Raw genomic sequence first — 72,089 nt, 5'->3', positions numbered from 1 at the left:
GGAAAACAGATACTCCAATAAATAAGTGGACAAAAGATTTGAAGAGATACTTCAACCAAGATATACAAATGTCAAATAAGCACATGAAAATATGTTCATCATTAGTCATTAAGAAAATGAAAATGATGAGAAAACACTACACCCCTCTGAGAAAGTCCAAAATTGAAAAGACTGGCCATACCAAGTATTGGCAAGGTTGTAGAGGATGAAACTCTCATATCTCATACACTGCTAGTGGCAATGAAAAATGATTTGACTACTTAGGAAAAAAATTTAGCATTTTCTAACAAAGTTAATTTTACAACTACCATATGACCCAGCCATTGCTCTTCTAAGTATTTACTTAGAAAGAGAAAACATATGTCCCAGCAAATAATTATATACAAATGTTCATAGAAAGTTTATTTACAAGAGCCCCAAGTTGAAAACAACCCAAATATCCATTAACAGGTGAATAGATAGAACAAATTGTGGTATATCCATATAATGGAATATTTCCACATTACAGGAAAGTGACAAAAGTCAGTAGTTGTATGCTAATTAGGTAGGTTGAAGTAGAGACAGAAGCAGGAGAGAGCTAGGTGAGCAGATTACCAAGGAGCACAAGGAAGCTTTTTGAGGTGATGGATATGCTCATTATCTTGAGTGTAGCATTAGATTTACAGGTGCATACATATATCAAAACTTAGAGCATATATTTTATTTTTTTAAATTTTATTTATTTGGCTGTGCCAGGTCTTAGTTGCAGCACACAGGATTTTCGTTGCCTCATGAAGAATCTTCACTGCAGTGTGCAGAATCTTCACTGTGGTGTGTGGGATCTTTAGTTTCAGTGTGCTAGATCTTTACTTGTGGCATGTGAACTCTTAGTTACGGCATGTGGGATCTAGTTCCCGAACCAGGGATCGAACCCAGGCCGCCTGCATTGGGAGTGCGGAGTCTTAGCCACTGGACCACCAGGGAAGTTCTTAGAGTATATACTTTAAATATGCTCAGTATCTTGTATGTTAACCATACCTCAATATAGTATTTGAAATATTTTATATATTCATAATTCTCTGATGCAATTAAATTAATCAGGTGGAAAATTCTTACAGTTATGCTCTTGTACATTAACAGATCCACACTATGTCATCAAATAACCAAGATAATCATATGCAATAAAGTATACCCAAATATTTAGGGAAAGCTGATGTTCATTTCCTTCTGAAGTATAGAAATAAAAATATTATAACTCAGGAAAATCATAATCATATTAAAGAGGAGCTGGTTATTTCAGGGAATGTAGCTGAGTATCATTCTGTTAGGGCAAACTCTAAAGTAACAAATGCTTTTTTTTTATTTTTTTTTTTGCGGTACACGGGCCTCTCACTGTTGTGGCCTCTCCCATTGCAGAGCACAGGCTCCAGACACGCTGGCTCAGCAGCCATGGCTCACGGGCCTTGCCACTCCGTGGCATGTGGGATCTTCCTGGACTGGGGCACGAACCTGTGTCCCCTGCATCGTCAGGCGGACTCTCAACCACTGCGCCACCAGGGAAGCCCCAAATGCTTTTTAAAAAATAAATTCTATCACTGACATTTTAAACTAACACTTGGAAATTGTCTGGTTCTTTTAAAAATGTCATTATAAAAGGAAAAAGAAACATAGTCACTAGGGAAGAATCTACATTACAATGTCAAATTGTTAAGAAGATCTAACTACTGCATATTTCCATACTCATCTGAGAGATACAAGGGAATCATTGATTGTTATGTAAAAGGTGAGAACAATATAGGTATATTTATTACAAATGAATGTTAAAGGCCAACTTCCTTCCCAATTAGACAATCCACTGCACCAAAAAAAAGAAAGAGAGAAAGAGAGAGAGAGAGAGAGAGAGAGAGAGAGGGAGGGAGGGAGGGAGGGAGGGAGGAAGGAAGGAAGGAAGGAAGGAAGGAAGGAAGGGGAAAGAAATACTTCTTATCAGACAGGCCTCAAGGGCTACTACAAAGCATGTAGCTGCTGATGGAAATCCCACGTGCCAAACCTCTTTCCCATGATTAAATCAAAATAGCTTCTGTACAGTTTGTGAACCTCACAGGAGCTGTTCCACAACATGCTTTTATCAGATCTATGAACTCACTTGATCCAGGCGGCATATCCAAAGAAAGATGTGAAGTGTTGGGCTCTCCTGCCCTTGAACGTGGAGTAGAAGCTCCAGCAGCCATCAGGACACAGATGCTCAGAACCTGCCTCCTTCAGACACATGATATGAGCTTGGCCACTGGCATGAGGAGCTGCACAGGGAGAGACAGATCCAGCAATCACCATGCTTTACTGGTAACTGTGTGTCCTGCATCGTGCTAGGCACTGCGTTAGAGACAAGGACACTGAAACAACTGGGTAGTGATGCTAAAAACAAGAAGGTACAGTGAACTTCCCACCAGGGCCTTTTTCTTCTCCTTTCCTCATATGTCCCCTGAGAACAAAGTGGGAAATGGAATAAGAAGTGGCCTGAACTCATACAAACATTCATGATCCTGGAATAACCACAGGGCCTTTGGCTTATTCATGTGTTGTCACTGAATGTTCACAGTGACTCTGTGGGGAAAGCATTCTTATCCCCATTTTACAGAGGGGAAAGCTGAGGCTCAGAGAGAGTCGCTACCTGTCTCACCTCCCACGCCCCTGCCTTTAGAAGGAAATTGGCTCGAGGGCACCCCTGGAGCAGGACACCGCACCCACTGGGGCCGGGCAGGACCCCAGTGGCTTTGCCTACAAGACAGCCCAGGCACCGAGCCCCCAAAGCGGGAAAGAAGTGACCTGGATGTGGATCCCTTTGTCTCCCCACACTGCATGGTGGTCCAGCCCCCACCGCGGGTACCCACTCTCCCAATTCAGTTCCAAACACCTGAAGGAGAAACCTGCTCTCCTTGCCAGGCCACCTCTGTCTCCGTTTAAAAGTCGTCAAGGTCGCCTTATTGACGTCACGTTTCTATAGTAACCGCCAGGTGCAGGCAGATCTTCCACCACTTTAAATACCTCCCCACCCTCCTCCACCCTCTTGTCTTTAGCTTAAAGCAAAACACCGTAGCTCTTCAGGCTGCCACTTGGAAAACATACTAATTAGAAGCACTAGACTGGGACCCCAGCAACTGGCAAAAATCTGTCCAGTTTCACGGGACAAAATATGTGCTTGTCGTCAGCAATTGTGTTTGCTTTAAAGAGACAGTAGGGGTGTATTATCAGAACACAGAGACCCAGGAAAGTATGGTAGGGTTCTTGGAGATGAGTTAGCCCTCCCTCTAAGGGTGAATGTGTCACAGTCCATGCTAAGCAGTTAGCCATCTGCAGAGAAATAAAAGACTGTCTATAGTCATGTGACTGAATGATCTCAATACATGTATAAAAATGTCATTGAAGAAATCTCAGAGTGATTTCAGGGAGGCAAACCTAAAACATCAGTCATTTAGAAGGCAGAAACCTAAGTCAATTGAACGATACATGTTTGTTTTTTTTTTTCCTGGGGAATTCTTATCCTCCATTCTCAATATGTTCTTCCATGTGGAGGAACAGCCACGACCAAACATGTAACCTCTCTATACACTCTCTCTATCTAGAGAATCACTTACCTGATTAGTGAGGTTGGATGAACAAACAGGTTGCACAGCCCAGGCCCTCTCCCTTCAAAGTTCTTGAACCAACCTGCCTTTATGGAGCACATGTTTACTCTGCCCTCAGGAGTGGGTCTACAAATAGATCCACAGCTCCTTTCCCTTTTCTGTGTCTCGCCGGGTCCCAAACTATTCCTATGGTCTTGCTCTAAAATGATTGAGTCTTTAAGGGGCCTTGAAAATACACCCCTTCTCCATACCCTGACTCTAAACCAACTAAGAAATATGAAAAATAAGGTGAAAATACATCAACTTTATTCCTTCTAAAGGTGATATTGTAGAATGTGGCTCAGATTTCCACAAGGGAAGTGGTCTTCGTATTAATGAACCCCAGAACTGCACAGACTCATCCACCCAGCAGTGCTGCACTGGGACAGTCAGAAAGGACCAGGACTGCAATGCATATGTCTCTGCGGTCTGGTGAAGGCATCCTATGTGTACTCAAGAAGAGTGGCTTCCTTGCAAGGCTGTCCTTGTAGCAGGAGAAAGTGTTTCAGGACAGCTTCTTTGAGAAACCCTTCTTAAAGTGAGTAAACACCCCTTGTTCTGACAGCGTACTCACCAAGGCACCTTCTGAGGATACGGCTTTCCATGTGTCTCAGGGAGCAGTTTGTAGCAATACCTCTCCATCCCTTCACAAGCATGACTGCAGTGGAGCCTCGTCTGTGGAAGGGAATTTAGGAATAAATTTCTAAAATTCCAAGAGTATGATGAAAATCATACATCATGAAAATTTATCTTGGGAATCCAAGAAGAAATTGAGGAAATTTCAAAAACTATACCCACATATAAACCCCCACACAGACTATAGCCAAAATTATAATGATGTCCTATCGAACCTTCAAAGATCAGCAAACCCCTATCTTATCCAAAGATTACAGACTATAGGGAAAGAGAGTTCACCAAAACTACATGGTTCAGATATCCATTTCTGTTTAACAAACACCACCAAAACAATAGCCCTTTTTTAATTTCTCAGGATAATATGTGTTGACTGGGTTCAGCTGGATGGTTTTCTGCTCCATGTGGAGTCTCACCTGGGGCTGCCATCAGCTGGAGGCTCCATTAGGCTGGTACATCTGAGAGAGCTCACTCACATGGATAAGCATTGGTTCTGGCTTCTGCTAGGGGCTCAGCTGTGGTTGTTGACTGGAGCACCTTGGTTCCCCTCCAGATCCCTCCATGTGTAGGGTTACCAGATTATATTTAAACCATTTAAATTTGAATTTAAAATAAACAAAAAATCATTTTTTTGTGTAAATTTGTCACATGCAATATTACTTTGTTCATCTGAAATTCAAGTTCAGCTGGGCATCCAGTATGTTTATTTGCTAAATCTGGCAACCCTAGGGAAGGAGCCTGTGAATCTATAACATTAAGGACAGACCTTCTGAGGTGACTCTTCCACTGGGACTGGTCTGGAGAAAAGAAGAGATCATATTTGGTAATAAAGACAAAAGCTGTTAATAACTGATGCTGGTGGAATGAAGGGGAATTGGACACTGCCACACTCTATTGGCGCCAAATGGCATATCTGTTTTTTAAGGCCCATGTTATCATGGCTGAATAACTTGAATGGCTTTTGACACAGCAGCCCTCTTTCCACCAACAAGGGAAATTCATATGAGGGTTTAGAAAAAGATCCCCAAGGTGATTCTGACCTGCAATCTGGTTAAGGGGCCCCAACTGAAGGGGTGGGTGAGGACCACATGAGCTCTCTGATTGACGGAGGAAAGAGCTACTATTTATGAAGCAGGTTGCTTAGAGGGGCCCAGATCTAGGTTCTTCATGTTAGTGACTGGATTTAATCTCGAAACAGCCCCACTAGTGATGTATCACTATCCTCTCTTCATGGATGTGTGTGACTACAAAGCAAGTGCTCTTGAGCACAGAGACAAATGGCAAAGAGGTTGCTCCCCACGCCAACTTCCAGAGCCAGGGATGGGACCTGGCAGCCTGGTCACCTTTAGTTGCTGATGGCAGAGATTTAGAAAAGGTATCAGGACATGTACTGCTGAGGTGGTTAACTTCTGTTCTCCCTGTGTTTACCCTCCCTGCAGCAGGAAGCCAAGCCTGGTGTTCCTTTCCCCTGCCGCATGGGAGGTTTGTGACCAGGCTGGAAGCAGAAGCTGTCTGAAGCCAGTGTTTCTTCTGTCTTTTGTGAAAACTTATGGAAGTGATTAGGCTGCTTGTACCTGGTAGGGAGGAAAGGGCATCTGAGGACACAGAGAGGGAGGTGAGATTTCTCCCAGAGAGGGATGAGGGTGGTTCCATGGATGGTCTATCAAGGCTGGGCATCTAATCATGACAGATTTTCTAGTGTGGATCTAGGGATGTATGGAGCAGGAATGGGATTCCAACTTTCGCCCTAATCACAATATACCATGCGTTCTCAACAGATGACATCATCCCCAAGAGATCAAAGATTGGTTCTTGAGGTTAGGGTTTTCATAGATATTACAATGGTCTGTGAGCTTCCAAAGGACCACAGTACATAAACAGATAAACTACATTTGGAGTATTAAAAATTTCACATTCCGCTGGGGAGTGGGGTTGGGGGTAATTAGGCAAAAAATTTCTGAAAGGGCTCCTGGAGGGTGATAATGAAAGAAGACTGACAAACTCTTCATATACACAGTGACCTCTTATGTAGATGTTGATGTTGGTGATGATGATCGATGATGATGAGAATTAAGTACGGGGATTATGTGAATGACTGCTTTCTAAGATGGTGGGTAGAAAGGGATCAGTCAGACCAGATGTTTCCTCTGAAAAAGATGATATGGAGGGTAGGAAATTAATGTAAACAAGTGGTACTCTAAATTGTATCTCCTTTACTCTTAACACTTATTCAGTTACCTATTTAATCCTATAATTTAAGCATTTCTTTTAACTTATTTATTTATGTATGTATGTATTTAATTTGGGGCTGTATTGGGTCTTCATTGCTGCGTGCGGGCTTTCTCTAGTTGCAGTGAGTGGGGGCTACTCTTCATTGTGGTGTGTGGGCTTCTCATTGCAATGGCTTCTCTTGTTGTGGAGCACTGGCTCTAGGGATGTGGACTTCAGTAGTTGTGGCATGCAGGCTCAGTAGTTGTGGCTCATGGGCTCTAGAGTGAAGGCTCAGTAGTTGTGGCTCATGGGATAGCTGCTCCAAGGCATGTGGGATCTTCCAGGGCCAGGGCTCGAACCCATGTCCCCTGCACTAGCAGGCAGATTCCTAACCACTGCACTACCAGGGAAGTCCCTATTTAATCCTATAATTTAGATAAGGGTAAGAAGTTAGGAGAGGTGAAGTAAATCAGGGGAACTGCTTTGGACATCTGCTCAGCACGTGAGCTTGAAATTACTCTAAAGCTTTTCCCATTGTATCCTGAAGCCACCAGGGCTCTAAATACTCTAATTTCTCTGGACACTGACATTCAATGCTGTCCAAGGTATTGCTTAATTTATTAATAATGACCTATATTACGTTTTTTCACTGAAGTATAGTTGATTTCCAATGTTGTATTAATTTCTGGTGTACAGCAAAGTGATTCAGTTATATATATATATATATATATACATATATTATTTTTCATGTTCTTTTCCATTATAGTTTATTACAGGATATTGAATATAGTTCCCTGTGCTATACAGTAGGTTCTTGTTTATTTTACATATAGTAGTGTGATATATGTTAATCCCAAACTCCTAATTTATCACTCCCTCCCCACCCCTTCCCCTGTGGTTACCATAAGTTTGTTTTCTATGTCTGTGAGTCTGTTTCTGTTTTGTAAATAAGTTCATTTGTTTCATATTTTAGATTCCACATATAAGTGATATCATATGGTATTTGTCTTTCTCTTTCTGAGTTCACATAGTATGATAATCTCCAGGTCCATCCATGTTGCTGCAAATGGCATTATTTCATTCTTTATTGTGGCTGAGTAGTATTCCATTGTATATACATACCACATCTTCTTTATCCACTCATCTGTAGATGGACACTTAGATTGCTTCCATGTCTTGGCTATTGTAAAGAATGTTGTTATGAACAGTGGGGTGCATGTATCTTGAATTAGAGTTTTCTCTGGATATATGCCCAGAGAGTGGGATTGATATATCATATGGTAACTCTATTTTTAGTTTTTTAAGGAACCTCCATATTGTTTTTCATAGTGGCTGTACCAATTTACATTTCCACCTATTTAGGATTCATGGAGATCTAGGGAGAAAGTGAATATGAAGATGCAGCTGAATGGGTTTCCAAAAGCATGGTAAACAGTGGAAAATCACAGCAAAATATAACATTGACAGATGGAGTTTTCAATAAAGTAGCTATAGTAGGTGTCTATGTAGATTTCAGTATAGATATAATACATAAGGCAAATGCAATGTAAAGGGGAGAGGGTAAGGGGATCTATTAAGGTGAGGTTTCTACATATCAATTGAAGTGGTAACATAATGATTCTGAGTATTGATTCTGAATAGACTGTGAAAAGTTAACTAGGTAGTTTGTAATCCACAGAGAAACCACAAAAATATTATACAAAGAAATATATTCAAATTCAGAATAGAAAATTAAAATGAAATACTAAAAGGCATTCAGATAAGCCAAAGAAAGGGGAAACAGGGTAGTGAAAAACAGAGAGGACAAACAAAACATGAAAAATAAAGTGGTAAATCTAAATAGAAACATATCACTAATTAATTGTCAATGGTCTAAATACATAACTAAATGACTTAGATTATCAGAATGGATGTATAAAACAACAAAAAATGACCCAACTATATGTTGTCTACAAGAAACTCCCTTCAAATATAATGATATAGGTAGCTTAAGAGTAAAACAATGAATAAAAATACACCACGCAAACACTGATCCGAAGAAAGCAGGAGAATCTATAGATTCTTTACATTATCAGACAATGTCGACTTGAAAGCAAACACAGTTACCAGGGATAAAGAGAGGCAGTCAATTCACCCGGAAGATACAACAATTTTAAATATGTATTATATCTAAAAATGGAGTCTTAAAATACAAGAGGCAAAACTGACAGAACTGAAAGGGGAATAGACAAATCCACAATTATAATCGGGGTCTTCAATACTCCTCTCTCAGTAATAGATAGAATTAGTAGACAAAAAATCAGCAAGGTTATAGATGAACTGAACGCCACCATCAACCAAATAGATCTAACTGACATTTATAGAACAGTCCAGCCCAAAACAGCAGAATACACACTCTTTTCAAGTGCACATGGAACATTCAGAAAGATAGACTATATCCTGAGTCATAAAACAAACCTTAACAAATTCAAAAAATTGAAACCAAACAGAATATGTTATCTGAAAATAATGGAATAAAATTCTAGAAATTAATAATAGAAAGATAACAGGAAAATCTTTAAGAACTTGGAAACTGAGCAACACATATGAAATTAATTCATGTATCAAAGAGGAAGTCTCAAGGGAAATCAAAAATACGTAGAACAGAAATCAGCTATACTTCAATTAAAAATACATAGAACAGAAATAAAATGAAAATAAAAGTGAAAACCTACAGCTATCAAAATTTGGGAGTCAGAAAGCAAATAGGTCATTGTCAGTGTTGAGGTGAGGAGAATGGGTTGACTACAAAAAGGCACAGGATAATTTTTTGGCATAATGGAACTCGTATATCCTGATTGTGGTGTGATTATACAACTGTATACAAGTGTACATATACAAGTGTATGTACTTTTCAAGACATAGAACTGGACACTGAAAGGAGTGAATTTTATTTTCTCTAAATTGTACCTTAATGAAAACAATTTAAAAAGCACACATCTTGTTAAATGAAGAACATAAGTAGCAGATCAGTGTTATTCTGTGATTCCAATTTCATATCTAACAAATAAATCAGTTGATGTGTAAAACACTGTATCTATTTATGTATGTGTATTTCAATATGCACAGAAAAATGCATGCCAAATACAAATCAAACAATAGCAGTAGTTACCTTTGGGGAGTGGGATGCAGGAACATTGATTAAAAAAGAGACTTTCACGTTGTCCGGCTGTGAGGCATTTTAAACCACACATAAATTATTTATATTTATAATCTATTATGAAACAATATATATGGGAGATATTCTGATAGACAGTGAGGGTACTGAGGAGAATAAAAATAATATTCATTATACACTTAAAACACATTTGTCTAACTCATCCTTCCACTAAAATTAATGCAGGAATGATAATTAGCTCCATATGGTTTATGATCTAAAAATGCAAAAAATAAAATCAAGTTCAGTGGATACAGCTAAAAATTTAAATAAATGTGAACTATGTTCCTTCAGAATTATAGTTCATTAAAGGAAGATGTTATGCCCTTGGTGAATAATAATGGTATCTTTTAAGAACATCAAATGATTAGGAACTGTGACTGGGTATAATTATAATAGGGAAAACGTTATAGGGGAATATGGGCCTCTTGTCATGAACAATTTCCAGGTAGGTTCTAGCTGGTTTTTTTTGGTATCCTGTTCTTCCCAATGGCTGTCATTCTTTTAATGGTTGTGCCCTGCCTCCTTCCTTCCTGTCTCAGTTAGAGCCTACTAGGCTAGGCCCAAGATGATGGAAGGTTTGACTTCCAGTAGACCTTGAGCCTCACTATATGCTCATAGTAATATATTAGCATATGCCAAATGACACAGCCACCTGTGCCATGACAGTTCCCAGGCCATAAAAAGCCAAAAAGTGGGCAGTGGCCCAAGTCCTGGAATCCCCACCCCTTCTCCAAAATAGTTGGAATAATCCTCCCACTTATTAGCCTATGAAATTACCCAGCCCATAAAAAACTAACGACTCCATATTTGGGGGCCCGTTCTCACCATCTGAGATGGCCCACACTCTGTCTGTGGAATGTGTATCTCTCTCAATAAATCTACTTCTTACCTATCACTTTTCTTCTCACTGAATTCCTTCTGCAGTGAGACATAAAGAACCTGAACTTCATTAAGTCCTGAGACCAGGTGTGCAGTTTTAGTGGGAAGATTGTGGATTTGAGTAGCTTCCTAAGCCAGAGATTGTGGGTTCAAGTCCCATCTGAGGTGCAAGGCAGGTGGGTTCAAGTCTCATGTGAGGTGAGATTGGGTTCAAGTCCCAATCTGAGGTTCATGGTTTCAAAAACTGCAATGAGGTATCACCACACACTAGTCAGAATGGCTATTATCAAAAAGTCTACAAATAATAAATGCTGGAAAGGGTGTGGAGAAATGGGAACCCTCCTATGCTGTTGGTGGGAATGTAAATTGGTGCAGCCATTATGGAAAACAGTATGCAGGTTCCTTAAAAAACTAAAAATGGAGATATCATATGATCCAGCAATCCCACTCCTGGGCATATATCTGGAAAGACAAAAATTTTAATTCAAAAAGATACATGCACCCCAATGTTCATAGCAATACTATTTACAATAGCCAAGACATGGAAACAAGCCAAGTGCCCATCAACAGATCACTGGCTTAAGAAGATGTGGTACATATTTATAATGGAATATTACTCAGCCATAAAAAATAATGAAATATTGCCATTTGCAGCAACATGGATGGACCTAGACAATATCATACTAAATGAAGTCAGACAGAGAAAGACAAATATTATATATCACTTATACATGGAATGTAAAAAATAATACAGATAAATTTATTGACCAAACAGAAACAGACTCACAAACACAGAAAACAAACTTATGGTTACCAAAGGGGAAAGGAAGAGAGGGATAAATTAGGAGTATGGGATTAATAGATACACACTACTATATATAAAATAGATAAACAACAAGGATTTACTCTATAGCACAGGGAACTATATTTAGTATCTTGTAATAACCTATAATGGAAAAGAATCTGAAAATATATACATATATATAACTTAATCACTTTGCTGTACAGCTTAAACCAACACAATATTGTAAATAAACTATACTTCACTTTTTAAAAACCTGCAAAATGTTGCTGAAAGAAATTAAAGACAGAAAGAAATGGAAAGACATACTGTGTTCATGAATTGGAAGACTTAGTATTGTTAAGATGGCAATACTGCCAGAAGTGATCTATAGATTCAAAGCAATTCCTATCAAAATCCCAATAATATTTTTTGCAGAAATAGAAAAATCCATCCTAAAATTCATAATGGAATACCAAGGGACCCTGAAGCACCAAAACAATCTAGGAAAGGAAGAACAAAGTTGGAGGTTTCAAACTCCCTGATTTCAAAGCTTACTACAAAACTACAATAATTAAAACAGTGTGGGGAATTCCCCGGCAATCCAGTGGTTAGGACTCCATGCTTTCACTGCCGAGGGCATGGGTTCAATCTCTGGTCCAGGAACTAAGATCCCACAAGCCGTGCAGCACAGCCAAAAAAAAAAAAAAAGTTTACAATAGAATATTATTCAGCCACAAAAAAAAGAAATATTGTCTTTTGCAACAACATGGATGGGCCTTGAGGGCATTATGCTAAGTAAAATAGGTCAGAGAAAGACAAACACTGTATGATCGTACTTTTATATGGAATCTCAAAAAAACCAAGCTCACAGTTACAAGGAACAGATTGGTGGTTGCCAGAGGTGGTGGGTAGGAGGTAGGTGAAATATGTGAAGGGAGTCAAAAGGTACAAACTTCCAGTTACAAAAAAAATTCTGTAACTATGTATGTTGACAGATGTTAACTAGACTTACTGTGGTGATCATTTCAAAATATATACAAATATCGAGTCATTATGTTGTACACTTGAAACTAAAATATAAAGTATGTTAATTATACCCAAATAAAATATCTTTCTTTGAGATTATTGTTTATCAAAAATGGGAGAACTACAGGGAAAAAATTGTTCTTCAAAGGAAAATTATGTATAAAACCTTCGGGTTTATTTGATTCTCATTCTATGGGAGCTATTTATAACTGAGAGCTTTAGGCAACTTAAGCAATGGAAATAACTCTTGACTAGAAATATGCAAATGGACTTTGGCAAGACTGGGAAGGAAAGGCCATCCCCTCCCGGAGAAAAACTGCTGAAAGAGAGGCCAGGAATTTTCAGTTGATCTGATTACCTGCAAACAATACCTGGAGCAGTTTTGGTCTCAGAGAACTTTATAGATTTAAAAATTATGCAGTTTTAAATTTTGTGTGTGGGTTATATCTGTCAACATTTACTGTATTAAATATTAACATGGAGAATTTTAATATATTTATTTTAAATTTATTAAAGGTTACAATAAAATAACTATTACATCATATAAACCTAAATTATAAATTTGCACACAAAATGTATTTCCTAAAAGAGTCATGAGGAGATAGGAATTTTTAAAAAATATTTGAATACAACTCAATAACAATAAAACCCAACCAAAAAAATGGGCAGAATACTTAAGTAGACTTTTCTCCAGAGAAGACATACAGATGGCCAATAGGCACATGAAAAGATGCGCAACATCACTAATTATCAAAGAAATGCAAATCAAAACTACAATGAGGTATCACCTCACTCCAGTCAGAATGGCCATCATCAAAAAGTCTACAAATAATAAATGCTACAGAGGGTGTGGAGAAAAGGGAACCCTCCTACACAGTTGGTGGGAATGTAAATTGGTGCAGCCACTATGGAAAACAGTATGGAAGTTCCTTAAAAAAATAAAAATAAAGTTACCATGTGATCCAGCAATCCCACTCCTTGGCATATAACTGGAGAAAACTCTAATGTGAAAAGATACATGCACCCCAATGTTCATAGCAGCACTATTTACAATAGCCAGGTTACATGAACGCAACCTAAATGTCCATTGACACGAATGGATAAAGATGTGGAATATATACAATAGAATACTACTCAGCCATGAAAAAGAATAAAATAATGCCATTTACAGCAACATGGATGGACCTAGAGATCATAATACTAAGTGAAGTCAAAGAAAGGTGAATACCATATGATATCACTTATATGTGGAATCTAAAATATGATACAAATGAACTTATTTACAAAACAAACAGACTCACAAACATAGAAAACACACTTATGGTTACCAAAGGGGAAAGGAGCAGGGAGGAGTAAATTAAGAATTTGGGATTAGCAGACACAAACTACTATATATAAAACAGATAAACAACAAGGTCCTACTACATAGCACAGGGAACTATATTCAATATCTTGTAATAACCTGTAATGAAAAAGAATATGAAAAAGATTATATATATATGTATAACTGAATCACTTTGCTGTACACCAGAAACTAATACAACTTTGTAAATCAACTATACTTCAATTCAAAAAAAGAAAATCTCCTTAATATCTGTTCTAATATGTCTGTTGAATTCTTATACATGTTCCTGCTCGTAATTTGTTGTCATTATGGGACATAATGAATCTCTGGAAAATTTTGCCATACATTCATGAGAAAATGAGAGTGAAAAATGTAAATAACTTTATCTTACAGACGCTGTGAAAGGTTGACCTAGAAAAATAAAAGAACTGACGCTTTAGTAAAGTGGTATAGTGCAACATTATTGAACCAAACTCACTATTTCATTTTGAGTAAATTAGACCATAGATATATTAAAATGTAGTTGATAATATTTAGTTCTTTGTAAAAATATGTTTAAAAATTAGCAGGATGCCACATACATTGGAGAAAAGACAGCCTCTTCAATAAGTGGTGCTGGGAAAACTGGACAGCTACCTGTAGAAGTATGAAATTAGAACACTCCCTAACACCATACACAAAAATAAACTCAAAATGGGTTAAAGACCTAAATGTAAGGCCAGACACTATCAAACTCTTAGAGGAAAACATAGGCAGAACACTCTATGACATCAATCACAGTAAGATCCTTTTTGACCCATCTCCTAGAGAAATGGAAATAAAAACAAAAATAAACAAATGGGATCTAATGAAACTTAAAAGCTTTTGCACAGCAAAGGATACCATAAACAAGACCAAAAGACAACCCTCAGAATGGGAGAAAATATTTGCAAATGAAGCAACTGACAAAGGATTAATATCCAAAATTTATAAGCAACTCATGCAGCTCAATAACAAAAAAACAAACAGCCCAATCCAAAAATGGGCAGAAGAACTAAATAGACATTTCTCCAAAGAAGATATACAGATAGCCAACAAACACATGAAAGAATGCTCAGCATCATTAATCATTAGAGAAATGCAAATCAAAACTACAATGAGATATCATCTCACACCGGCCAGACTGGCCATCATCAAAAACTCTAGAAACAATAAATGCTGGAGAGGGTGTGGAGAAAAGGGAACACTCTTGCACTGCTGGTGGGAATGTAAACTGATACAGCCACTATGGAGAACAGTATGGAGGTTCCTTAAAAAACTACAAATAGAACTACCATATGACCCAGCAATCCCACTACTGGGCATATACCCTGAGAAAACCATAATTCAAAAAGAGTCATGTACCAAAATGTTTATTGCAGCTCTATTTACGATAGCCAGGACATGGAAGCAACCTAAGTGTCCATCAACAGATGAATGGATAAGGAAGATGTGGCACATATATACAATGGAATATTACTCAGCCATAAAAAGAAATGAAACTGAGTTATTTGTAATGAGGTGGATAGACCTGGAATCTGTCATACAGAGTGAAGTAAGTCAGAAGGACAAAAACAAATACCGTATGCTAACACATATATATGGAATCTAAAAAAAAAAAAAAAATGTCATGAAGAGATTAGTGGTAGGATGGGAATAAAACACAGACCTACTAGAGCATGGACTTGGGGATATGGGGAGGGGGAAGGGTAAGCTGTGACGATGTGAGAGAGTGGCAGGGACATATACACACTACCAAATGTAAATTAGATAGCTGGTGGGAAGCTACAGCATAGCACAGGGAGTTCACCTCTGTATTTAGTGACCACCTAGAGGGGTGGGATAGGGAGGGTGGGAGGGAGGGTGACAAAAGAGGGAAGAGTTATGGGAACATATGTATATGTATAACTGATTCACTTTGTTGTAAAAGAGAAAATAACACACTATTGTAAAACAGTTATACTCAAATAAAGATGTTAAAAAAAATAAATAAATAAATAAAAATAAAGTAGATCAAACTTTATTAGAATACAGTTCTTATTAAGAAAACTGAGGTGGCTCTAAAAAGAGCCTTTGGTTGGCAATGCTCAGCTGGTCTGGAGGCAGCTCATTTGCGGGTGGTGTTTCTGATGACTACCTTGGTGGCCTCTGACACGGCATGCTTTCTGATATTCCCAGGCAGCAGCAGGCACAAAGAGATGAGGATCTCTGTGGAGGTGATGATAGAGCACTTGGTGGAGCGGGCCAGGAGGGAGGAATAGTCTGCAATACCCCCAGTGATATTGTTAAGAAAATAATTCATGCTGTGCATAACATTTAATGAAATACCAATGTTAGAGTGGACCTGCTTCAGAGCCTTGTAGACAGGGGTGGAGTAATAGTTACTAGAGTATCTCTATCCATCTCCCCCTTCTCTGTTTTGGAAGTGGCTTTCTTGAAGCCCTTCTTGGCAAAGATAGATTTAGAAGAATGCTCAGCCATGAGGGACATAGTTTTCCAATACCTAAGAATCAAAGAGAAAGGTGGTAGTGACCGCGAGCTATTTACATACCGTGTATGCAGATGAGGTATTGAGTACCGGCAACATCTGACTGAATGAAATGTAATGCAGGAAACCCTATCAATAAGCCCTACGCGGTTAAATGTGATTGGGTAGTTCTACCTGTCAAGAGCCAATTAGAAGGCATCAAATAACTGGACTATCTAAAAGCTTCCTGTAGCCTCCACTGAGAAACCGCTTTGCAGGAGACATCTACAGCACCTAAATTGTAGAAAATTCAGCTTCAGGTCTTTGAGACTATGACTTCTGTAACCCAGGTACATAATGCCAGAGCAATGAAGCTGGCCATGTTTGGGCCATTTGTCCACCAACCCAGAATCTAATATCCTGCGCTAAGCCACGCTGACTTGAACAGGAACTCTCCGACTTAGGGGATGAGCTCCTGGAAAACAAGGGACCTGCCTGGAAAGCCACTGCTCCAATTCTGAACAAAAGCCTCAGTGAATTGCCAAAAAGGGAAAAATGGCAAAACCAGTCTCCAAATACAGAACACAAACAAAAATAAGTATATTTATGAAAAATGTAAAATATCCTTAAAAGTTAACCAAGATTAAAATTGTTTGTCTTTACTTTTTTAAAAATTTTATTTATTTTTAGCTGCATTGGGTCTTTGTTGCTGCATAACAGTAAGAGGCCCACGTACCGCAAAAAAAAAAAAAAAAAAAAAAGGCTAAATAAGGGAAATGGCTTTAACTACAGTAAGTAACATTGTAAGCATGAATCAGGGAGAAAGAGTGTTAACAGAATAAAACTTATTTTGAATTGATTTTAATAAATAAAAGAAACAAACTAAAAGCCCAGAAGTAGATAAATCAAAAATTTCAAAAAACAATATCTTTGTCCATATTCCAAGACTCTGAAATTACTATTCTTTTTTTTTTTTTTTTTTTTTTTTTCGGTATGCGGGCCTCTCACTGCTGCGGCCTCTCCCGCTGCGGAGCACAGGCTCCGGACGCACAGGCCCAGCGGCCATGGCCCACGGGCCCAGCCGCTCCGCGGCATGCGGGATCCTCCCGGACCAGGGCACGAACCCGCGTCCCCTGCATCGGCAGGCGGACTCCCAACCACTGCGCCACCAGGGAAGCCCTGAAATTACTATTCTATTACATTCAGATTTATTTGCTTTTATTCTTTTCCAATCTATAATCTTTCATTTTAAAAAACCTAAACCTTAATGACCTGCAGTTATGCATCATTCTGATGATGGGAGAGTCCAATGAGAGCAGTTCATGCCCCATTCTCCACTGGCTCAGCCAATGAAGGACCTGCCTCTTAATCATATTAAATGAACCATGGTAATAGATAAGAGAAATATGACTCTCCCCCACCATCCTTTTCCTCAAGCTATTTGAATATTAAGTTGATTTTATTTTTTTCACCTTCCAGCATATATGCCTGACAAAATAAAACCCACCACGTTAACTTGGCAGGATGGAAATCTCACTAAAATTGTCTCCAGGACAGGGGCCAATAAAATGGGGTTGGTCGTGATTCCTAACCCATCATCGCCCTCCTCCTCTTCGATCATGACTGGTCACTCCTGGATAAGAAGAGAATGGAATGAATGTGGTGTCGGGGAGGAGGAAGTTTGAAAAAATAGCCATTTATGCTTTCTCCTTAATATGAGGGATTTTAAAAGCAAATCTAGGATTACTGGTGGGCATGAGTGGAGCGTGGGAGCTCTGTACTCTCCTCTAGCAGGTTGTCAATCCAGTCCTTGCCATGCCTCCTAGCATCCATCTGGGGGTCATGACATGCTCAGTCCTGCCCCTCACCACTCTGCTGTTGCCCTAAAGTTCTTGTGAAATCTTGAAACCTGCCCATGATGTCACTAAGTATTCCTTCAAAAGGTTCCTTATACTGAGGTACGTGTGAACAATGTCAGCTCTTGGAAATTGAAGTTAGGTGGTGACCATATGACTTTGGGTGGACATGATGTTCGACCAGGTATTTTGTCATACACCACTGGGAATTTTGTTTTAAGAAAGCATACGATTCATAGTTATTGTTCTTGTTAAAATAATTGGACTGGCATAGTGAATTCTATCCCTTCTAGGAACACAGTGTCTTTTCCCAGATGGGATCTTCACAGAGAGGTGAAGGGCATTACCCAAGGTCACACAGCTACTGGGTCAGAACTGACCCAGGACCCAGGTGATCTCCTGAATCTCACTTTACTGTCTGGTCTATCAGACATGGTATTAGCCTTTGAGTGTTTGAACCTATTAGAAGTGTATAGAAACTGTGCTTCTCTGCATCAATCTGCTTGACAGGAAATACTTTAAAATAAAAGCTAGGGCTTACCTGGTGGCGCAGTGGTTGAGAGTCCGCCTGCCGATGCAGGGGATACGGGTTCGTTACCCAGTCTGGGAAGATCCTACATGCCGCGGAGCGGCTGGGCCCGTGAGCCATGGCCACTGAGCCTGCGCGTCCCGGAGCCTGTGCTCCGCAACGGGAGAGGCCACAACAGTGAGAGGCCCACGTACTGAAAAAAAAAAAAAAAAAGCTAATACAGTATTAATTTGTTTGACCCATCTCAATCTCCATTTGGAGAATTAATTAAAATTAAAATTCATAAGCATAAAATGCATAATGTTTTTCCCTTAACAAACTCCAACAGCTGGGGATGTCAGACATCAGGTTGAGTTCTAGGGGCTGCTTCTGCTTTTCCCTCTCCTTAAATTCTTTCTTGTGGCCTCAAATCTGCCCCCATTTGTGACTCCATAGGTATGTGTTTTTGTAGGGAGGAGAGAGATGGAGGGATTAAAATGGAAGTATCAGTGTTATATTTGTGATATTTATCCCATGTTGTTGTTTGTGGTTGTAGTTTGTTCATTTTCATGTCTGTATTGTAATGCATTATAGGACTATAACACTCTTTTTCTGTTGATGGACATTTGCATTCCTTTAAGTTTTGAGCTTAATAATCAGTCTTGTTCACATCTTTTGGTGTAAACAAGGACATATTTCTGTTGAAATATACCAAGAGTGCAACTGCTGAGTCAAAACGTATTTGAGAGTTTAGCCTTAGTAGAAAACGACAGTTTTCCAAAGTGGCTGTATCAATTTACACTTCCTAGAGTAGGTATGTGGGCTCCAGTTACTCTATATCCTTGCCAACACTTGATGCTGTCAGTCTTTTGATTGTTATCCATTCTCCCATTTCACAGAGGGGCAAACCAACTGGGCCTAAAAGAAGTTAAATACTTTTTTTAAAGTGCAAAGTCTGAATTCTAGACTCTTTCCACTATGCCATCAATTTTTACTTTATGGGTTTCCAGTACTCAAGAATTAGTTGTTTCAAAAATACACAGAATAATTTTTTGTAAGTTTAAAATCGTGTTAAATAAAGTTACTCCCCTTAATTGAATGAAATGTTACCTGTACCCTGATATGCATCTATATTAGTACTTACTCAGCATCATATCTTCATGATGATGGTTGTGGTGGTGGTGGAGGTTTAGTTGTTCCCTTTGGTCTAAGACATGGACTGACAAAATTTTCTGTAAAGGACCAGATAGTAAATATTTTAGGCTATGTGCACTATCTATTATCATATTTGGTATTATCATATCCTTTCTTTAGGTTGTTCTGGTTACTATTCCTGCATAACAAATTACTCCAAAAATTAGCAGCTTAAAATGATCACTTTATATTCAGGAAGTATTCAGCTGCTAGGTTCTTTATTATTATTATTACCACTATTTTCTTCCAGTTTTCTTGAGATATAATTGACATTTAGCACTGTATAAATTTAAGGTGTACAGCATAATGATTTGATGATTTACATACATCATGAAATGATTATCACAATAAGTTTAGTGAACACCCATCATCTTATGTACATACAAAATTAAAGAAATAGAAAAAAAATTTTGTGATGAGAACTCAGGATTTATTCTCTTTTTCATATATAATATACAGCAGTGTTAATTATACTTATGTTGTACATTACATCCCTAGTAATTAGTTATCTTATATTTGGAACTTTGTACCTTTTGTCTGCCTTCATCCAATTCCCCCCTCCCCCCACTCTGGCAACTACAAATCTGATCTCTTTTTCTTTTTTTTTTTTTTTTTTGGTATGAGGGCCTCTCACTGTTGTGGCCTCTCCCGTTGCGGAGCACAGGCTCCGGACGCACAGGCTCAGCGGCCATGGCTCACGGGCTTAGTTGCTCCGCGGCATGTGGGATCTTCCCGGACCAGGGCACGAACCCGTGTCTCCTGCATCGGCAGGCGGACTCTCAACAACTGCGCCACCAGGGAAGCCCCTGATCTCTTTTTCTATCAGTTTGTTGATTTGTTTTTTTTTTGTTTGTTTGTTTGTTTTTTTTTTTTTTTTTTTGCGGTACGTGGGCCTCTCACTGTTGTGGCCTCTCCCGTCGCGGAGCACAGGCTCCGGATGCTCAGGCTCAGCGGCCATGGCTCACGGGCCCAGCCGCTCCGCGGCATGTGGGATCTTCCCAGACCGGGGCACGAACCCGTGTCCCCTGCATCGGCAGGCGGACTCTCAACCACTGCGCCACCAGGGAAGCCCTGTTGATTTGTTTTTGAGGTATAACTGACCTACAACACTAAGTTAGCTCCTATTACACAACATAGTGATTTGGAGTTTCTATACATTTCAAAATGATCACTACAATAAGTCAGGTCACAATATGTCACCATACCAATATATTACATTACTATTGACTATATTCCACACTGCACATTTCATACCTGTGACTCATTTATTTTGCAACAGGAAGTTTGTACCTCTTAATCTCTCTCATCTATTTCTCCCCCCAAAGCCCTCCCCTCTGGCAACCACCTGTTTGTCCTCTGTATCTATAACTGTTTCTGTTTTGTTATGTTTGTTCATTTGTTTTTTAGAATCCACATATAAGTGAAATCATACAGTATTTGTTTTTCTCTGTCTGACTTATTTAATTTAGTATAATAACATCTAGGTTCATTCATGTTCTCATAAATGGCAAGATTTCATTCTTTTTTATGGCTGAGTAATATTCCATTATATATCACATCTTCTTTATCCATTCATCTATTGATGGGTACTTGGGATGCTTCCATATCTGGGCTATTGTAAATAATGCTGCAGTGAACATAAGGGTGCACATCTTTTGTAATTAGTGTTTTTGTTTTCTTCAGATAAATACCCAGGAGTGGAACTGCTGAATCATATGGTAGTTCTATTTTTAGTTTTTAAAGGAAACTCCATACAGTTTTCCATAGTGGCTGCACCAATTTACATTCCCACCAACAGTGCATGAGGGCTCCCTTTCTCCACATCCTCACCAACACTTGTTATTTGTTGTCTTTTCAATAATAGCCTTTCTGACAGGTGTGAGGTGATATCTCATTCTGGTTTTGATTTGCATTTCTATGATGATTAGAGATGTTGAGCATTTTTTCATGTGCCTGTTGGCATATATCAGCTCTTCATTCCATTTTTATTGAAAAATAGTATTCCATTATTATACCACATTTTATTTATCCATTCATCAGATGATGGACATTAGGGATATTTCCACTTTTTAATTATTATGAATAATGATGCCAAGGACTTTTGCTTACAAGTTTTTGTGTGAACGTATTTTTTCATTTCTCTTGGATCTTTACTTAGAAGTGGAATTGTCAAGTCATATGATAACTTAAGGTTTAACATTTTGAGAAACTGCCAGACAGCCTGTTTTCCACAGTGGCTGCATCATTTCCCATTCCCACCATCACTGTGTGATGGTTCTAATTTATCTACATATTTGCAAACACTTGTTATTATCTGCCTTTTTTTATTATATCCATTCTAGTGGGTATGAAGTGATATCTCAATGTGGTTTTAATTTGCATTTCCCTGACAGCTAATGATGTTGAACATCGTGCTTATAGGTCATTTGTATATTTCCTTTGCTGAAATATCTATTCAGATGATTTACCCATTTTAATTTTATGTATGTATTTATTTATTTATTTATTTACTGGCCACACTGCTTGGCTTGTGGGATCTGAGTTCCCTGACCAGGGATTGAACCCACACCCTTGGCTGTGATGGGCAGAGTCCTAACCACTGGAGTGCCAGGGAATTCCCTGCCCATTTTTAAATTGTTTATTTTTTATTGAGTTGTAAGTGCTCTTTGTATATTTTAGATATAAGTCCCTTATCAGACATATTACTTTCAAAAATTATCTCCCTTTCTGTGGATTGTCTTTTCACTTTCTTAATTGTGTTGTTTAAATCAAAAGTTTTACATTTTGGTGAAGTCCCATTTTTCTATATTTCTTTTATTGCTTGAGCTTTTAGTGTCATATCTAAGAAACCATTGCCTAATCCAAGATCATGAAGAATTACACCTTTATTTTCTTCTGAGAGTTTAATGGTTTTAGCTCTTATATTTAGGACTTTATTTTTTTGAGTTAAGTTCTGTATGTGGTGTGAAATGGGAGTCCAAATTCATTTTTTGCATGTGGATATCTAGTTGTCTCACCATCATTTGTTGAAAAGATTCTTCTTTCACCGCTAAATTTTCTTGGCACTTTGGTTGAAAATCAACTGACTGTAAATCTGAGGGTTTATTTCTGTACTCTCAATTCTGTTCCATTGGTCTATATGTCCTTATGCCAGTACCACATTGTCTTGATTCCTGTAGCTATATAATAAGTTTTGAAATCTGGAAGTGTGAGATCTCAAACTTTATCCTTCCCTTTCAAGATTGTTTTTGTCTATCCTGAGTTCCTTGCATTTCCATATGAATTTTGGGATCAGCTTATCAAAATCTGCAAAGAAACCATCTGAGATTTTGATAGAGGTTGTGTCAAGTCTGTAGATCAACTTAGGAAGTATTGCCCATCATAACAATATGAAGTCTTCCAATCTATGAACGTAGGCTATCTTTCCATTTATTTAGGTATTCTATAATTTTGTTCAACAATATTTTATAGTTTTCAGTATACAAGTCTTGCACTTTCAAAATAAATTTATTTCTAAATGGTTTACCCATTTTGATGATTTTTTTTGAAATCTAAGCAGGTTTTTAAATTTTTATTTATTTATTTATTTGGCTGCCCTGGGTCTTAGTTGCAGCACATGGGATCTTCGCTGCTGCTTGCAGGATCTTTTAGTTGCAGCATGCAGACTCTTAGTTGCAGCATGTGGACTCTTAGTTGCGGCATGCATGTGGGATCTAGTTCCCTGAGCAGGGATTGAACCTGGGCCCCCTGCATTGGAAGCGTGGAGTCTTAACCACTGGACCACCAGGGAAGTCTCCTCTTTTTGATGATATTTTGAATGGAAATGTTTCCTCTTTGAATTGTTCTTTGCTAGCATATAGAAACACAATTGATTTTTGTATGTTGATCTTGTATTCTACCACATTGCTGAACACTTTCTTTCTCATAGTTCTTTAGTGGATTCCTTTGGATTTTCTATATGCATGATCATGTCATTTGCAAACAGAGATAGTTTTACTTCTTTCCTTCCAATCTGGATACCTTTTGTTTCATTTTTCTTGCCTAATCTGAAAAGCATTTAAGTGTATGTCAGAAAATATGGCTCTTCATTTTCCTTTAACTATTAAAGTAATTATACAAGTTTAATTTCCATAATAACCTATATCTTACTACTGATCAGAAATGCTTCCTTATCATATACTAAAAACTTTTATACCTGGGGATGTTAGTGGGCTCTGTTTGATTCCTCTTACTATCTTTATTCCAGTACTACAGTGAGTTAAGATTGTAGCTTTATAAATCATTCCACTTCATTGAAGTATGAGTTCTTCCATCAGATATAAATGAAATCTACACCAGATAAGATAAGGTAGCTAGCATAATGCCTGGCAGATAGGTGGTATTCTCTAGAGGTCAATACCACATCCTCTAGTTATCCTTTGTGTCCCACCATCCACAGTAATTTGGGATTATGGATAGTTAATAATTATTTTTACTGCATATTGAGCACCCAACATAAAAAGATTATTTTTCTAACCAAATGTCCAAAGATAACCAGGGTAAACAAATGTACTAAGAAGATTATGTAACTAAATCTGTACCGATGGACAATTGTGATGCTCCATTTTTTTCCCTTTATAAACAAAGCCTACAGAATCACTACTGGAGCCCCAGTTCCAGCAAAGGATAAAAGCATAATAAATAATTGTTATGGGAATTTAAAACCATAAAACGTTTTAAAACATAAGATTCTATTTTAGCACCTTACTAATTATCTCCATGGGTAAATATTAGAGGTGGAATTTCTGGGCCAAAATATAAAATATTTTTATTTTTAAACAATTTACAAAGTTGCCCTTCAGAAAATTTTACCAGTACACTCAACAAGAGCAGGAAGGGTAGGGGGGTGAGAGAGGGTAGGAGCAGGAGTTTAGGATAGCAGATGCAAACTGGTATTTATAGAATGGATAAACAACAATATCCTACTGTATAGCACAGGGAACTATATTCAATATCCTGTGATAAACCATAATGGAAAATAATATGAAAAAGAATGTATATATATATATATATATGTATAACTGAGTCACTTTGCTGTACAGCAGTAATTAACACATTGTAATTCAACTATATTTCAATAAAAAATAAATTTAAAAAAAAAGAGCAGGGAGAAATGCATGTGTCCCCAATCCCTTAACAAATCTGTTACACATTTTAATGTAATCAAATCCATCAATGCTGTTCTTAATTGTTTAACTTTCAGTTATTATATTTTTAAAGACCTTCTAAACAGAAAGCTTATGTAAAAGCAGAGGCTAGTTATTCACAGCTTGTTATAACAAGGGAATTAGCTACCCTAACTTGTGTTTGGCAGAAACTTAAAGACAGGCAAGGGAATGGGAAAGCTTTAGAGTGAAAAAAAGGAAGACCAGGTTTTCTCTGATTGGAAGTTGTTGTCAGGGAAAAGCTGGAAGCCAGGTAACTAGAAGCAGCGGTATTTTATGTTACTGGTTTGGGGAGCATATTTAGGTTTCTCTACTTGGGGCAGGGCAAAAATAGGGAGGCTGGCAGTCATTGATCAAGTCCTGAAGATTGCTGCAGAGGCTGTGGTTTGGCTTGCCGGGCTGCTTGCTACAGAGGTTGTGGGTCACAATTCTATTGTCATATATGGTCTGGTCATTGTCCGTTGTGTATTCAGTCTCTCACTTAAAAAAATCATTTTCATTCTGCTTCAAATATTTCATTTTCAGATCTAAATATTTAATTCATTAGAAAATTTATGTTTGCGCATACCAGGAAAAAGGGACAACTTCATTTTGACGGGAACATTTTTCTTAATCTTTTCTGAAGTGCAATATTCTACCCTTTGTACAATATTAAAGTTCACATTCGTAAGATTTCATTGGTGAGTCTACGTTCTCTCAACGGAATTTAAGAGCAACGTTATAGACTCCTCCCCCGGACTGCCCAGTCCATTAAAAAAAGCTTCTGTGTTTTTTATTAAAATTCTTTCTCTGACCAACTTCTCAAGAAGAGGAAAAGGACAAAAGGGCCGGGAGAGGTTGGCGGGGGAACCTGCTGGAGGGAGGCGGTGGGCGGCTGGCCGACTCCGGCTGGTGGGCGGGGTGACAGGGCGGAGCTCGGGTGACGCAGCGCTCACGTGACCGCCTGGCTCCGAAGTGGGCACCGGTCCGGGTGCCAGCCCTCCCTCCCTGCTGTCGGACTCGGAGCCGTCTGGGAGCCCATAATTGTTGCTCCAGGTTCTTTCAGGTCAGTGTGAGAGCTCTCGTCGCTGCCTGCGGGACACTGGAATCGGGGAGGAGGAACGGGCGCGGAAATGAAAAAGGTTGGGGATGGGGTCCGGGTCGAGGGGAGCTGGCCAGAGTGTAGATAGAGATGGCGGTGAGAAAAACGGCAAAGAGGGAGCAAGCGGCCATTGGGCAGAGGGTGGGGAAGGCGGACACCCCAATACCCATTCGCCTTTCTGCACACTTCTTCTCTACCCTCCTTCCATTTTGGAGCCGGAGATGATGAGTTGGGGGCTGCCCCAGCAGTGAGACAGTGGAAATAAACCCCCTCTGGCACTCTGGGCGTAGAGTAAAAAGTTGACCTCAAGGGTGAGGGGCCGAGTTTCCTCTGGGGGAGAAGGGCGCAGATATCCAAAATTAGTTTGGAAAACAACCTGGTCTGGCGCCTGAGGAGTGAAAAGAAATGGCGGCTGGGGTGCTGTGGGGGCGGAGGAGGTGGGGGAGGAAAACGTTGGGTGAGGAGGACCGGGATTCGGAATAAGGACCCGAGTCCCTGTGCATCCACCGATGCCTCATCCCCGGTCTCCTGTCTGCAGGTGTACGTGTCTGTTGTTCCCAGTGCTCTACTGGGCTAGAGAAAGAGGAGGAACCTGTCCAGAATCCCCGCAGGTCAGTGAAGGAGGAGGGCACTGGACAGGGACCCAGAGGGGTGGGGAGTGTGGAGGGCACGGTCCGGGCAGAATTGGGGGCCCCACTGCTCACTTCCCAACACATTTATACACACTCTGCTATGCTGAGCAAGCATAGGGGAAAATGGCAGGGTCTGTCTGGGAAATGGTTGGCTCACGTGTGCACGAGGAATGGTGGGGTAAAGGGTGGGCACAAGGCACACTAGGAGGGCCGGGTCAGGTCCGGGGACCCCTGACAAGGGGCGAGAAGCGACTGCTACCATCTGCTACCATCCGGACCTGCATTCCATCCCCAAGCTCTCAGTCTCCCTTGTTTCCTCTTTGTCTTCTCTTCCCCCTGCCCCATCCCCAGGACAGGAAAAGCAAGGGACACTCAACATGGAAAAACTCTGCAGTGAAAATGAAGGAAAGCCTGAGAACCAAGGCAAGATGGAAAACAAAGGAAAGCCTGAGAACCAAGGCAAGATGGAAAACAAAGAACAGCCACTGGATGAGGGAAAGCCGGGAGTAGCTTGTACTGTGGAAGACAAGGAAAAGTTAGAAAACAAGGGAAGGACAGATCTCAAGGGAAAGACAGACGATGAGGAAGTACTAAAGGATAAGGAAAAGCCAGAGAGTGAGGCAAAGCCAAAAGAAGGAAATCCAGAGAGCCAAGGAAAGCCAGTGAGTGAGGGAAAACCAAAAGAAGGAAAACCGGAGAGTGAGAGAAAGCCAGTAAGTGAGGGAAAGCCAGTGAGCGAGGGAAAGCCAAAAGAAGAAAAGCCAGCCAGCGAACCAAGGGCTGCAGGAAAGCGCCCAGCTGGGGATGATGTACCCAGGAAGGCCAAAAGAAAAACCAACAAGGGGCTGGCTCAGTGTCTCAAGGAATACAAGGAGGCCATACACGATATGCATTTGAGCAATGAAGAGATGATAAGAGAATTTGACGAGATGGCCAGGGTGGAGGATGAGGTGAAGAAAACCAGACAGAAATTGGGGGGGTTTATGTGGATGCAAAAAAGTTTACAGGACCCCTTCCACCCGAGGGGCCCAAGGGAACTCAGGGGTGGCTGCAGGGCCCCACAAAGGGGCTTTGAAGACATTCCTTTTGTGTAGTACCCCTGGCAGGCATTTGCAAGGCCTTGTGCTGTATTTAACCTTATGCTAATATTATGCTTTAGGTGTCACTCTCTTTATCCAACTGCAGCCCTGTGTGTTTCAGTAGCAGATTTTCATCCATTGCATGGAAAAATGTTTATGGTGCATTGTAAAATGTTTTAAAAAAGTTTTCAGAACCATATATATGGCATCAGTCCATTTTTGTAAAACTACAAAGATACTTACCTAGTGATCCATGTACAGAAAAAACTCGGAAAGCTGTGTCTACTAAAAGATTAACAGTGGTTATCTATGGGTGATTTTTTTCTGTTTTTTTGTTCATCTGTTTATATTATCTTAAAAAAACACAGATTACTTTTATCATAACAATAATAAAAGATAAAAAATAGGAAAGCAATACCAAGCAATCAAATGTACTGTTCAGCTTATGAAGGCAGTGGAGACACAAAATTTCTGTTGTCAGGACATGAAATGATAAGTAAAAGTCACATTACCTCTGGGACTCAAAGCTGGAAGAATCAACCTGGCAATTATTACAGATCCATTATTGTAAGGGAGAGTCTTAGCATCAGTGAATTGGGGATAAAACTTGCCTTCGAGGGCTGTGGAGAATATCCGATGAGATGCTGAGTGTGTGAACTGTGTTAGGCTGGCTCCTACCCTCTCTCCTGCACTAGCAGGACCAGAACCCCATCAGATGTTTGGGAGAGGGCCAGAGGAGCTCTCACGTGTGTCCAGGATTAAGTCCAGACAGCTGAGAGGTGGGTGCCACTTTCCCCTGGGTAATGCCATGACTCTTGGGCGCTGTGCCTCTTCTAGTTTGTCCTGTACCCTCCTAAGGCCCCCACTGCTGCTCATGTGCTGGAGATCATGATGGACTAAAGCAACACAGTGTCACAACAGAAGGGTGGAGAATTCTCTACCTACAGTAGTTTCCCTAACTCCGATGGGTAGCACCCAATTGTCGCTTGGGCCTTGATATTTATGAAGTTCTTATAAAACACACCTTTCCAAGTTTTTTGTTGGTTTGTGTGTGTTTTTGCATACAGCCCTCTCCACTGGATTTAGATACAGGAGATTGAGCCAGGAGAAAAATCTGAGTGACCAGATGCTGTGCTATTCTCACCTGTAAATCTCTTGTCTGCTGACATTTTCTTCTTAGAAGGAGCTGTCCCCTAGGAAATTCCTGTTAAGCCCTGGCTTATCATTTCAGCAGACCCATCTACCTATGTGATTTTTTTCCTCTGGCTCTTCATTAGCCTTTTTTTTGCTTATAGTGTTTCTTTAAATAAACTTTTATTTTAGGACAGTTGTAGATTTACAGAATTATTGCAAAGATATATAGATTCCATTTACCCCATACCTAATATCCCCTATTATTAACAGCTTACTTTAGTTTGAAGTGTTTGTCACAATGAACCAATGTTGATACATTATTATTTACCAAAGTACATACTTTATTCATATTTCCTCAGTTTTTCCCTAATGTCCTTTTACTGTTCCAGGATCCTATCCAGGTTACCACCTTACATTTAGTCATTATGTCTCCTTAGGCTCCTCTTGGCTGTGACAGCTTCTCACACTTTCCCTGTTTCTTATGCCTTGACATTCTTGAGAAGTACTGGTCAGGTACTTTGTATAGTGTACCACAATATCAGTTTGCTTGATTTTTTTCTTGTGGTTAGATGGGTGTTAAGTGCTTTTGGGAAGAAGATCACACAGGTAAAGTGGCATCATATAAAGGATATATGCTATCAATATTATTCCTGTTGATGTTAACGTTGGTCACCTGGCTGAGGTAGTGTTTGTCAGGATTCTCCATGGTAAAGTTACCCTTTTATTTCTCCCTTTCCAGACTACTCTGGAAGAAAGTCACTCTGCACAGTCCACACTTAAAGAATGCGGTGTTATTTCAAAGTTACCTCATTTCCAAAGTTACCGTCTTGAGGATGGAGTATCTCCAAAATTTATTTGGAATTCTGCATAGGATATTTGATTTCTCCCCCATTTATTAATGTATTCAATTTATTTATATAAGTATGGGCTCATTAATTTTATTCTTTGGACTATAATACTATTTTATATATTTTCATTGCTCAAATTGTTCCACTTTTGGCCACTGGAAGCTCTTTCAGTTGGCTCTTGGATCTATTTCACATACTTCCATCATTGTGTATGTGTGTGCTTTTTTAAAAAAACTCTTTCTGGCACTACAAGATGCTCTAGTCTTACCTTGCATATTTCCTGCCCAAGTCCTAGAATCAACCATTTCTCCAAGGAGCCCTGGTACCTTTGGTTGGAGAATGGTATTAAAAACCAAGATTTGGGTGTTAGGTGTACTTGTTAGTATTGGGATATCATTGCTTACAGGCCCTCTTGGTAGACAGAGAAAGAAGATATATGGGTATATAATAACCCATGCATATATATGCATCTCTTTCTGTCTCTCTCCATATATATATATGTATGTATGTATATATATATATATATATATGTGTGTGTGCGTGTGTGTGTTCTATATGTTTTAAAATATATTTATATATAGAGAGAATTTTGTCTTTAGTCTTACAGACTCCACTCATTTCCAAAGTTACCTATGCCAGTGCCTTATTTTTCCATCCCTTTCAGTGAAGTTGTTTCATGCATTTGTGATACACTTAGATTCTTTTATCACATCCTGTGTTGTGGGAATGCTATTATAAATGACACTTTTTTATTTTTAAAAATTTTATTTGTTTATTTATTTATGGCTGTGTTGGGTCTTCGTTTCTGTGTGGGCTTTCTCTAGTTTTGGCAAGCGGGGGCCACTCTTCATTGCGGTGCGCGGGCCTCTCACTATCGCGGCCTCTCTTGTTGTGGAGCACAGGCTCCAGACGCGCAGGCTCAGTAGTTATGGCTCACGGGCCCAGCTGCTTTGTGGCATGTGGGATCTTCCCAGACCAGGGCTCGAACCCGTGGCCCCTGCATTGGCAGGCAGATTCTCAACCACTGCTCCACCAGGGAAGCCCCAAAATGGCACTTTTAAATAATCAAATTCCAAATTGTTCATTACTGGTATATAGGAAAGCAAGTAACTTTTATATATTAACTTACATCCTGTGATCTTGTGGCCAGGAGTTTGTCAATGCTTTGGCATTTTCTACATAGACCATCATGTCATCTGCAAATATAGTTTTATTTCCTCTATTCCAATCTGTATACTTTTTATTTCCTTTTTTGTCTTACTGCACTAGCTAGGACTTCCAGTATGATGTTTAATAGGAACAATGAGAAAGGACACACTTGGCCTGTTCCTGACCTTAGGGTTAAGTGTCTACTTTCTCACCACTAACTATAATGTTAGTTTCTTGTATTCTTTATCAAATTGAGGAAGTTCCCCTCTAATCCTAGTTTGAGAGCTTTTATCATGATTGGGTGTTGGATTCTGTCAAATGTTTTTTCTGCATCAAATAATAAAGATCATATGATTTTTCTTCTTTAGTCTGTTAACATGTGGTGGATTATATCGGTTGATTTTCAAATGTTGAGTCAGCCTTGAATACCTAGAATAAATTTCACTTGTTTGGTGCCTAACTTTTTATACATTATTGGATTCAATTTCATAATATTTTGTTGAGGATTTTGTGTCTGCGTTCATTAGAAATATTGGTCTGTAGTTTTGCTTTCTTGTAGTATCTTTTATCTGGTTTTGGAATTAGGGTAATATTGGTTTCACAGAGTCAAGTGTTCTCTACTTCAATTTTATGGAAGAGATTGTGGAGAATTGGTATTATTTCTAACTTAAATGTTTGGTAAAATTCACTGGTGATTTCTAAATGTTTACTGGTGATCCTTAAATATTTGGTAGAATTTGGTCCTAGTGATTTCTATCTTTGGAAGGTTATTAATTATTGATTCAATTTCTTTAGTAGATACAGAACTATTCAGGTTATCTTTTTCCCCTTGTATGAGTTTTAGTAGTTTGTACCTTTTGAGTAATTAGTCCATTTCATCTAAGTTATCAGATTTGTAGGCATGGAGTTGTTAATAGTATTCCTTCATTAAGAAGATAATGTCCATGGAATTAGGAGTGATAACCCCACTTTCATTTCTGATATTTTAATATGAGCCTTCTTTCTTTTTCTCTTGGTTACCCTGGTAAGAGATTTAACAGTTTTATTTATCTTTTCAAAGAACCAGCTTTTGGTTTTGTTGATTTCCTCTGTTGTTTTCCTGTTTTCACTTTCCTTGATTTTGTCTCTAATATTACTTTTTTTCCTGTTTGTTCTAGGCTTAAATTACTCTTCTTTCTTTAGTCTCCTGAGGAGAAAGTGTAGGTTATTGATGTTAGAACCTTCTTCTTTTCCATATATGCATTTAAGCTAGAAATTTCCCTTTAAGCACTACTGTTGCTTCATCCCAAAGATTTTGATATGTTGTATTTTCATTTAGTTCAAAACATTTTTACATTTTTCTTGAGAATTCTTCTTTGATTCATGTGTTATTTAGAAGTGTGTTGTTTAATTTCCAAATATTTGGGTTTTCCATCTATCCTGTTATTGATTTCTAGTTTAATTCTACTGAGAGCATACTTTTATGATTTCTATTCTTTTAAATTTGTTAAAGTGTGTTTTATGACCTAGAATAGGACTCTCTTGGTGAATGTTCTATATGAGCTTGAAAATAAATATGTTCTGATGTTGGATGGAATGTTCTATAAATGTCAGTTAAATCAAGTTGATTGATAATACTGTTCGACTATATCCTTATTGATATTCTGCCTGCTTAATCTGTCAATTACTGGATGGTGGCATTGAAGTCTTCAACTCTAATAATGGATTTGTCAGTTTCTCCTTTCAGTTCTTTCAGTTTTTGCCTCATATATTATGATACTTTTGTTAGGTGCATACATGTTTAGGATTATTATGTGTTTTTCTCAGAATTGATCCCTTATCATTATGTAGTGCCTCTTCTGATCTCTGATAATTTTCCTTGTTCTGCTTTGTCTGAATGTATGTAACTACTCCAGCTTTCTTTTTTTGTCCAGGTTTCTTCTGATTAGTGCAGATGTTTCTCTGTTGCTTTATTTTAACCTCTCACTCTTTATATTTAAAGTGGGCTTCTTGTACACAATATATAGTTGGGGTTTTTTAATCCACTCTGATAATTTCTATCTTTAATTGGTGTATTTAGACCATTCACATTTAAAATGATTCTTGATATATTTGGATTTAATATCAACCATGTTTATAACTTTTCTATTTGTTGCCAGAGGCTTCTTCTGCCTTCTCTAGTTTTTTTTCATACATTTATTTATTTATTTATTTTTATTTTTGCCCGTGTTGAGTCTTCATTTCTGCACGTGGGTTTTCTCTAGTTGCAGCGAGTTGGGGCTACTCTTCATTGCCGTGTGCGGGCTTCTCATTGCAGTGGCTTCTCTTGTTGAGGAGCACAGGCTCTAGGTGCAGGGGCTTCAGTAGTTGTGGCTTGCAGGCTCTAGAGCTCAGGCACAGTAGTTGTGGTGCACGGGCTTAGTTGCTCTGTGGCATGTGGGATCTTCTGGACCAGGGCTCGAACCCGTGTCCCCTGCATTGGTAGGCAAATTCTCAACCATTATGCCACCAGGGAAGCCCCCCTGCCTTCTCTAGTTTTAATTGAGTATTTTACATGATTCCACTTGTCTTCTCTCTTAGTATATCAGTTATATGTTTTTAAAAGAATTTTCAATGACTTTCCTCGAGTTTACATTTTTAACTAAGATCAATTTCAAATAACACTCTTTTGCTTCACTTATATGTAGTACAGATACCTTATTACAGAATGTTCATCATTCATTTCATTCATCCATTTGCTACAGTCACTTAATACATTATTACTTTATTACTTTAGATAGTTAGTTTTATATCAATTAAGAATAAGACAAAAGATTTCATTTTACTTTCATTTATTGCATTTCCATTGCTCTTCCTTTATGTAGATCTGAGTTGTTGGCCTGTACCATTTTTCTGCTGCCTGAAGAAAATCTTTTAACATTTCCTGAAGGAAAGGTTTGCTGATGCTGAATCCCATCACTTTTTGTTTGTTTGATAAAGTATTTTATTTCTCCTCCACATTTGAAGGATTATTTCACTGGGTATAGAATTTTAGGTTAGTGGTTTTTTCTTTCAACACTTTATTTACACAGAGAGATAGGAGTGTTAACACTGAAATGGAGGGTTTATTTATTCTCCTTGTACTTCTGTCAAATTTTATTTTATTTATTTTGAGGTCAATTTAATAAATGCATACAAATTTTAAATATCATGAGGTGACACTCCTTATGTCTTGTAATGCTTTTTGCTTTAAAGTCTATTTTGTTATTAATTTAACTGTAATGGCTTTCTTTTGGTTAGTGTTTTCATGGTTTTTTTTCTGTGCTTTTACTTTCAGTCCTTATGTATCTTTATATTTCAGATAGTCTTTTGTAAGTAGTATATAGTTGGGTTTTTTCCAGTCTGAAAATCTTGGTTTTTTAATTGTTTCCTGTAAACCATTTACATTTAATATACTTACTGATATTAATACTGGATATAACCATTGTACCAAGTTCTGTCTCTATGTCCCACCTGATTTATGTTAGTTTTTTCTTCTTTAGGATTGGTTATTTTCTTATTTTTGCCCCTCTATTAGCGTAGAAGTTTTACACTCTTACTCTTCCGTAATAGTTATCTGGCAGTTATAGCATACAGTTTTGACTTATTAAAGTCTTGACTAATATTAATTTACACACTCCCTAGATAATGCCAGAACTTTAAATACTTTTACTCTAGCTCTCTTGACTCTTATGTTGTCAATATGAATTAACAAGATAATATTATTTTATATAATATTGATTTAAATTTATATAGATATTTAGCCTTTTAATTGCTTTTTTTCCTTTCTTCACCCCAATCTTCCATCTGAGATCATTTTCCTATTATCTGAAAAATGCCCTGTAGAATTCAGTACTTACTTTGGTTTATGCCTGTTGCTGGAAACTCTCTCTTTTTATTTGTAAAGCTTTTATTTCACCTTCATTTTTGAAGGGTATTTTTGCTGGTTATTAATTTCTTGGTTGGCATTGATTTTCTTTCAGGATACTAAAGATGTCATTTCACCATATTCATGCTTTCATCATTGCTGTTGCAAAGCTAGTAATTAGCCTAACTTTTGTTCCTTTTGAGGCATACTCTTTTTTTTTTTTGGCTACCTTTATGATTTTTCTATTTGTCTTGGATTCTCTGTAAGTTCACTATTATACATTCTATATGTGAGTTTATTTTTATTTATGCTGTTTGGGATTTGTTGGACTCCTTGGATCTATGGATCAATGTCTTTCATCAGTTTTGAATAATCCTCAGCCATTAATTCTTTAGATTGACTCTTAGCAATTCCATTTCTCTTTTCCTTCTGGAACTCCAATTAAACATGCATCAGACCTTATCATACCCTCCTGTCTGTATTTTTCATCTTTTTGACTACCCATGCAGCCTTATGGATAATTTCATCTGAATAGAATTTCTAGTTCTTTAATTCTCTCTTGGGCTGCATCTAATCTGCTGTTAAGGCCATCCACTGAGTTTCTAATTTCAGCTTAGTTACTTTTTAGTTTTGGAGGGTTTTTTTTTTCCTACTTTTTCTGATTTCTTGTTCCCTGTTGAAATTTTCAAGATTGGATTTTATTTATCTGAATACAGTAAGCATTGTGGTTTAGTAGTCTGTATCTGATAATTCTAATAATTCAAAGCTAATGGATCTGTTTGTGTTGTCTATTCTTTCTGGTGCTTTTTACCTATGATGGGTTTTGTCTTTGTGTTGCTGCTTATCTTTGTGTATGGGCATTGTATTTAAACAACTGTTCATTGAAATAATTTGAGGCCTAGGATGATGGAATCTTCCTCCAGAGAACATTTTGTTTGCATTGGTCAGGTCTGTAAGGATGCTTCCTGTCTAAAACCACCTTAATCTATACTCAAAACTTAAACTTTACTAGTCCACCTAGATGTTACAAAGCCAAGCTAAAAAACTTTGTGAGGGCTAGTTTATTTTCAGTTTACAGTTACCCTTAAAGTGAAACATTTGAAGTTCCTAGGAAACCCCTCCCATTTTAATAAGCCTTGGGCTTTGATTTTTGTTACTCTAGTGCTTTGAGTCTGCTGAATATTCAACTCACTTTGACACTGATTTATTCCTAACCTTTATTCCTTAACCACAGATGACCTCAAGAAATATATAGCTAACCTTATGAGTACTAAAAGAAGACACAGTGAATTCTTCTTTCACCTCATGTAGAAAAAGAGTTCTTAACTATGAATCAAAATCTAGATGCAATAAAAGTCCAATAAATGTGACTACTTTTTTTAATGCATGGCAGAAATACATCATAAAGTCAAAAGGCAACTAACAAACTGGAAGCAAATATTTGCAACTTATATAACAGATAAAGGCCTAATATAGTTAATGTGTAAAGAACACTTGAAAAGTGTGAAGGACCAACAACCCAATAGAAAAATGTGGAAAAGACATGAACAGACAATTCACAATGATATTTAAACTGTTGTTAAACAGAAATGCAAAATAAAATGCCATTGATATAATACTTCTCACCTATCATATTAGTGAAAAATAGAAAGTATGTCACACACTATGTTGGAAAGGGTGTGGGGAAATAAGCACTCTCCTATACTGCTGGTGGGAAAGCAAAAATGGGTCTGAGACTCAAGGGAGGGAATAACCTGGATATGTAGATTTGGAAATCATCTGTGTTTAGAGGGAAATGAACAGAGATCAGCCAGGGAGCGAGAACACATGGACTGAGAAGAGCAGAGGCTCAGGACATAGCTGCTACTCAAGGAGGCAGCACAGCTTCCTGGCGGGCACCACCACCGGGGCTCTGGAGTCAGACGGAGCTGGTCTTGAAAGCGGGCTATGGGGCTCCGTGTGGAGCGCTCTTGGCAAAGTCAGGTACCCTCCCTGTGATCAGCTGTCACAACTGGGAATAAAGGGCGTCTCAGATGGATGCTGAGCGAGAACCTGAGTTGCGCCAGGTAAAGCACCTGCAGTCAGGAAGCCTCCCCTGACCTGCTCTGTTGGTAACTCCCCCTTTTCCACACCCTCCCCACTAGCTTGTCCGCAGCTGTCCGGTCCCTGTGGGATGTAGGTGAGGGGGCGGGGCGGGGGAAAACGGGATCGGGTGACGCGGCGCTCACGTGACCGGCAGGGCGCCGACGTGGGCAGCAGCCCCCGCGCCCCCCCACCCGCCCGGAGGTCTGGTCCCGTCGCCCTCGCGGAACCAGCTCCCCGAGCTGCCCGGGTGGCGGGCGAGGGGCGAGCGGGCTTAGGCGAGCCAGAGGAGGCGCAGGCCCGGCCCGGGCGCTGCAGGTCAGTGTGAAGGTGGGCGCTGCTGGCGGCCCGGGTGGGGGTGGAAGCGGATGGGACTAGGATCCGGCAGCAGCGGGAAGAGGGGAAGGGGTCCCGAGATGGGTGAGGGGGGGCACGGGGCGCAGCGTGGGCAGGTGGGGAGGGAGGACCCTGCAACTGGCCCCGAAGCCTCTTCGACGCCCCTCCTCTGCGCCCTCCATCCATTTTTGAGCCTGAAATGCGGGGGGAGTGCGCCCTCTCAGTGCGACAGTGAAACGTAGACAAATTCTGAAAATAACTCCCTTTCATACTCTCCACCCTGGAGGAAATATTGACTTCAGCGTAAAGGGTTGGGGGTGGGGCAGGTTGCTTGCAGTGGAGGAAGACCCAGAGATCCAAAATAGTTTGGAAAGCATCCTGGTCTGGTGCCTGAGGCCTGAAAAGTAATGGCAGCTTGGATGCAGGGGCGGTGGGGGAGGAAACGTTGCATGAGGAGGGCCGAAATTCAGGAAAGGGACTTCAGTCCACTGACCCTGCAGCCCCTCTCTGTCTCCTGTCTGACTACAGGTCTGCATGTCTGTTCCCAGCAGTCTGCAAGGCTAGAAAAGGAGGAGGAACCTGCCCAGAATCCCTACAGGTCAGCGAAAGGAGGGAGAGGCACTGGACAGGCACAGGGCTGGGGGCCGGGTGTGGAGGGCACAGCCTGGGCAGAATTTGAGGGCCCCACTGCCCATCCCCCCACCATATGTAATATACACACTTTCTGCCACGCTGAAGGATGGTACAAGGTGGCAGGGCCTGCCAAGGAAATGGTTGGCTCTCAGTGCAGGAGAAATGGTGGGGAAAAGGGTGGCCAGAAGGCACACTATGCTGGGCCAGGTCAGGGGAACGCTGACAAGGGTGAGATGCCAGTACTATCCGGACCTGCATTCCACCCCTAAGCCCTCAGTCTCCCTTGTTTCCTCTCGTCTCTCTCCCCTCACCCCACCCCACCCCATCCCCCAGGATAGGAAAACGAGGGGACATCTCAACATGGAAAAACTCTGCAATGAAAATGAAGGAAAGCTGGAAAGCGAAGGAAAGCCAGAAAATGAAGTAGAACCTGAAAATCAAGGAAAGTCAGATGAGGAAGAAAAGCAAGAAGTGGAGGGGAAGTCAGAACACGAGCTCCAGAATGAGGGACGGCCAGAAGAGGAGGGACAGCCAGAAGATGAGGGGAAGAGAGAAAAGCAGGGCAAGTCTGAAGCTGAGGGAAAACCACACGGTGAAAGCAAGCGGGGATCCCAGGCAAAGCCAGAGAGTCAGCCGCGGGCTGCTGAAAAGTGCCCCGCTGAAGACTATGTGCCCCGGAAAGCAAAAAGAAAAACGGACAGGGGGACTGACGATTCCCCCAAGGACTATCAGGACAACTTACAGGAAAGGCATCTGGGCAGTGAGGAGATGATGAGAGAATGTGCAGATATGTCAAGGGCTCAGGAAGAGCTAAGGAAAAGACAGAAAATAGGTGACTTTCATTGGATGCAAAGAGATGTACAGGATCCATTCACCCCAAGGGGCCAACGGGGTGTCGGGGGAATGAGGGGCGGAGGTAGGGGCCAGAGGGGCTTACATGATATCCCATATCTTTAATGCCTTTGGCCTTCAATTCTGACTCCTCTGATGAGAATATCGCTGACCCTGCTTTCCCTGGCAGGCATTTGCCAGGCTATGTGCTTTAACCTTAAGCTGATACTTTGCTTTAGGTGTCACTCTCGTTACCAGCAGGCTTTTGATCCAACTACAGTGCTCTCTGTGTTTCAGTAGGGGATTTTCACCCACGTGCATGGAAGAGATGTTCATGGTACACTGTAAAATAACAATAAAGAAAAAACAGTTTTCAGAACCAAATATATAGTATCAGCCCAATTTTGTAAAAATATAAACATTTGCACAATACATTTGTGCACAGAGAAAACTCTGAAAATGTTTGCACTAAAAAGGAGGCGATGGTTTTTTCCTGCATGGCAGCCAGAAAATAGGTCTCACCTGCACTCAAAAATGAATTCAATCGCCTGATGGTACCTCCATGCCATTCCCTTCCCTTGCAGGCGTGCCCATCCCCTGTCTTCCCCTAGTTGTAACCATGTCAGTCTTCCCCTAGTTGTAACCATGTCAGTTGGGCACTGCTACACCTTCTCCTAGGTCCTCTACCATCCTATGGCTCCCAACATGTATGATTCTCTTTTTCTTTGCTCACTCATCTCCACTTTTTCTTAAATGATATGGATTATGTTTGTCATAATAAAAAACCTAGAAATCAACACATGATAAACAATTGAAATGTTCTGTGAGCTTATGAGGGCAATGAAGACACTTAAAATTCCTGTTGTCAGAATGTAAAATGATAAGTAAAACATTACCTCTGGGACTCATAGCTAGAGGAATCTACCTGACAGTTGTAACAGATCCAGTGCTCTAAAGGTCAGTCTTGTCATCTGTGAAATGGGAATAAAACTTGTCTGTATTGGGTGGGCTCCTTTGTAGCAGTAGGACCCTGGACCTTGTCAGACACTCAGGGGAGGGCTGAGAGTAGGTCTCACCTATGCCCAGGAACAAGTCCAAGTAGCTGAGAAGAGACTGCCACTCTTCTCTGGATACTACCATATCTGCTGGCCACTCCTGTTGTGCCCTGTATCCTCTGCTGACAGCTACTGATATGATGGAGTCCTCATGGTGACAAAGCCCCTCTGATTCCCTATAGTTCCCAAAGGGCCAAAGCCCCTATTTGACTCCTATAGGAATGTAGGTTAACCCCCTCTTCCAACTTCAGAGTTGTATCTACCCTGGTGGTACTGCCCCAGGGCTGTTTGGGCTCCACTATATTGCATAGTTCTTAACAAAGTAGTCATTAACATTTTTAGTTCATTTTATATTTGCTTATAGTAGTTTCTTATCTCTTGACTCATATATTTTGGGTCCACTGGGGGTTGTATCCTGAGACAAATCTGTGGACGAGATAGTGGATGATTATTTGAACTACACACCACAGTACCTCAGGGAAGCCACATGTAACTTTACATACCTTTCTTAGTGTGAGTTTTCGCTCTAAAACGTCTCCTGGTTGGCTTCCTACACAAAATCAAAGGACTTGTCCACACATAATCAGAGAGGGTTACACAAATGAGTTTCAAGCTGAAAATATCCCTTCCCATTCCAAACCAATTCCAACTGAGAAGTGTAACAGTGCTGTTAAAAATATTAAAAACTCTCAATGTTAGGCATTTTTATTTAACCCACTAGTATGTTGCTTTTTCCAAAGACTTTTTTATTCATCCTAACATACCTTACACTGTACTTGACACATATACTTAATAAATTATGATTGAATCAGGAGCTCTGAGTTTAAAAAGATACACTGTTCATGGATTACAAGGCTCAATGTGTTAATATGGTAATTCTCTCCAAAAGTGATCTATAAAAAATTCAATGCCATCCCAATAGAAACCTCAGCAAACTGCGATTCTAAAGGTTCTATGGAGGGCTTCCCTGGTGGCGCAGTGGTTGAGAGTCCGCCTGCCGATGCAGGAGACACGGGTTCGTGCCCTGGTCCGGGAAGATCCCACATGCCGCGGCGCAGCTGAGCCCGTGAGCCATGGCCGCTGGGCCTGTGCGTCCGGAGCCTGTGCTCCGCAACGGGAGAGGCCACAACAGTGAGAGGCCCGCATACCGCAAAAAAAAAAAAAAAAAAAAAAAAAAAAAAAAATAAAGGTTCTATGGAAAAGCAAAGGAACAAAGTTAGAGGACTCACTACCTGATTTCAGGGCTAACTATAAAGCTACATTAATCAAGACTATGTAGTATTTGCATAAGGACAAACATATAGATTGATGGAATAAAACACAGTCCAAAAGTAGACCTACATATATATGGTCAATTCATTTTTTAAAAAGGACCCAACAATTCAGTGGAGACTTTTTTTTTTTTCCCGTACGCGGGCCTCTCATTGTCGTGGCCTCTTCCGTTGCGGAGCACAGGCTCCGGACGCGCAGGCTCAGCGGCCATGGTTCACGGGCCCAGCCGCTCCGCGGCATGTGGGATCTTCCCGGACCGGGGCACGAACCCGTGTCCCCTGCATCAGCAGGCGGATTCTCAACCACTGCGCCACCAGGGAAGCCCTCAGTGGAGACTTTTCAAGAAATGATGCTGGAACAATTGAATGTTGTCTTGGTCAGTTTGGGCTGCTATAACAAAAGTACCACAGACTGGAATTTCTCATAGTTCTGGAGTCTGGGAAGCCCACGATCAAGATGCGGGCAGATCTGGTGTCTAGTGAGGGTCAGATTCCTGGTTCATAACCAGATGTCTTCACATGGCAGAAGGGGCAAGGAAGCTCTCTGGGTCTTTTTTATAATGAAACTAATCCCATTCATGAGGGCTCCACCTGCATGGCCTAATTGCCAATTACCATACAATTATTTGGTAATTCCAAATACCATCCAATTGGATGAATTTCAGGGTTACACAAACATTCAGTCTATAGCAGACATCAATATACAAAATAAGTACCCTTACCTCAAACCATACACAAAACATGAATTCAAAATGGCTTACAGAACAAAATGTGAAACACAAAATTATAAAAACTTCATTTAGGGAATTCCTGGTGGTCCAGTGGTTAGAACTCTGCATTCTCACTGCCAAGGGCCCAGGTTCGATCCCTGGTCAGGGGAACTAAAATCCCATAAGCCATGTGGTGTGGCCAGAAAAATAAAATAAAATAAAAATTAAAACTTCATTTAAAAATAGGAAAAATATGGAATAGTTTGTAGGTTCAGAGTAAAATATTATTGCTTATTAATTATGAAGTGGTTTAATGATTTTTTTTTGAAATTAACTTTCTGCCACTATATACTTAATAGGCTCCAGAGGTTTCTCCTACTAAGAAAGGGGAAAAGGCAAATGCTAATGATAAAACATTTATATGCGGACAATAAAATTTAAGATATCATTAAAAAATTAGGGAAAAAAGGGTAATCCTGGATTAGCATATGACTTGAATCCGTGCCATATGACAATTTAAGATAATAACAGAACAATGAGGGTATTGAAAAATTTCTGTGAACTTCAAACAAGTCTGGAATATCTATACTAATAACATATACCCATACATATATAATCTAAGACGGCTTAATACTTATTTGACAATGTTTTCCATGTAATTTAACATTCCAAATAAACCTAATTGTTTTAATATCTCTTTTATAAGGTGAGAGATGATTTTTTTTGAGATTTTCTAAGTACCCGCTGGGAAATCTCAAAAATAGTTTGAGGTCAGAAAGAATCCATTTAGAATTTGATTTTGGGAAGTTGTCAAAAATTCCAAAAGTTTGAACCTTTGATTAAACAGGATCACAGATCAATATGAAACAATACTTAATTATCTATTTAACCATTTAACCAAAGTGACAATAAAAGATATTTTAAGGTAAATACAGAAGGTTATAAAACTGTGAAAAAATATAGCTCTTTTCACATTGAGAAGAATCAATTCTCCCATGTAATCAAAGATCTGATAAAGATAATATGAAGCACAAAAAATTATTTTGGTAAGACAAAATCTTTGCTTTCCAGGCAGATTACCCAAAAGGTAAAGAGAAACATTTCACAATCTCTTATCAAGAGAAGACCAATAGTCCAAACACTTTTTCTTTTTAACAGAGAGTAAACCAAACTCTAATTTTGCACCAGTGTCCTTTTTTATTTTTCTTTTTTGGCTGCGCTGCGTGGCATGTGCGATCTTAATTCCCCAACCAGGGATCGAACCTGTGCCCCCTGCAGTGGAAGTGCAGAGTCTTAACCACTGGAACTCCAGGGAAGTCCCTGCACAAGTGTACTTTTGATATTAAGCCTCATTCTTTAAAAACTTACAAATAAATCCATTCTAATCTTAGCCAGCTGGACCATGCATAAAAGTCCTTTCCCAAGATTCCTTTTCCTCAAACGTTCTACCCACTCAGGTTTTTTTCCCTGTATTTTCCTCTCTCTCATTATGGAACACCCAGTAATTCTACTTTAGAACAAAATTACTCTTTTTCCCTTAACAAAAACATGTCTTTCATACCTCTTCTTATCCAAAACACACATCCTGTTTTCCTTACCTACTTTTCATACACAGTTGTTTCCTTTCACCCTTATTATTTCTACTATTTTTTTTGGGGGGGAGTGGTACGCGGGCCTCTCACTGTTGTGGCCTCTCCCATTGTGGAGCACAGGCTCCGGACGCGCAGGCTCAGCGGCCATGGCTCACGGTCCCGGCCACTCCGCAGCATGTGGGATCCTCCCAGACCAGGGCACAAACCCGCGTCCCCCTCACCGGCAGGCAGACTCCCAACCACTGCGCCACCAGGGAAGCCCTAGTATTTTTAATTACATATATTGATTAGCTTTCTTAACCCTTAGAAACCTTAATTTCTAGTGAAACTAAAAAGTAAGCAATTGTGGACTGCCTGTTACACAACCATTCTACGGATTGGTAATTTTAAAAATATATTACATGATTTCTAAAAGTATATCCTTCCTGATAGTAAAATTTGCCGTATGACACAACACATGTTTGCTGATAGACAGAAATATCTTCAGTTCCTTTATAAGAAGATGCCAAAGTAGATAAACCTATGCTCAGTAGTTTCAGTATTTTATTTTATTTGAAAATGATCTATATGGGAACATAAGTATATGTATAACTGATTCACTTTGTTGTAAAGGAGAAACTAACACACTATTGTAAAACAGTTATACTCAAATAAAGATGTTAAAAAAAAAAAGAAAATGATCTAGATATTCAATGCATATCCATCATTATTAGTGTAACTTTAAGGTTTCAAGTTATCAAAAAGATTTTTGAAACTATTTTTAAGTAGACATACCATAAAATATAATTACTGTTGGAAAATTCACATATAAACTTTTAATTACAGCTATATAATTCATCTGTTTAGGTTACTCATGAAAATTTCATGAGGCATTAAACAGCTAACCATCAACTTATTTTTCTTGCTAACAAATCCTGTAACAGAAATAACATGACTTTTAGTAAACCTGGCTAGAATAAAAGCTGTATGTTTGCATTATATTTAAGGCTGATAACTCTGAAGACGTGCCTGTTTTAATTAAACCAACAAAGTTAAACTAGCTTTTATTTACCAAAGATTATCCTAGACCACATGAACTTGAAAAACTTTTGGGCTAGTTTCTATATTTCTGAGAGAACCTTTTTTTTTACTGGATCAACAGCTCAACAGCTCAACTTTTAATTATCCAAATTCCAATATTAAGATTCAGGGGCTTCTGAATTCCATGATTATAGGCACCTGGCATAAACAAGAGTAAATTTTCTCTGCAACAAGTTTACATCATCCTAAGCCTACAGTCAATTTGATCAACAGTCTGTCTACACAGTAAAAGGTAGACAGGTACAAAATGAGCACAAACAACATGAAAAAAAAAAAAACTCAACAGAAACAACACACAGCAAATATAGATCTATAGGAGTTTCAGACACTAGAATTATAAGACTCAATTTAAAAACTAATTTTCTGGGCTTCCCTGGTGGTGCAGTGGTTGAGAGTCCACCTGCCAATGCAGGGGCCGCGGGTTCGTGCCCCGGTCCGGGAAGATCCCACATGCCGTGGAGCAGCTAGGCCCGTGAGCCATGGCCGCTGAGCCTGCGCGTCTGGAGCCTGTGCTCCGCAACGGGAGAGGCCCCAACAGTGAGAGGCCCGTGTACCGAAAAAAAAAAAAAAAACAAATAAAAATAAATTTTCTGGGACTTCCCTGGCAGTCCAGAGGTTAACACTCCATGCTTCCACTGCAGGGGTTGCAGGTTTGATCCCTGGTTGGGGAACTAAGATCCCGCATGCTCTGCGGATCAGCCAAACAAAAAAATTAAATAATAATAATAATAATTTTTCTTACTAAATAGGAGATAAAAGACATGATTGAAAATTTCAGCAGGTAACTGGAAATTTTAAAAAAACATGAAATAGAAATTCTATAACTAAATTTTTTAAATTTATTTTGTATTGAAGTATAGTTGAATTACAATGTGTTAATTACTGCTGTACAGCACAGTGACCCAGTTATACATATATATACATTCTTTTTCATATTCTTTTCCATTATGGTTTATCACAGGATACTGAATATAGTTCCCTCTGCTATACAGTAAGACCTTGTTGTTTATCCATTCTATATATATCTGTTTGCATTTGCTAATCCCAAATTCCCAATCCAACCTTCTCCCACCCCCACCTTGGCAACCACCAGTCTAGTCTATTCTCTATGTCCGTGATTCTGTTTCTTTTTCATAGATAGGTTCATTTGTGTCATATTTTAGATTCCACATATAAGTGATATCACATGGTATTTGTCTTTTTCTTTCTGACTTACTTCACTTAGTATGATAATCTCTAGTTGCTGTACCACCCTGCCTTGATTACTGTTGTTTTGTAGTAAGTTTTGAAATTAAGAAGTACAGGATATCCTATTTTATTCTTTCTATACTAAGATTGTTTTGTCTATTCTGGATCCTTTGATTTTGAAATCACTTTGTCATTTTCTACATAAAAGCGAGATGTGATTTTAATAGGGATTGCATTGAATCTGTAGATCAATTAGTAATATTACCATTAGAACAATACTGTCTTTCAATCCATGAACATGGGATTTATTTCCATTTATTTAGATCTTCTTTAATTTTTTTAACATCTTTATTGGAGTATAATTGCTTTACAATGGTGTGTTAGTTTCTGCTTTACAACAAAGTGAATCAGTTATACATATACATATGTTCAACAACATTCTGTATTTTCAATTTATAAGCCTGGACTTTCTTTTGTTAAACATATCCCTAAAATATTTTTTCTTTTTGATGTCACCACAAATGGAATCATTTTCTTCAGTTCTTTTTCAGATTGTTAATTTCTATTATAAAGAAATACAATTGATTTTTGTATATTGATACTGTATCCTGCCACAATGTTCCACTCTTGTATTAGTTCTCATAGTTTTTGAATGGATTCCTTAGGATTTGCTATGTACAAGATTATGTTATCTTCAAATAGAGATCCTTTTACTTCTTCCTTTGTTAACTGGATGCCTATTTATTTATTTATTTTTGCCTAATTACCTTGGCCAGACCTCTAGTACAACCTCTAGAAATGGCAATAGAAGACATCCTTGTCTTGTTTCAGTTCTTAGAAGGAAAGTTTTTAGTGTTTCACCCTTATGTATGATGTCAGTTGCATGTTTTTGTAGGTTTCCTCTATCAAGTTGAGGAAGTTCCTTGTATTCCTAATTTGTTGAATATTTTTATCATGAAAAAGTGCTGATTCTTGTCAAAAGTTTTTTCTGTATCTGTTGAGATGCTCATGTGGTTTGGGGCCTTCATTATGTTAATATGGTGGTTTATATTGACTGATTTTGTGTTATACCAAACTTGCATTCATGGGATAAATTCCACTTGGTCATTGTGTATAATCCTTTTTATATATTGCTGGATTCAACTTGCTGGTAATTTGTTGAGGATTGTGTTTATATTCATGAAAAATAATGGTCTGTATTTTTGTTGTTGTTGTACCTAGTCTTGTTATGATATTAGAGTGATACTGCTCTCATAGAATCAATTGGGAAGTTTTCCTCTTCTATACTGTTATGGTAGTGAAACAAGGAGACCATTAAACTGAGGTGGCTCTAATGACTTGGTAATCTATGTAAGCAAATAAAAACCTAAGCCAGAGTCAGTTCCTATAAGTTTCTCAAGGTTAAGAAGAACACAGATGTAGAGAACAAACATATGGACAACAAGAGGGGAAAGTGGCGGGGTGGTGGGGGTGGTGGTGTGATGAATTGGGCGATTGGGATTGACATGTATACACTGATGTGTATAAAATTGATGACTAATAAGAACCTGCTGTATAAAAAAATAAATAAAATAAAATTTAAAAATTAAAAAAATAATACTAAAATAGAATAAGAACAACTAATCACAAGCAGCCAACTAGGCTTTCCCAAATAATGCAACCACTTAAGCTATAGCAAATCAGATAACTTTTTTGCTTTGCTTCTGTGTCTTCTCTATAAAATCCTTGCCCCTAGGTCCCATTGGTGGAGTGCTTTTAACAACTTCTGTTTTTTTACAGCCCAATTTGAATCAATGTTTGATCAGATAAACTCTTAAAATTCTTAATATTCTTCAGATCTTTTAATTGTCCTGGTGTCAGAAGTGGGATCCAAAGGAGATCAACAATGGCCCTAAGGAGAAATGAGCAATTAGCAAGAGTAGATACCTGCTGATCCCATTGTGCTCATTGCTTTCTGTCTGTGTCTGGAGGTTGTGAATAAGTCCCTCATGGATATCCAAGCTCTATAGCTTTTGCATTATGAGGATCTGACTTTACTTGAGCATTTATTTTTCCAGACTGGGTCTGCAGTTGGACTGGTCTGACTTAAACTGGACTGGGCCAGTGTGAGGCCTCAGGTAAATAAATTTTGTTTTAACAGGGAAAAAGAAGATATCGGTTCATTCGAGTACAAGGAGTCAGGGACTACTCCATCTTGGATTCCAGCTAACTATATGTATAAAAATTATGGGCCCAGAGCCTGTGTTTGTCTGAAAAAAATGGTTTAACCTTACCAAAGACAATCTTTAATTACAGTGGCCACAGTGAGAAACTTTTAACCTAGATGAGCTCAGCCATTTACAAGGTGCCCTAAAGAGAAAGGATTCTCAGCCAAGTACTCAGAAGGGTAGAGAGAAAATTATTTTTCCTCCCCTACAATTTCTGATAACACAGATGGGACGCTCTGGGACACCTCACTTGCTCTGCAGCCTATAGATGAGACCGCAGGAAAACTGACAGAAGCCAGTGAAAGGTAAGAATTCTGACCAAAGTCAGCTCTCCTGGATCTCAGTCTGTAGTATCCAGTTAAGAGAGGAAGGTAAAATTTCATGGTGTCCCTTTTTTTCCAAATTCGGACTCCTGTGAGTTTGGTTTTGGGGTACCCATTTTTTATCAATCCTTTCCATCCCAGGAACAACTATTACTTTCCCATGTGTCTCTCATTTTGTGTACTGAGGACTTGGCTTGGCTTTCTTCCCGTTGGGGCACACAAGTCATTGCTTACATGTACAGGCAGCTCAACCGTCAGGTTTGGGCCCCGAAGAATATGACCAGACAGAAATGTGGGTTGCACTCCATTTATGGCTAGTGTCCTACTGACTGTTGCCAGCTCTCAGGGGACTTGTCCAAGTCTTGCTTTCTTTTGGTTATCTTTGCAAGTGGGCCTGGATCATGGGAGAACTATATCTTTTCACCATCTTTGGGGAAGCTTCATGTGTCCACAGTTAAGCCATAAAAGGCTTATTGATTTTAATTGGAAGTAACTTGATAGGAATACATTCGGCTTAAAGGTAAAAGGAAAAAAAAAATTTAAAGAGTTCAATACTGCCAGGAATATTTACTATTTCTAAAAACCTTACAAGATATTTGAGAAAATTTTTCTTTAAAAGAACTCTTGTCAGAAGTTTGCCAAATTGGAAGCTGATATTCACAGCCTGACAGGAACATTTTTAGGCCTTCTCCCCTAAGCTAAAATGGAACTATGTACCCAGAATGGAAAAAAACAAAATGAAACATTCTGAAGTCTTTGTGGAAAGATTTACTAAAACAGACAGATTTAGTAAAAGATTTACTAAAACACCAGGACTTCCCTTCCACCCACCAATGTAGGGGACACGGGTTCAAGCCCTGGTCTGGGAAGATCCCACATTCCACAGAGCAACTAAGCCCATGTGCCACAACTGCTGAGCCTGCGCTCTAGAGCCCGCAAGCCACAACTACTGAGCCTGCGTGCTGCAACTACTGAAGCCCGCACGCCTAGAGCCTGTGCTTCACAACAAGAGAAACCACCACAATGAGAAGCCTGCGTACTGCAACAAAGAGTAGCCCCTGCTTGCTGCAACTATAGAAAGCCTGTGTGCAGTGCCGAAGACACAATGCAGCCAAAAATAAATAGAAAAATAAATAAATAAATAAAAGATTCCTCCTGCCAATGCAGGGGACATACGGGTTCGAGCCCTGGTTGTCTAGGAAGATCCCACATGCCGTGGAGCAACTAAGCCCATGTGCCACAACTACTGAAGCCCATGTGCCTAGAGCCTGTGCTCCACAACAAGAGAAGCCACCGCAATGAGAAGCCCGCACACTGCAACACTGCAATGAAGAGTAGCCCCCACTCGCTGCAACTAGAGAAAGCCTGCACACAGCAATGAAGACCCAACGCAGCCAAAAGAAAGAAAGAAAGAAAGAAAAGTGAAAAGACAACCCACAGAGTGGGAAAAAATACTTGTGAATTGTTTATTCAATAAGGAACTAACTTCCAGAATATATAAAGAACTCTGGAAATTCAACTATAAAAAGACAAATAGCCCAATTAAAAATGGGCAAATTACTTGAATAGGTATTTATGAAAGACATATAGATAACCAATAGACACATGAAAAGAAGCTCAACATCATTAGTTGTTGGGGAAATGCAAATCAGAACCAAAAGGAGAAAACTCTTCATATACAATATGATGGTTAAAATGAAAAGGATGGAATATAACATGTTTTGGTGAGGATAATGAGAAACTGGAGCCCTCAAACATTACTGATGGGAATCTAAAATGTTGAACCCAACTTGGAAAATAGATTGGCAGTACTTCAAAATGTTAAACATAGACTTCTCATATGACCCAGCAATTCCATTCTTTGTATATACCTGAGGGAAAATGTCATAGCAGCATTGTTTATAATAGCCAATAAAAAAGTGGAAGAAAACCCCAAATGTCTATCAACTGAATAAACAATATGTGGTATATCATATAATAGAATATATTTGGCAATAAAAAGGAAGAAGTACTGATATATGCTAGAACATGGATGAACCTTGAATGCAATACGCTAAGTGAAAGGAGTCACAAAAGACTCCATATTTTATTACTTAATTTATAAGATATTGTCATATCAGCAAAGCTATAGAGACAGAAAGTTGATTAGTGGTTGCTTGGGGCTGGCAGCAGGGTGGGTATGATTGGTAATGGATACCAGGTTTCTTTTCAGGATAATGAAAAATGTTCTAAAATTAGATTGTGTGATGGTTGCCCAACCCTATGAATATACTAAAAACCATTGATTGTACACTGTACATGGGTGAATTTTATGGAATATAAATTATAACTCAATAACACTGTTGAAGAGAAATTATTATGTAATAAATATAATAACGCACTGTGGGTTTATAACACACGTAGAAGTAAAATGTAAGACAACAACAGAAAAAAGGATCAGAAGAGGGATACACAGGTGTAAAGTTCTTCCATTATCCACAAAGTCATATAATATTATTTGAAGATATCATGTGATAATGTTACTGAGTCCAAGCTTGGTCTCCTCGCCACATGACAGGCCAATAAATCAGGAGACTAGGTGTTGAGGCAACAAATATGACTTTATTTGGAAAGCCAGGTATTCAAGAAGATGGCAGACGAGTGTCCTTATCAGGGTTTGGATGCTAGTTTCTTTTATAGAACAGAGATGGGGAGGAGGTGAGGAAGTAAAGTAAAAAGGCCATAAGTCTTGCAAAATATTTCCTGGTTTTGGCCAGTCTCAGGGAGGGGATGTGTTAGTTTGTTCTTTTCTGTAGCCATTCACAGGTGGGCAGGGTTAGGGTGTTTCCCTGTAAGCTGAACAAAGGTACTTTAGTTTAACATTCAGGCAGAGGGGCAGGGTTCCCCGAGGCAGGCCATCATGTATGCCTATAGCTATAGACAGAACAAAAGCAATGGAAAGCTAAGGTCAAAGTAAAAGAAACAGATCCAACATGGAGTCAGATTTTGTTCTTCCCTGTTAGAATAATATAAAATAAATACTGCAAACTCCAGAGGCATGGCTCAGATATTTTACCTGGAGGGAGAAGCCGACTGTAAAACAGAGAGCTCTAAATCTCATCCCAAAGGAAATGACTTCGTTTAACAGTGTGAAGAAGATCAAGCCTAAAGGAGCTCTTGAAAACAGTGGAGGTTGTATTGTGTGGTATAATAAAAATATACATTGGGTCTTTGTCTCTAGTTCCTGGCATAGAGCTCCTAAAACTCTTGGGGTTTCCTAACTTATAGAATTGTCTTTTGTTATTCATAATGAGCCCCTTTTGATTACATCTGAGTTTATACTAATGAGGTGACTCATGGTGGGGCCCCAGATAGCTTCAGGACGGGGGCTGGCCACCACAAAGACCAAATAAATTATTAGAGGGGTGTGTGGACAGAAAAAAAGTTTCTTGCCATTCTGGTAAACAAGATGTTGCCCACTATCAAGCCATCAGCCACTGCAGCCACCCCCAACAGTGCACCCTGAGGGGAATTCAGGATGAAGAAAAACAGGGCATTGGCCCTAGGTAGTTAAGATTCATATCAAAGGAAAAATTTCAATGAGCCCAGACTCTTGCATCTTCCCATATATAGAAAAGCACTAAAATCATTAACTTGAGATGTCTGTTTTTGTGATTAGCAATAACTTTTTGACGTTTGAGTACATGGGTTTATTTTTGTTTTTGTTTTGTTTTCAGCAAAAACTCCTATATATCCTGCCTCCTCCCTTATCTCTTTGGAACAGTTCCTCAGAGCTATCTGAGAGGCTGTATCCTGGGCTATAGTCCTCAGTAAGGCCACTGAATAAAACACAATTCTCAGCTTTTAGGTTGCGCATTGTTTTTCAATCAACAGCTAAAACTTTCAGTGCTAACACCCTGCCCCTCTTCCCTGACCTCTGGAGAGGGAAGAAGGGCTGGAGATTGAGTTCAATCACCATTGGTCAATGATTTAATCAATCATTCCTATGTAATGAAACGTCCATAAACCACCCTAAATGACAGGGTTTGGGGAGCTTCTGGGTTAGAGAACACATGAATGTGCTGGGAAAGTGGTGTGCCTAAAGAGGACAAGGAAACCCTGCATTTCTACTTCCCCCAAATACCTTGCCCTATGCCTCTCTTCCATTTAGCTGTTCCTGAGTTGTATCATTTAAAATAAACCAATACTAGTAACTAAAGCATTTTCCTGAGTTTTGTGAGTTGTTCCGGTAAATTATCGAAACTGAGGAGGGGGTTCATGAGAACCCCCAAATTTGTAGTCAGCTAGGCAGAAGTGTAGGTAGCCAGGGCACCCCATTTGTGGCTGTTGTCTGAAGTGGGGATATTCTTGTAGGACTGAGCCTTTCACCTGTGATGTGTTAGTGTCAGAATTGAATTGAATTGCAGAACACCCAGTTGAAGAATCAGAAAATTGGTTGGTGTTGAAAAACACACTGCCTTTGGTATCAGAAATGGTGTCAGACAACACCACACATGGTGAAAAGCAATTGAGAGGACATTGGTAGATTCATCGGAGATATAGACTAAACTGTAGGTCAGCTCATTTAACAGAGAGAAACTGGGAAAGAGAGAGCTAGGAGGAGACCTGGGGGCAGAATTAATCTGTCTGCAGAACAATTTATGCCTCAGGGCCTTGTTGAAAACAAGAGAGCAGTCAGCAGGCAATTAGTGGCGTTTTACAGCTGTGTATGGTCAGGGACATAGAGAGCCCTATCAAAACCAGTCATCCCAGGATGACTGTGGGCATACCTAAAGCTGTGCCCACTGAGGAGTAACACAAGAGGTTTCACACCTCTTATGCATGTGGGCACAGGCATTATTTATTTAGAAACCAGCTGGATCATCAAAAATAATCTAAATTCTCTAAAATTCTCTAGCTAGTCACTAAACAACATGTAAATAACAATAACAAGCCCCAGATGGGGAGGGGGAGTTGCTACAATATATTATCTAAAATGTCCAGTTTCCAACAAAAAATTATGAGACATGTAAAGAAACAGGAAAGTATGACATATATCAGAGTAAAAGCAGGTAACATAAATTGCCTATGAGAATGAACAGATGTCAGATTTAACAAAGACTTCAAAGTAGCTGCTATACATGTGTAGGGCCTTAACTATACTTACACCCCTACTTCCCTATCGATACTTTTGAGCTTTTTCGGCTGGCAATAAGATACTGGAATGTCCCCCCTGGGCAGAAACCGTTCCGAGCAAACAAGTATGGCGGGGGGATAAGACCTCGAGCAAACAAGTATGGCGGGTGATAAGAATGATTAAGCCAGAGTTTAAAGGTCGCCCTAGCCAACCATAACTCATGTGACTCAACCCCCCCACCACAAAAACACGAAAATGTAAAGTAGGCATCCGACAGCTAACCAATCAAGGAACTAGAGCCAAGACCCCACTCCGGTAAATGTAAAGTAGGCATCCGACAGCCAACCAATCAAGGAACTAGAGCCAAGTCCCCATTCCGGTCTGGAACAAACAAACCAATGAGAAAAAAACCCTTGATATATCCACACTTTGCATAATGAAAAATAAAAGCTATAAAATGTATGTGATTCCGCTTGGGGGGGGTTCCTCTTCGGCCTCCTGCGTGAGGACCAAGGAACCCCGGTGCACCGGCTCCTAATAAACCTCTTGCGTGTTGCAGCGACTCTCGACTCTTGGCGGTTCTTGGGCGAGCTGGGATCCCTCAGAGACCGTTCAGGTCTAACACATGTAATCACAGAACTAAAAGGAACCATGATTAAAGAGGTAAAGGAAGATACGATGAAAATGGGAAACCAATAAAGAGAAATTATTTTTTTAAAAAAGAACAAATGGAAATTCAGGAATTGAAAAGTACAATAACTGAAATGAGAAATTCAACAGTGGATTTAAACTGGCAGACTAATTAGTGAATCTGAAGATAAACTGATAGATATTAATCAATCTGAACAACAGAGAGAAAGAAGGTTGAAGAAAAATGTACAGAACCTCAGAGAAATGTGTGACACTATTAAGTGCTATATTGGTTAAGGAAATGACTCCCAATGGTAACTCAAATCCAGAGGAGCCAAGTGAAGAGATCCAGAAATTATTACAGCAGGCAGGTAGCTAGGTATGAGCAGAGAAATTGGGGCAGGGGCCAGGTGGCAGGAAATCATGCACCTTGTAAACAGTGGGGTTCCACAGGCAGACAAAGGAAAGCAGGAACCTCCACACTGACAGGAAACCACACATTTCAGGTGATAAGTGTCCAGGTAGCAGACAAAGAAAAGTGAGGAAAGACTGGAATCTCCTGTCAGAATGTAACCTGTTGCTCTCATTACAATAAAAATAATGTAACCATTATGCTCTCATTACAATAAAATTAGCCTTACAGATAAGAAGTACCCATCATGCACCCATGCCATGACACTCCTGATCTAAGCTAAATAAGTACAATAACCCCTCCTCCCCTTGGGAAGATGGAGCTGGGATGAAAAATCAGGGAATACAACCTCCAAACTCCTCCTTCTCCAGTGAATATTCCACCCCTTCATTTGTATGCCCCTCATAACTGGCTTACCAAAGAAATCCAGGGCAGCAGCTCCTCACCTGTCTGCCCACTCTCCCTCTGAGAGTGTATCCTTGCTTAAATAAACTCTCACTTTACTTTCTTAACCTCTCTGCTTCATCTCCGAATTCTTTCTTGATGAAGAAAGAACCTTAAATTCACTGGGAACAAAATGATACGTTAGAAGGTTAATGTAACAAAAGCTATGAACATATACTAGCTTTCCTTTCTTCTCTCCAAAGTTACGTAAAGTAATAATTATAACAGTGTATTGTTGGGTTTGAAGATGTATGGGTGTCATATATATATATTGAGTTAGCCAAAAGTTTTGTTCAGGTGTTTCCGTAACATCTTATGGAAAAACCCAAACAAACTTTTTGGCCAACCCACTATAACAATAAAATCAGAAAGGAGGAAAGGGAATAGAGTTACACAGGAGTAATTTTTCTGTATCTCATTAGAATTAAGTTAGTTATAAATCTGAAGTTGATTCTGGTAAGTTAATATGTATATGGTAACTAACTAAAAATATAGCAAAAAATTAATGAAATTAGAATGCAACATTAGAAAATATTCACTTAATGCAAAACAGGAATAGAGGAACAAAAAAGATATGAGACATAGAAAACAAAAAGAAAAATGGCAGAAGTAAATCCAACTATATCAGTATTAACAGAAAGTGTGAATAGATTAAACTAGCCAATAAAAGGCAGAGTTGTAAAGTCTAGTAATATGCTATCTACAAGAGACACACTTCGAATTCAAAGATACAAATAGATTTAAAGTAAGAGGATAAAAAAGATATACAAACAGCAACCACAAGAAAGTTGAAGTGGCTATAGTAATATCAGACAAAATAGATTTTAAAACAAAAATGTTAGTAAAGACAAAGATAGATACTTTATAATGATAAAAGGGTCAATCTATCAGGAAGATATAACAGTTATAAACATATATGCACCTAATAAGGAAGCATCAAAATACATAAAGAAAAACTGACAAAAATAAAGGAAAAAGTAGACAATTCAACAACAATAGTTGAAGATTTTCAATATTGAATAATGGATAGAACTAAGCAGAAGATCAACAAGAAAATAGAAGACTTGAACAACACTATAAACCAACTAGACCTAATAGACATCTATAGAATACTCCACCCAATAATAACAGGATTATTCTCAAGTACACATGGAACATTCTCCAGGATAGACCATATGCTAGGTAATAAAACAAACCATGATAAATTTGAAAGATTAGAAATAATATTAAGTATGTTTTCCGATAGTATGGAATGAAAGTAGAAAACAAAAACAGAACGAAATTTGGAAAAATCACAAATACATGGAAATTAAACAACATGCTCCTAAATAACCAATAGATCAAAGAAGAAATCAAAAGGGAAATTAAATTATACTGAGATGAATGCAAATGAAGACACAACATACCAAAACTAATGAGAGGCAGCTAAAGCAAGGCTTAGAAGGACATGTATTGCGTAAATGCCTATATTAGAAAAGAAGAAAGATCTCAAATCAATAACCTAACCTTTTAACATAAGACCTCAGAAAACAGAGCAAACTAAACCTAAAGCAAACAGAAAGAAGGAAGTAATAAAGACTAGACAGAAACTAATGAAACAGAGAATAGAAAAACAACAGAGAAAATCAATAAAGCTAAAAGCTGATTCTTTGTAAATATCAACAAAATTGACAAACTTATAGACTGAAAAGAAAGAAAACTTAAACTACTAGAGCCAGAAATGAAACAGAGGACATTACTACTGACTTTACAGAAATAAAAGGATTATGAAGGAATACTAAGAATAATTGTATGCCAATACATTAGATAACTTAGATGAAATGAAAAAATTCCTAGAAAGACACAAACTACCAAAACTGACTCCAGACAAAATGGCAAATATGAACATACCTATAATAAGATAATTAATTAGTAAACAAAAAGCTACCAAGAAGGAAAAGTCCAGGCCCAGATGGCTTCACTGGTGAATTCTGCCAAACATATAAAGAAGAATTAATACTACTTCTTCACAAATTTTTCTAAAAAATACAAGAGGAGAGAATACTTCCTGACTCATCCTATAAAGCCAGTATTATCCTGTTACCAAAACCATACAAAGACATCATATGAAAAGAAAACTACAGATTAATATCTTGTATAAATATGGATGCAAAAACACATCACAAAAATACTAAAAACTGAATCCAGGGCTTCCCTGGTGGCACAGTGGTTGGGAGTCCGCCTGCCGATGCAGGGGACATGGGTTCATGCCCCGGTCCGGGAAGATTCCACATGCCGTGGAGCGGCTGGGCCCATGAGCCATGGCCACTGAGCCTGCGTGTCTGGAGCCTGTGCTCTGCAACGGGAGAGGCCACAACAGTGAGAGGCCCGCATACCGCAAAAAAACAAAACTGAATCCAGCAACATATAAAAAGAATTATACACCATGAGCAAGTGGGATTTATTCCAGGAGTGTGAGGTTGGTTTAACATCCAAAATTCAATCAAGGTAAAACACCATATCAATAGAATAAAACACAAAAACCACATGACAATCTGAAGAGGTGCAGAAAAGCATTTTTAAAAATCGAACATCTTTTCATGATAAAAACACACAACACACTAGAAATAGAAGTCAACTTCCTCAACCTGGCAAATGACATCTAGGAAAAATGCACAGCTAACATACCTAATGGTGAAAGACGGGATGTTTTCCCCTTAAGATTAGGAACAATACAAGGATGTTTGCTCTTTCCACTTCTATTCATCATTGTGCTAGAGGTTCTAGCCATGGCAGTTACACAAGAAAAGGAAAGAAAAGGCATCCAGATTGGAAAGGATAGAAGTAAAACTATGTTTATTCACAGATGACATAATTTTATATGGAAAATCCTGAAGGATCCACTAAAAAACCATTACAACTAATACATGTGTCCAGCAAGGTGGCAGGATAAAATTTCAATATACAAAAATCAATTGTATTTCTATATACTTGCAATGAACAATCCAAAAAATGAAATTAAGAAAGTAATTCCATTTACAGTAGCATCAACAAAATAAAATACTTGGTGATCAACTTAACAAAAGAAGTTTAAGAATTGTACATTAGGGCTTCCCTGGTGGCGCAGTGGTTGAGAGTCCGCCTGCCGATGCAGGGGACACGGGTTCGTGCCCCGGCCTGGGAAGATCCCACATACCGCAGAGCGGCTGGGCCCGTGAGCCATGGCCGCTGAGCCTGTGTGTCCTGAGCCTGCGCTCCTCAAAGGGACAGGCCACAACAGTGAGAGGCCCGTGTACCACACACACACAAAAAAAAGAATTGTACATTAAAAAATTAAGAATGTTGTTGAAAGAAATTAAAGATCTAAAAATGGAAAAACATCTTATGTCCATGGATCAGAAGACTTAATATTGTTAAAATGACAATAATCCCAAACTGATCTACAGATTCAATGCAATCCCTATCAGAATCCTTGTGAACATCTCTGTAGAAACTGTCAAGATCACTCTAAATATTCGACATAGAGCTACCATAGGACATAGTAATTCCACGCCTAGTTATATACCCAAGAGAAACAAAAACATATGTCCACACAAAAACTTGAATATGAATGTTTATAGCAGCATTATTCATAATAGCTAAAAGGTGAAAACAATCCAAATGTCCATTAACTGATGAATGGATTTTAAAATATGGTATATCTAGATGATGGAATATTATTTGGCTATAAAAAATAAAGTACTGATACATGCTACAACATTTATGGACCTTGAAAACATTTTGCTGAATGAAAGAAGTCATTCACAAAAGACACATATTCCATGATTCTATTTATATGAAAAGTTTAGAATAGGCAAATACATAGAAACAGGAAGTGTAAGAGTGGTTTCCTTGGGTTGGGGAGAATGACGGGGGATGATGGGTGATAGCTAAAGGGTATGGGCTTTTTTTCTGAGATGATGAAAATGTTCTAATATTGACTGTGGTGATGGTTGCACATATTTGAGAATATACTAAGAAACACTGAAATGTACACTTTCAATGGGTAAATTGTATTATATGTGAACAATATCTTAATAAAACTGTTTAAAAAGAGAATGAAAGAAGCCATCATTATAGATACTCCAAACATTTAAAGGATAGTAATGGGAATATTATGAGTAACGTTATATCAATAAACTCAATAACATAGATAAAATTGTCAAATTCCCTGAAAGATACAAATTGCCAAACTCACTCAAAAAATAAATTGAAAACCTGAACAGAAGAATGGTTTTTAACCATCATGTCTCTAGAAGAAAATAAGGCCCCTAATTCATAAGCATATCTAACTTCCATGGTGTAAACCATGGCCAATTTCAAGCTATCAAAGCAACATCACTGAATAAAGATTTCTTAAGAGATGAAAACAAACAAACAAACAAAAGAGATGAAAACAATCAGCTCTCATTAGCTGGTACAAGCCAGCTCTAGCATGACAGTGTCTGTTATCTATAAAAGAAAATTAATTTGTTATTAAAAACCTTCCAGGGCTTCCCTGGTGGCGCAGTGGTTGAGAATCCGCCTGCCGATGCAGGAGACACGGGTTCGTGCCCTGGTCCGGGAAGATCCCACATGCCGCGGAGCAGCTGGGCCCGTGAGCCATGGCCGCTAGGCCTGCGCGTCCGGAGCCTGTGCTCCACAACGGGAGAGGCCACAACAGTGAGAGGCCCGCATACCGCAAAAAAACAAACAAACAAACAAACAAACAAAAAAAACCTTCCAGGAAAACTCCAGGCCCAGGTGTCTTCACTAGTGAATTCTATTGAACATTCAAGGATGAAATAATACCAATTTTAAATAGATTCTTTCAGAAAGTAGAGGAACAGGTCTCCTCTTATATAATGAGGCCAGAATTACTCTGATACTAAACAAAAACATTACAAGAAATCTGAGACCAATATACCTCATGAACATAAAAGCAAAAATTCTCTTAAAAATTTTGGGACATTGAATCCATCTATATATTAGAAGTATAATAAATATATCATGACCAAGTGAGGTTTATCCTAGGAATGAAAAGTTGGTTGAGCACTCAAAAGTCAATGTAGTAGATAGCTAGTGGGAAGCAGCGCATAGCACAGAGAGATCAGCTCAGTGCTTTGTGATCACTTAGAGGGGTGGGATAGGGAGGGTGGGAAGGAGGGTGATGCAAGAGGGAAGAGATATGGGAACATATGTATATGTATAACTGATTTACTTTGTTATAAAGCAGAAACTAACACACCATTGTAAAGCAAATTATACTCCAATAAAGATGTTAAAAAATAGTCAATATAATTCATCATACTAACATGATAAAGGAGAAAAATTATAACCATTTTAATAGATACATAAAAGGCATTTGATAAAAGACAATACCCACTTATGATAAAATTTCTTAGGAAATTATGAATAGAAAGGAAGTTCCTCAGCCTGAAATAAGGCATCTATGAAAAAACTGCAGCTGATGTCATACTTAATAGTGGAAGATTGAACACTTTCCTCCTATGAAAGGAACAACTCAAGGATGTCTGCTCTCACCACTTCTATCCAACAATGTACTGGAAATCTTAATTAGTGCAGTAAGGCAAGGGGAAAAAAGTGTGCAGATGGGAAAAGAAGTAAAACTCTCTTTATTTGCAGGAATATTACAAGCATGTACATAGAATGCCCTAAGAATTTATACAAAGTTATTAGAACTAATAAGTGAATTTAGCATGGTCTCAGGATAAAAGGTCACTATACAAAAATCAAGTATATGGGGGCTTCCCTAGTGGTGCAGTGGTTGGGAGTCCGCCTGCCAGTGCGGGGCACATGGCTTTGGGCCCTGGGCTGGGGGGATCCCACGTGCTGCAGAGCGGCTGAGCCTGTGCACCACGGTTGCTGGGCCTGCGCTCTAGAGCCTGCGAGCCACAACTGCTGAGCCCACGTGCCACAACTACTGAGGCCCGTGTGCCTGGAGCCCATGCTCTGCAACAGGAGAGGCCACCGCAGTGAGAGACCCACGCACCGCAATGAAGAGTAGCCCCTGCTCGCTGCAACTAGAGAAGACCCACGTGCAGCAGCGAAGACACAATGAAACCAAAAATAAAATAAATAAATTTATTTTTTAAATCAAGTATATGATACAGCCACTATGGAGAACAGTATGGAGGTTCCTTAAAAAACTAAAACTAGAACTACCATACAACACAGCAATCCCACTACTGGGCATATACCCTGAGAAAACCATAATTCAAAAAGTCATGTACCACAATGTTCATTGCTGCTCTATTTACAATAGCCAGGACATGGAAGCAACCTAAATGTCCATCGACAGATGAATGGATAAAGATGTGGCACCTATGTACAATGGAATATTACTCAGCCATAAAAAGAAACAAAATTGAGTTATTTGTAGTGAGGTGGATGGACCTAGAGACTGTCATACAGAGTGAAGTAAGTCATAAAGAAAGAAACAAATACCGTATGCTAACACATATATATGGAATCTAAAAAAAAAAAAAGGTTCTGAAGAACCTAGGGGCAGGACAGGAATAAAGATGCAAATGTAGAGAATGGACTTGAGGACATGGGGAGGGGGAAGGGTAAGCTGGGACGAAGTGAGAGAGTGGCATGGACATATATACACTACCAAGTGTAAAATAGACAGCTAGTGGGAAGCAGCTGCATAGCACAGGGAGATCAGCTCAGTGCTTTGTGACCACCTAGAGGGGTGGGATAGGGAGGGTGGGAGGGAGGGAGATGCAAGAGGGAAGAGATATGGGGATATGTGTAATCAGCTATCTACGTATAGCTGATTCACTTTGTTATAAAGCAGAAACTAACACACCATTGTAAAGCAATTATACTCCAATAAAGATGTTAAAAAACAATAAAACAACCCCAAAAAAGTCAAGTATATATCTTATGTACTGGAAATAAACAATTAGAAAATGAAAAATTTAAATGCCGTTTGCAATGGCATCAAAATGAGTGAAGTAAATAGGGATAAATTTTAGGAAATACCTGAAGACTTATACACTGAAAACTACACTATATTGGTGTGAGTAATCATGGAAGACCTGAAAAATGACAAAGTATACCATGTTCATGTATCAGAGGACTCAATATTGTCAAAGTGGCAATTCTCCTCAGATCTGAATACTCAGTATAATTCCAATTAAGATCCCAGCTGGCTTTTATTTGTGTGTGAAAATCTACAGGCTGATCCTAAAATCTGTAAGGAAATGCACAGAATCTGTAGCAGTCAAAACAATCTTGAAAAAGAATATCAGAGGACTGACAATAACTGACTTTGAGCCTTCCTATAAAGCTGTAGTAACCAGGACAGCATAGTATCAGCAAAAGGATGGGAGTGAAGATACACAGTATGTGTGTCTGCCATTCTTGCTGTCCAATTTGCATGTTGCATTCCCCATGCCCCGTGAGCACCAAATTCAAGTGGACCCTTGATGAATGGGTGCTTAGCAAGACTCAAAGCAAGAAAATGGCAATCTCCTTACTATGATTGCTGATAGTAAGGAGAAGCCACCTTTTTGGTTCCACTCAGAACTTACTTCCAGGGACTTCCCTGGTGGTCCAGTGGTTGAGAATCTGCCTTCCAATGAAGGGGACGCGAATTCCATCCCTGGTTGGGGAACTAAGATCCCACATGCCACAGGGCAACTAAGCCTGTGCACCACAACTACTGAGCACACAGGCCACAAGTGGAGAATCCTTGTGCCTCAATTACAGAGTCCACATGCTCTGGAGCCTGCACGCCACAACTACTGAGCCCACATGCCACAACTAGAGAGAAGCCCGTGTGCTGCAACGAAGATCCCACGTGCCACAACTGAGACCTGACGCAGCCAAAAATAAATATTAAAAAAAACCCTCACTTCCAACACATAGTCACATTCCAAGAACCAAAAATGACCAAGAAACCCAATCATATCCTTATTGACATGTATTACTTCCTTGTATTTGCCAACCACTTACTGTTGAAAATGATGACAAAGAAGAAAAGATAGAACAACCCACAGTTCCAGTTCCATTCTATGTGTGCAGAATGTGCACGTGTGCACGTACCAAGAAGTAAAATAAAAACAGTAAAAACAGTTGAGTCAGTTTTGTGCAGCATTCCACTGTTCTGGTAAGAAGTGAATACATATACAAAATATGAATTATGCAATTTTGGTGATTCTGCATATGAGTCAAATGCTCTTATATTTGCATTTAAAACTGACTTTGTGCAATATAAAGATGGACTATATCATTTATGCTAATAGTTAAAATTTTCAACTGTCCTTTACTTAGAACAACATTAAATAATAGAAAGCACCATGTCAAGGTCAACATCAGTGGTCATAAATCACATTGATAGCATGCAGCCGTGATATGATGTGATGAAATGGCACTTTATCCTGTGATCTTCCTCCCCCACACCCATAACCCCAGTTTAACAAAGAGAAAAACACCAGACAAATCTCAGGGGACAGGCATTCTTTCTTCAAATACCTGCCTAGTACTCATAATTATAAAGATCATCAAAATCAGTAAAAGTCTGAGAAACTGTCACAGCCAAGAGGAGCCTAAGGAGAAAGGACAACTAAAAATATGTGGTATTCTGGATAGGATCCAGGAGTAGAAAAAGGGCATTACCTTAAAAAAAAGGAAATTTGAATAAAGTAGACTTTAGTTAATGGCAATGTGTCAATACTGGTTCATTAACTACAACAAATGTACCACACTAATAAGATGCTCCTGGGTACGGAGTATATGGGAATCCTCTATAGTATCTTCTCAGTTTCTTTGTAAATCAAAAACTATTCTAAAAAATGAAGTCTACTAAAAAAAAGTCAAAAGAGAGAACACAGAAAAAAGAAAAGCTAATATGTTAGTACCTTTAATAGCACTTTTTTCCTTGCTTTTTGAACAAAGGGCTTTGCATTGTCATTTTACACTGGGCCCCGCAAATTATGTAGCCTACCCTGCCTCTGTCCCTACCTCTGTCACCCAGACTTCAGACTAGAGTTGTTTTGGACCCTTTTGAGAGTCCCTGAGGCCAAGAGTGAGTAAGGCTGTGAGTATGCTGGGGCCCAGAAGGGAAGAGTTCTGTGCTCTGAGCTCATTTGGATTCTGGGAAAGGCAGCGGCAGCCAGTCTGGAGAGGCCCCCACTCAGGCCAAATGGTATTCCTAAGAGAAGCCACTTCTCACCTCACCGCGGTGGGCAGTGTGGAGTCAGAGCATCCTAGAGCTGCAAGGGACCTCGTTCACCACAGCCCCTGACCCTACCTTTTAGGGAGAAGGAGGAGAACACAAAGAGAGGCATGGAGAGGGGTAGAAGGCTCCCAGCCTCCAGAGCCCTCCAGCCAGTGTCAGCCTGAGTCCTGCCCAGCCCAGAGCCAGGTACTGCCTCCCTTCAGCCCAGGTCTGGACCAGCCTTCCCTGTCCCTGAGTGTTTCCCAGCAGCCTGAGTTGCCACCCCACCTTTCTTCAGAGTCCCTTGCTTGTTTCTCTGGGCATATGCAGTGTGTGTGTGTGTGTGTGTGTGTGTGTGTGTCTGTCTGTCTGTCTGTCTAGGCTCAGTTAGGATGAGGCCAGAAGCAGAAAAGAGGGGCTCTTGTCATTGCATTTCCCACTTGGCTATTTCCCCCAGGGCGGAGGTGGGGGAGGTGAGCCTGAGAGCCTCAGGCTGGACAGAGCCTGCTGCAGTCCCAGGCAGCAAGTCTTGAGACCAAAGTACTGCCATGGGTGTCATTAGGAAAGAATGCAGAGGCAGTAGCAGCAGGGGGAACCTCTGGGCTGGAGAGGGCAGAACTCTGCAACTCCAAGTCCAGACAGATGGACCCTGCAAAGGGAAACCAGACCTCCATGGGGTCTGTGCTGGAGAGGCGCTCAGAGGGCGGGGGGACTCTGTATCTGCCACAGAAGTACAGCCTCACCAGGGAGCAGGAATCCCTGAACCAGAAACCCACCCTGGGCTTCCTCAGATCCCCCAGAGAAAGGCACACCCCTGAAGACTGTTGTCATGGCAGCAGCTGCCAGGTCTGACTGCCTTCCCCCTTTGCCTGCATGGCTGCCCTGCCTGCCTTCTGGGACCTTCTGATCCTGTTCCCTGAAAAGGCCTGTGCTGCCCACCCTGGCTGCTTGTAAGCATGGCTGGAGCCCACTGCCCTGCAGCAGTTTTACAAAATGGTTAGAGTTTCAGTCTCTCATGCCACATTGCCAGGGTTTAGATCCCATGTCTGCTACTTACTATCATCTGTTTCCATGCAAACAATTTGTAACCTCTCAGAGCTTTAGGTATCTCACTTTTAAAATGGAGTTCCTTAGACTTAAAGCCTCAAAGAACCCTAAATCAGCAGTATCAAATCAAATCCATGGGAAGGATTATTTCATCGTCACCACCCTCCCTCCCCCCACATGCAGCCAAGTAGCAGACCACATTCCCTTTGTACCAAATGGTTGTCACTGTGGCAGAACCCCCTTCATCTTATGCTCTCTTGAGAGCCCTTTCTCTCAAGGGAATCTCAAATCAGCTATTGTCAGGCAGACTTAAAGCCAATATGAAGATATTGTCTTCATTTCTTCTTTCCGGTTCTAGTTCCTCATACCTCCCTTGTCTGCCCCCCATGTTTACCAAATGCTCATCAAGGGTTAATTTATACTGGCTTGGGAGCTTTCAGAGGCAACTATGTCTTCTATCAGCAGCAGCAGAAGGTAATTCCACCTTGAGAAAGGAAAGAAGGGGAGCTGGCCTGTCAGAGCGTACTCCTGGCTGCCACACCCAAAGGGAAAAGGAATTTTTTCATTTGGAGTCAGAGCTCTTTGCTGAAGATCTCCCTCTAGATCTTTCCTGAGCTTGCTGAATTTATCATCCCATTTAGTACTAATGGTGTGCTGTAAATTAATATTTTGTAGCTAATGTACTGAATGACAGAATCTGGATACAAAGAATGAGGGAGTGAATCTAAAAGACAGCATTTAACCCAGAAAAATACAAGCTTTTGCATTTGGGTTAAAAGTAAACTGATTTACAGAAGTGCATTAACAGGGATTTGGGGATCTCAGTTGACTGCAACTTAAAGTGGATTCAACTGTGTTATATGGCATCCACAAAATCTACTACGATCTTAGGATGCATCTGTAGATGTATTGTGGCTATTCTAGAATGAAGGGCATGGTAAGATCACTCCATGCTACGCCAGGAAGAATATCCAGTATTTTCAGACATTTACAAATTCAGGAGCATGTAGGATGGTGAGTGACTTTGAACAAATATATCACGTCAGAAGGAGCTGAAAGAACTGGGGAGGTTAAACCTAAAAAAAAGCCTTGGTGAGAATGTAACTGTTGAAGGATTAAATGAGATAGTATATGAGATAGTGATTAGTTCAATGCCTGGCACATGGGCTCAATTAACATTAATAATAAAAGAATGATAATTAGTAGTATTATTAGTACTGTCATACTATTATTATTGTTACTAGCACTACTCCAGGTCCTTTACACATACTGACTCATTTATTCTTCTTACCAATTCTATGAGGTAGGTACTATTTTGTCTCCAATTTTGCAGATGGGAAGTAGAGGCACAGAAAGGTCAAGTATATTGCCCAGTGTATCTCACAGATGGGCAGGGGAAAGAACCAGAACATTAACTTTGGCAGTGTCAGGTTGTCAAGGGTAAAAGGCACTTTTGTTATTTTATACTTATTTTGTAACACTCCAGAGGGCAGAACCAGGACCAATGTGCATAAACTACAGGGAGGCAGATTTCAGCTCAAAGGGGGAAAAAAAAACACTGAATGATTAGAACTGTCTGAAATTTCACTGGAGTATCTCTTAAGGTAGTGAGTTCTCCATCACAGGATGTGAGGAAAAAAGAGGATAAAAATGAAGAATGAATAAATGGGGCTCCTCTTGGAAAAAAACCATACAAATGATGAAGCCAACCCTTGGTGAAAAGAATAAAGAAGGTATAGTGAAACTTGGTCTAAAAGACACATATCATTGAAAAATTGAAAAGTAAAACAGTTATGGAAAATATATAAAGGTGAACTAATATCTATCTGTCTTGCTGCTATCTCAACACAAAGTAAACTAGATGTTGGAGAAAAGTGACAAAAAGCTCTTAAAATGGGAAATTCCACGTATGAATTTCTGTTTGTAAACTTACTAGAAAGCCCAGGATCCTCACAGATCTGATGGTCACCTACCCTGAAAGTGTAAATTATAAGGAGAGGTATAGTCTGCTCTCTGGAAGAAAGGCCATCTGCATGATAAAGTAGCATCCAGGCTGATGTGAGATGCAGGCATGAAGTTGAAGATCATAAAACACCATTAGATCCAAAAGTACATGCTTGTAATAACAACTGTGTTAGCATGATTTTAATCCTGCTACTTTGTGTGTGCTCCAAAGAATTATTACCTAGTTTAATATGAATGTCCTCTGTGCTGAATCTATCTTTTTGGGTATAGCAGTCCCAGGACCCAAATATTTGCAGATTTAATGAATTGATATAAATTTCCTCAACCAGCAACACCAGTATGGTGCTGGTTAAAGATTTAGACCCCTAGCAAATTCTATTTCTTCTATTATAAATAATAATTACTCAATAGTATATATATGATACATATATAATATAAATACATACATACATATATATAATAATGCCATGCTCTCCACCAAAAGTGCTTCCATTTCAGATAAGTTTTCAAACTATTTGTAATAGATGCACATATGTGTATATTGATTTATGAAAATCAAAGTACTCAGTCTTTTTAGATTTATGTATTGATACTTCACAAACTTTACTCTTTCTAGAGCTCTAGAACTGAATGATTACCAGTTTAGACTGGAGCTTCTATTTGTGATTTAGGTCTGGAGACTCAAAAGAAAATCCTTAAGTCATGGAAAAGTGAGTTTATCTCCCATGAAAGTGACAAGAGATGAAAACCATGTTGATAGAGCCTAAACGGACATGATGGAGTTATGGATGTGGATTAAACCTGGAAGAGGTAGCATATGATAGTGACTCATTAAGGAGAAACAGTCAAATTTCAGTACAGGATCTGAACTGTAGGGGAAATAATGGGTCTTGGTAGCTGATGACAGGAGAATGAGGGAGAGAGGTGTTATCAGGGGAAGAGGCAGAGAGGAAGAGGCAATAACCCTCAAGATTGGATGCTGACCGCCTCTAGTAACCAGGAAAAGGCAAATAATAACAGAGAGGTGAGTGACGACGACGTCTGGTGTGTTAGGGGGTCAGGAAATATCAGCTGGTTGCGGCAGCACCGCCGCCGGTCAAAGTAACTGGGGATCTGAGCTTGGCGGTGACGCGCGGCCATCACGTGACCAGAGCCTGTGTCTGCCCAAGCTTTCTCGTCCTGGTCCTTTTTCCCTGTCCAGACACCATCTTCCTATTGCCCTTTGGTCGAGGGGAAAAACAGAAGGAAGTAAGTCCCCTCCGCCCTCTTAAATCGGTGTAAGTGTCGGTGCTGCCCAGTAACCCCTGGGACTGGAATGGCACAGAGTTCAGGCCTTCCCCTGTGCCCAGCCCCGCCCCGCCCCCGCGCCCATATTTCGGCGCAGAAAATGGTGGTCTAGGGGGTGGGGAGGGGAGGTGAGTGGCCCCCCCCACGGGAAGGAAACACGGACACTTAGAAACAGCTTCTAAGTAGTCCTTCGCTTAAACTTCCCGCCTGGAAACAAATGGCGAGCATTGCAGGGTTGGCGGGGGTCAAGGGGAGAACGAAGCTTTGAGATGGGGCGAGGGGGAGGGGAACACGGGGGGAGGCAGCTGGTGCCTGTAAAAGGGACGTGTGAGTCAGTCCTTCCCTCATCCCCTCTCCCCGCCCCCTACCCTGTCTTGGCGTCTGTCTGCAGCTCCGTAGGTCACAGCGGGGCACCTGGAGGAGAGGATGCCTAGGAGCCAGCCGCTGGGAGAGGTCCAGGTTGGGGAAGGGTTGGGCAGCGGGCCAGGATGGGGTGAGAGGGAGGGCGCTGGAGGGAGCCGGGTCCGCGGCACTGCCAGCCCGCCCCGCCGCGGCCCCAGCGGGAGAGGCCTCTGTGGCAAGGCCTGCCGGGAAAATGGTGGGCTTTCCGAAGGAGGGGGTGACAAGGTGCGGGGGGGCGGGGGAACGGCCAGACGCGGCGGGGTCCCGGGGGCCGAAGAGCCCCTCGGACAGCGTAGGTTGGAATACCCGGGCCCAGACTCGGTTAGAGCCAGGTATTGGAACCCATGGGCGGGGTTTTGGTCCAGACAGCGAGTATTCTGACTCGCCTTTGCCTTTCCTGTCTCCTGTGAATAACCGTGCTTAAAAAAGACCATCCTGAACATGGAAGAGGCCTGCCAAGAGCCTGAGGAGCAGCCACAGAGCTCGCCCAAGGCGGATGAGGAGCGGCCTCCTGTGGAACACTCTCCCGAAAAGTCGTCTCCGGAGGAGCCGTCTTCGGAGGAGCAATCCTCGGAGGAGGAGTTCTTTCCTGAGGAACTCCTTCCTGAGCTCCTTCCTGAGATGCTCGTGTCCGAAGAGCGCCCTCCTCAGGAACGCCTGTCTAGGAAGGACCTTTTTGAGGAGCGCCCTCCCATGGAGCAGCCTCCTTGCGGAGTGGGCAAACATAAGCTAGAAGAGGGAAGCTTTAAAGAAAGGCTGGCTCGCTCCCGCCCGCAATTTAGAGGGGACATACACGGCAGAAATTTAAGCAATGAGGAGATGATAAAGGTAGCAGAGGAGATGGAAGAGATGAAGCGAGTACGAAACAAATTGATGATCATGCATTGGAAGGCAAGGCGGAACCGTCCTTATCCTATTTAATGTGTCCGGCCTTTAATTCTGTTTTGCCTGGTATGAGTATTATCACCTGACCTTTGTTTGCTTTTTCTCATATACCTTACCCCGTCTTCCTAATCTTAACTTTGCGTGGCTTTGAGGTGTTTCGCTTGTAACTGGCATAAAATTGCCCCCCATCTGCAAGTCCCCCTCTTTCAATCATGAGTCTTCTCCATTTGCATGGAAAGATGTACATAGTATATTGTGAAGTGAAAAAAGCAATTTTCAAAAAGTATATGTAGTATCCCATTTTTGTAAAACATGTATATTTATATATTAATATGCAAAGAAAAAAACTGAAAGTATATACTTCAAAGGCTTAACAGTGGCTATCTGTGGTAAGATAACAGGTGATTTGTTTTTCATTTTTGCTGCATCTGAATTTCTCATTTTCTCAAGATGAACACATTTTACATGTGTTGCAAAAAAAAAACCCCAATATAATGGAAAAATTGTAAAGCAATTTAAAAATAATGTCAATCAGCTTATAAAGATAATGTGGCACTTAATAAATACTTGACAGAACTTAAATCCCATGTTTTTTTCTGAATCTCTTAGGCAGAAATGTAAACCAGGTACTGTACTCATATTTGTTTAAGGGTCATTCTTTTCCCATTTAAATAGGAATAGGACAATTTACAGGGTTGGTGCGGAACCAAATGAGGTAAAGGTCATGTGAGCTGTATTTTTCCCCCTACTTGCACATGCTGGACCCCATCCCCTATAGATTCCCTTCAGATACTGGGGATAGTACACAAAGGAGGTCTCGTTTGCACTCACAAATCCTGTGCGATTCCAGGTGAGTGCCACATTCTATTCCTGTCCTGCTATTCTCTTCCCTTAGATACTGCCATGTCTGCTGGGTACAGCTGCCCCTTCTCCTGGGTCCTGCTACTTTCATGGCCCCCATCACAGCTTAGGTGCCACAGTCCTTCAGGGGCAAAGCTTTACTGATTGCTCTGGAGTCCCTGCTGGGCCAAAGCTGAACTGTGTCTCTTAACAGATATATGAAGGATGCCCCTCCTCTAGTTTTAATATTACACCTGTCCAGGTGGATCCCACCCCAGTGCTGCTTAGACCTCTATGTCTTAAAGAATTCTTAGCAGAATAAGTCTTTCCTATTTATTTTTCCCCCAAAGTCTCCCTTTTCTCCATTGGGCACATACATGAGTTTACTGGGACCTGGGCTTGGAGATGAATATGTGAGCCTGACACAATTCTTTGTGCTCAGAATTGGAACCCCCTCCCAAATAATCTCCAAGGATAACTATGGTTTTAATTGCCCAACGCTTGCCTTAGGGTGAGTTCTCTCCCAGGGGATTTTGGCAGGCTTGCCTTACCAATTCATCTGACTTACTCAATATGTAATAAGTTAAAGTGGAAATTAAGACCTAAGCTCAGGGACTTCCCTGGTGGTCCGCTGGGTAAGATTCCTTGCTCCCAATGCAGGGGGCCTGGGTTCGAACCCTGGTTGGGGAACTAGATCCTGCACACATGCCACAACTAAAGATCCCACGTGCAGCAACTAACACCTGGCGCAGCCAAAATAAATAAATATTTTTTTAAAAAAGACAAGCTCAAACTAGGACATTTCCCTTCTGCCCTACCCCACATCAACAAGAAACATGCAAAAGTCATTAAAGTGCTATATGTGTGTGTGTGTGTGTGTGTGTGTGTGTATCAGGTGTTATGATTTCTGTTAAACTCCTTTTTAAAAATCTAAGTTGTAAGTAATTAAAGTACTATATATATGCATATACTTATATATGTGTCTGTATCAGATATGATTTCTAAGATTTTGTTTTATTGATCATGTTAATTCTAGAAACACAGATAGTGGCTAATAATTTTTGAATTATGACCCAGTCCTGAACCCAGTCTGTCTGATGGACTATATTAGCTTCAGTGTGTTCACATCTCTAGAAAGAATGAATTGCAATTCCAAAGGGATCATGTTAGGGGGAGGGATTCTTTCCCCAAATTCAACATTAAAATTATTCAAATATTTCAGGTATCAGTGTTTTTCCTATAAAGTAAGCAGAGACCTGGGCTCTACCCCAGACCCACTAAATCTGCTTTCTGTACATGAGCACACAAGGTGGAGAGACACTGCTATCTATATACAATATACTCCTGGTTTTAGTAAGAATAAACTATGACATAAATAGAAGAACGTACAGATGATTATATCAGAATTAAAGAGGTGAAAGGCTTGTCCAACCATATATTTAAATAAGGAATTAAAAACAACCTCATCAACTTTACTACATAAAATTTAGATTTTTTTTGCAACAAAGCAAGACCATATACAGAATAAAAACCTAAGAGAGATGACAAAACAGCAAGATGTATTTGCTATGGTTGACATTATGTAATGCATTGCATTACTTCCTTACAATATGAGTAAGGTACATCAGAAATAAATTCAAAGTTCTCCTTTGGTAATCAGATCTCAAAATGGTAAGCCAGTCCTGTGCCCTTAATTTTGCTTTTGTTTTAATTTTTTTCACTGTGTGATGCCATTAGGGGGGATCTTCATGTCTCCAGACCATTCTTCACGGTTATGGTAGCCTGATGGATGCTGATTGGGCTCGATTCT

The 72,089-nt window shown here is 39.8% G+C and overlaps 3 protein-coding genes and 1 long non-coding RNA gene across 13 annotated transcripts; 3 read left to right on the top strand and 1 right to left on the bottom strand.

Annotated features, from left to right (window-relative positions):
• Positions 1-15,820: 15,820 nt before the first annotated feature.
• On the bottom strand, positions 15,821-68,701 carry LOC131747875 (uncharacterized). Its single transcript, XR_010838714.1, has 4 exons — positions 68,521-68,701; positions 19,715-19,802; positions 18,604-18,784; positions 15,821-15,947 (listed from the first exon to the last, which is right to left on the bottom strand). It is a non-coding gene; the product is annotated as an uncharacterized lncRNA (long non-coding RNA).
• TCEAL4 (transcription elongation factor A like 4) lies at positions 25,901-28,795 on the top strand. 2 transcript variants are annotated; one of them, XM_067023839.1, is made up of 3 exons: positions 25,901-26,013; positions 26,588-26,660; positions 27,038-28,795. In XM_067023839.1, the coding sequence occupies exon 3, from the start codon at positions 27,059-27,061 to the stop codon at positions 27,773-27,775; it is 717 nt and encodes a 238-aa protein (XP_066879940.1). In that variant the 5' UTR covers positions 25,901-26,013; positions 26,588-26,660; positions 27,038-27,058; the 3' UTR covers positions 27,776-28,795. The 2 variants fall into 2 exon arrangements, with proteins under 2 accessions (XP_066879940.1, XP_066879939.1); XM_067023838.1 differs by having other exon boundaries at positions 25,924-26,013; positions 27,033-28,795.
• On the top strand, positions 36,800-39,022 carry TCEAL3 (transcription elongation factor A like 3). Of its 4 annotated transcripts, none has more exons than XM_059049935.2 (3): positions 36,800-36,822; positions 37,703-37,772; positions 38,141-39,022. In XM_059049935.2, the coding sequence occupies exon 3, from the start codon at positions 38,168-38,170 to the stop codon at positions 38,762-38,764; it is 597 nt and encodes a 198-aa protein (XP_058905918.2). In that variant the 5' UTR covers positions 36,800-36,822; positions 37,703-37,772; positions 38,141-38,167; the 3' UTR covers positions 38,765-39,022. The 4 variants fall into 4 exon arrangements, with proteins under 4 accessions (XP_058905918.2, XP_066879938.1, XP_066879935.1 ...); XM_067023834.1 differs by lacking the exon at positions 36,800-36,822 and adding an exon at positions 37,008-37,156; XM_067023836.1 differs by lacking the exon at positions 36,800-36,822 and adding an exon at positions 37,008-37,168.
• Positions 67,714-70,015, top strand: TCEAL1 (transcription elongation factor A like 1). 6 transcript variants are annotated; one of them, XM_067023841.1, is made up of 3 exons: positions 67,714-67,889; positions 68,544-68,611; positions 68,984-70,015. In XM_067023841.1, the coding sequence occupies exons 2-3, from the start codon at positions 68,579-68,581 to the stop codon at positions 69,473-69,475; spliced, it is 525 nt and encodes a 174-aa protein (XP_066879942.1). In that variant the 5' UTR covers positions 67,714-67,889; positions 68,544-68,578; the 3' UTR covers positions 69,476-70,015. The 6 variants fall into 6 exon arrangements, with proteins under 6 accessions (XP_066879942.1, XP_066879941.1, XP_066879944.1 ...); XM_059049940.2 differs by lacking the exon at positions 67,714-67,889 and adding an exon at positions 67,998-68,113; XM_067023842.1 differs by lacking the exon at positions 67,714-67,889 and adding an exon at positions 68,001-68,142.
• Positions 70,016-72,089: the final 2,074 nt, after the last annotated feature.

The sequence above is a fragment of the Kogia breviceps genome, chromosome X (genome assembly GCF_026419965.1).
Source record: "Kogia breviceps isolate mKogBre1 chromosome X, mKogBre1 haplotype 1, whole genome shotgun sequence".
NCBI classification, from domain to species: domain Eukaryota; kingdom Metazoa; phylum Chordata; class Mammalia; order Artiodactyla; family Physeteridae; genus Kogia; species Kogia breviceps.
The sequence above is the reverse complement of the archived record's forward strand: the minus strand, read 5'-3'. Positions and strand labels throughout refer to the sequence as shown.

Coding starts and splice junctions, on each gene's coding strand:
- TCEAL3 (XM_059049935.2), top strand. CDS start 38,168: ATGGAAAAACTCTGCAATGAAAATGAAGGAAAGCTGGAAAGCGAAGGA.
- TCEAL4 (XM_067023839.1), top strand. CDS start 27,059: ATGGAAAAACTCTGCAGTGAAAATGAAGGAAAGCCTGAGAACCAAGGC.
- TCEAL1 (XM_067023840.1), top strand. CDS start 67,842: ATGCTGACCGCCTCTAGTAACCAGGAAAAGGCAAATAATAACAGAGAG. Junction 67,890..68,983: donor AGGCAAATAATAACAGAGAG/GTGAGTGACGAC, acceptor TGCTTAAAAAAG/ACCATCCTGAACATGGAAGA.